Below are 72,089 nucleotides of genomic sequence, written 5' to 3' on the forward strand. Positions count from 1 at the left end.
CAATTTGTAACAGTGTGTGGTGATAGATGTTAACTAGATTTACTGCGGTGATCACTCTGCAGTATGTACATGTATCGAATCGGTATGCTGTACACTGGAAACCAATACAACTTGACATGTCATTTTATCTCAGTTAAAATCAAAAAGGGTTCCAGTCTTAAAGACTGAGAGATTGGTTGATTCTTTTGTTAAAAATGGAGAGGCTAAAGATGACAACCTGCTGTTATGGTTTGAATTGTGTCTCCAAAAAATATATGTCATAACCCCTGGTACTTAAGAATATTATCTTATTTGAAAATAGATTCTTTGCATATGTAATCAAGCTAAGATAATGCCATACTTGATTACGTGGGCTCTAATCTGATATGGATGGTGTCCTTCTAGGAAGGGAAAACAGAGACAAGACACAGACAGGGAGAACACCATATGATGATGGAGGCGAAGATTGGAACAAAGATAAATGTACAAGCCAAGGAATGAGAAGGATTGTTGGCAACAACAGAGGCTAAAAGAAAGGCATAGAACACATTTTCCTTTAGAACCTTCAGAGAGTGTGTTCCTGATGACAGCTTGATTTTGGACTTCTGGTTTCCAGAAGCGTGAGAGAAAAAATTTCTGTTGTTTTAAGTACCCCGGTTGGTGGTACTTCATTATGGCAGCCACAGGAAACTAAAACAGCTACTTTTGGTTGGGGAGAGGGAAACAGTGGATTTATTGAACCAGAGTACATGTAAATTTTCAAGTAGATGTGTCAGGAATGGCAATGGAAATATAGAATTCTGCTTGGAGAGAGGGTTCAGAGCTTGATATACTTTTGGCAATTCTTTGGTGGTTCACCAAAGTACCGTCATTTTGAAGAGGAAATGGGTAAAAAGAGAATTAAGGAAAAGGACTTTTGGTTTCGAAAAAGCAGAAAAGTAATGGCCATTGACATGTGAGAACATCAGGGTTGAACAGTTTATAAAAGCTAATGAAGACCGTTTCAAGGAGGAAGTGGCCAACAGCATGGCATGACTGAAGGTGATCTGAGGAAATGGACTGAAGAAAAAGCATGATTTTGGCTAGAAATGCTAATAATTCTTTGCATTTACACAATGATTTACAATTTGTAAGGCATTTTCATATTTTTTATCTTATTTGTTTACTACAACACCTTAAGGGACAATATCATCCTTATTTTACAGCTGAGCTCACTCTGGAACAGGGAGGTTAAATCCTTGCTTGAAGTGACACAGCTTCTAAATAACAAGATCAAGATGTGAACCTAGATTTTCAGAGTTCAAAGTTATGCTCTTTCCAAGGAATAATGGAATATCTTTTTAAATTCCTTTTAATAAGCCTTTACTCTCACTAGGTCGAGGCTAATGATTACTAAGAAATGACAATCAACCTTGCTTAATGTTTTAATTAGCATGCTGTACATTCAAAGATTTCCTCAGTGTGATTATAAGTTTTGTGTTTATAATTTTCAATTTTAAGATGTCAATAATTTTCATAATTTAATTACATAAGAATTATAAGGATAGTCCTATAACGACTAAAGTTAATAGAATTTTAATGTGTTAAGATAGAAATGGGCTCAAATTGTTATAAGATTTCCTATGTATTCAGCATCCTGAACACAGATTCACTCATTGGTCAAATGATCAAAGAAGACATAGTAAACTAAATTTTGGAAGCTTTCTAATGCAAATGTCTTGTGTGTGTGAAAATGTAAGTGCTTGTTTTGGGAGTGGGAGGGAATGGATGGTGGAAATGTAGCATGTGATCCGGGGGTTTTTCCACATGTCTTGGGTTACAGTGCTCATAATCATTTCCCCACTAGCCTAATTACATGTAATTTTCTCTAGATTCCAGAAAATTCCTTCCAAGATGAAATAGTTTGGGAGGATCCTTCAAGAACTTCATAGAAGCAATGGGACTGTCTATGAAAACTCTGCTTACTTGAGAATCTCCAGAGTCACATCCTGCAGAGGAGAGGGGTGAGGGACTGGATGTCCTCAATAGAAAGTATTCAGATTTCGTTACCCTTGACTTTTGGTGGAAACATAGATGTCTGTATTCCATATGTCCCATCTTTTGTGTTAGGTGACCATGTACGTGAAGGGCCTTTCAAGCAGTGAAATATTTTTCAATATAGAATAATTAAACAACCTGCCAGCTGTACAGTCTGGCCCTATATTTTACTTTACTTGTAATTGCTTCAATGCATTTTGAGCTTTTGAGAATCCCTGTTCCCATCATTTTATTGTTTCCCCTATTATTTTCATTCTGTTTTCACATTTACTGTATGTATCTGTACTTTTTAACTGAAATCTCTGTATATATCTACTGTCTCTCTCAGTTCTTGTTTGTCATTCTGTATTTGTCTTCTCTATCTTTCATTTTGTTTCTGCCCTTTTCCCTTTCCTTTTCCACACTTGGGCTCTTTATCCATTTATCTAGTGATAAATACAGAAATCCCAAAGTGAAGCAGCAGTACAGGGTGGTATAACATTTCACTTAGGAAGTGTGGACCTTCCCTTCCGCTTATCTCAGATAGACGACAAGCAGTGAGGAAGAGAATCTGAGAGTTTGGAATAATTCAGAGCCTAGAAATAGCTTGTTCAATACTTTACTGAGGTGGTGGCAATTTAGATATTTCAGAAGAAAGGCTATCTTCACTGTGTCTACTCTACAGAGAGAATGGTGCCCTGGAACCGGGTGGAGAAGCATTCCTGTTCTTTCCTTTACATTAGATATTAAAATCATAACACCAGCCTGGAATATTTTCTTATTTTTATCTTTTTTATAACCCTATGTTTTGGTGTTTCTCTTTAAACAGTATAAGCTTGAAGATTTTTCCCCCATTAGTCTTTGTTTTTTAAATGTGGGTTTGGGAGAGGGACTGCTTAGTTCATTTAGAGCTCTTTTAACTATTGAGATGTGATTCAATCATAACATTATTTTAGTTTGTTCCTTTTTAACGTAGGCATTTGCTTGTCTGATTTCTGAGGCTTTATATATTTGAGAAGTTTTTATCATGCTTCTCTATTTAAATGGCCATTTTACTGGATAAAACATCTGGGTTGAAGTTTTTCCCCTTAATTTAAAAGAAATAATCCTCCATTGTCCTTTCTCATTCAGTGTTGCTTTGAAAGTATTTGATAGTGCATCTAAGTAGATCAACAAATAAATGCAAATCATATGTGTAGAACCACAGCTATATGTCACCTTCCCACAGGTAAAGTTTCAATGGAATGAGCAATTCACAGTCAAAAATCATATCAACACACAAGGAAATAAGATATCATGAGTAAGCACAAGGGATAAACAAAGGAGCAGAATCAGATTCATAAAGACTTTGGATTTTTGAATTTTTAGACATGGAATATGCAATAAATATGACTAATATCTTTCAATACTTAGAATTCTCAAAATATAAGCAAGAGATAAAGGACAAAAGGAACAAAAAAACAGAGTCTGGTCCTAAACAAGAAGCTGAATTATGATGAACACTGACTCTCTCCTCCAAGATAAATCCCAGAAAAATTAGAGAAGATAAATAGAGAAACTGTAAGAAATCCTGAGGTATTGGTGTATACATGTATGATGGTAGTAGGGGCTGAAGAAGAGGACTTCCCAGCACAATTATAGTCGTTAAAACTGGAAAGAAAGTGTGAGGATTCTGATCTAGCTTCTCCACTGCTTTGTCTTGAGGGACACAGTGTTTACCCTACAACTTCAGCAAGACATAATTTTCCTCCAAGTGTCCTCAGCCATAAAATCAGAGCAACATAGAACCCCTGTGTTTGTAAGGGGCCGAGAAAAAAGGTAAAGGGTTATGACTAACAACCTCAGGCAGTTATTTCCCCAACTCTCCCATTCCACTGCAGGATTGATACCATCCTCACCTCAAGAGCTTGCTCTGGGTGACACAAAATGGGGTCTGGTCTTCTGCAATACACAACATCTCAGAGAGGATTTAATACTCAGAGGGGAAAATGAGCATACAGGCCCCAAATCACAAGGCACTTAAAGAAAGTAGCCATTTCAATAAAAAGAAAAAAATGCTAGATTAAAAAATTTAACAAAAATGGAGAAATATAAAATGAGCCTAGTAAATGGCTTCAAAGAAATAAGAGAAAGTATTACCAGCATGAATCAAATAAAACAATAAATAAAAATAGAACCAAGGTGAAATGACATAAAATATATATTTGTTTTAATAAATACCACAGTAGGTAACAAGTACAATGGTACATCTGTACAGGAATTAGTGAACTGGAAGAACAGAATGAGGAAATCTCATGTACGAAAGAAGGAAAAGAAAACAAAAGAGACCAGCAAAATTGGAGAGAGATGATGGACAGAAGTAAAATTATTAAAATTCAGATAATAGGACTTAAAGAATGAGAAAAATAAATATGGAGATGATGAAATGCCTGAAGAGATATTGGAGATAAATTTTTTGAAATTCAAACCATAAATAGAAATTTATGTTTAAAAGAGCAAATAGAATTCCAAAGAGGAGAGCTAAGGAAAAACCCACATTGAAACACATTAAATTTAGGAATCTCAAAGACAGATGAGGTTGTGGTTCAAGATCATGAAGTAGAAGTCCCGCAAGGTGAGAGTGAACTAAGAGACTGTTCATAAAGCCATTATGCAACCTTACTGAGTTTTACCCCCAGGAGCCGGTACAGAAGCAACAGAATGAAAGGCGCCCATTGTTTCTGTGAAAGAAGTCTATTTGCTTGTCTTAATAGCTATGGAGTGAGGGGTAAACTTCTAATTGAACACACATGTAGGGATTGAGTTCAATTTTCTCCATAGATGAGAGATGCCAGTGTGCACCACCTTTATACTCAACCTCTGCTTCACCCAAGGTTGCCAGTGTCTCTGTGAAAGGAGCTTGTGAACACACCTGGTGCCCGGGCTTTTGTGGCTGTCATGGAGAATACTCATCCCTTGATAACCTGGCCCTGGTAGACATCAGACCTTGTATTCTTAGGTTCAATGGGATGGTAGCAAGCACAGAAATAGTTCTTAGCTGGCTATACTCCTAATGCTCAGTGCAGACAAAAACACCAATCTCCTAGTCTTCTCTTGAAAGACGCATGTTTATGTGCTCTAAAAGCTGCTACCTGAAGGTATGGCTTCCAATGAGCCTTGATCTAGGTGCTGACTGAGATCCTTTCCTTTGGGAAACGGACAGATTTTGTTATACCCTCAACTACTGGGAGTCACTAAGTACAAAGAAAGCTGCTTGGACAATCACAAAGTATAGAAAGACATCTAAGAGCTAGGGCAGAGTTGAATGATAACAATCATCTGCTACATGAGACTATTAATTCAAAACTAGGACGGCGAGGTGTCTTTTATTTACTGTGCAGAATACAACAAAGAGAGTGAAGGAAAATGAAGAAACAAAAGAACACGTACCAAAGGAAAGAATAAGATAAAGACTCAGAAAGACTTTAAGGAGATGGAGATAAGTGACTTATCTGATAAAGAGTTCAATAAAAGTGTCATAAAGATGCTCACCAAAGCCATGGGAACAAAGCATGAACAAAGTGACAATTTCAGTAAAGAGATAAAAATATAAGAAAGTGTCCAAAAAATTTTCAGACATGAAGAATACAATAACTGAATTGAAAAATTTAATAGAAGGGTTCAACATCAGACCAGATAGTGTGCCAGAAAGCATTAGTGAACTCAAAGACAGGGTAGTGGAATCCATCCAATCAAAAGGACGGAAAGGAAAAAGAATGAAAAAGAGTGAAGATAGCTTAAAGGACTTATGAGACAACATCAGGCAGACTAATATGTATGCTACAGGAGCGCCAGAAAGAGAAGAGTGAGAGAATGAGGCAGAAAACATAAACTAATGAAATAACTGCTGAAAACTTCTGTAACCTGGGGAAGTAAACAAACATCCAGATCCAGAGTGTCTAGGCAGATCCAAAAAAGATGAATACAAAGAGATCCACGCCAAGATACGTTATAATTAAATTGTTGAAAGTTAAAGAAAAGCAGAGAATCCTAAAATCAGCAAGAGGAAAACAACTTGCTAGTTACAAGGGAACTCCATAAAACCATCAGCAGATTTTTCAGCAGGAACTTTTCAGCCCAGAGGTGAGTGCCACAATATATTCAAAGGACTGAAAGAAAAAACCTACAAACTGAGAAGACTCTATGCAGCAAAACTGTCCTTCAGAATTGAAGGAGAGATGAGGAGTTTTCTGGAGAAGCAAAAGCTAATAAAGGAGTTCATCACCACTAGACTAGCCTTGCAAGAAATGTTAAAAGGACTTCTTTAAGCTGAAACAAAAGGGTGCTAATTGTAGCAGGAAAACATATAAAAGTATAAATATCATAGGTAAAGGGAAATATGTAGCTAAATTCAGAATAACCTAATGTTGTAACGGTGATGAGTTAATCACTTATAAATGCAGTAGGAAGCTTAAAAGGTAAAAGAAGTAAATATAACTATAAATACAATAATTTGTTAATAGTTACAAAAAATAAAAAGATGTATAATGTAACATCAACACATAAAACATGTGCGAGAGGGAACCAAAATGTTGAACTTTAGAATGCATTTGAACTTAAATTCTTATCAGTTGAAAACTCACTGTTATAAAAAATATATTTTATGCGAGCCTCCTGGTAACTGCAAAGCAAACACCTATATTAGATATTCAAAAATAAAGAGAAAGGAATCAAAGCATATCAATTCAGAAAAATCAACAAATCACAAAAGAGGAAATCAGACAAGAAGGTAGAAAAAAATTACAAAACAGCCAGAAATTAATGAACAAAATGTTAATAAGTCCATACCAGTCATAAATTACTTTAAATGTAAACAGATTAAGTGCTCTAATCCAAAGACATAGAGTGGCTGAATGGATAAAACAAAAAGACCCAACTATATGTTGCTGGAAGAGACTTACTTCACCTTTATGAATGTACAGAACTGAACACACAGGAACTAAAAACATAGTCCACGCAATGGATAAGAAGGCTGGGGTAGCTATTCTTAAGTCAGACAAAATAGACTTGAAGACAAAGATTGTAATAAGAGACTAAAAAGTCATTGTATGAAGATAAGGAGTCAATCCACCAACAGGCTATTACTTTTAAGAATGTTGATACAATCAACATCAGAGCACTTAAATATGTGAAGAAAATTTTATCAGACCAAAAGGGAAAAACGGACAGCAATGCAATGATACTTCATTAGCAGGGGAATTCAGTTCTCCATTTTCATCAAAGGATAGATGTTTAAACAGAAAATCAATAAAGAAACATTGCAGTTAAATGACTAGTTAGATCAAATGGTCTTAAGATATATTTACAGAACATTCCATCCAAAACAGCAGAATACACTTTGCTCCAAGTATGCACAGAACGTTCTCCAGGACAGCTCACATGTGAGGCCACAAAACAAGTCTTAATAAATGTAAGAAGATTGAAATCCTATCATGCGTCACTTCTGATCACAATGATATTAATGGTATGAAACTAGAAATCAATTACAGAAAGAACACTTGAGAATTCACAAACATGTGGAGGGTGTGCTCTTGAACAACACAAGGGTCAAAGAAGAAATAAAGAGAGAATTCAAAGATACCTTGAGACAATTGAAAATGGAAGTACAATGTACCAAAATGTATAGGAGGTAGCAAAAACAGTTCTAAGAGGAAAGTTCATAGCAATAAATGCCTATATTAATACACTAGAAAGATCTCAAATAAATAACCTAACTTCTTTACACCTCAAAGACATAGGAAAAGAAAAAGAAATGAATCCAAAACTCAGGAGAAGGAAGGAAATAACCAAGATCAACATGGAAATAAATGAAATAAAGACTAAAAAGACAATAGAAAAGATCAATGTAATTAGGTATTGGATTTTTGGGAAGATAAACAAAATAGAGAAATATTTAGATAGTCTCACCAAGAAAAAGAGAGGACTCAAACAAATAAGATAATAAACAAAAGAGGTGACATTAAAACTGATACCACAAAAACACAAAGGATCATAAGAGACTACTTAAATAGTTATATAGCAACAAATTGGACAACCTAGAAGAAATGGATAAATTCCTAGAAACATACAACCTACCAAGATAGAATCAGGAAGAAATGGGAAACTGAATAGACTGATTACTAGTAAGAAGATTGAATCAGTAATCAAAAACCTCCCAACAAACAAAAGTCCAGGAGCAGATGGCTTCACTGGTGAATTCTACCGAACATTTGAAGAGTGAAGCTTTCCAAACTTTTTCAAAAAACAGAAGAGGAAGTAATACTTCCAACCTCATTTTATGAGGCCAGCATTATCCTGATACTAAACCCAGACGGGAATGTTATAAGAAAAGAAAATTATGTGCCAATACCCCTGATGAAAATAGATGCAAAAATTCTCAATAAAATATTAGCCAACCAAATTCAACAAATGCTAGAAAAACAATTTGTAACAGTGTGTGGTGATAGATGTTAACTAGATTTACTGCGGTGATCACTCTGCAGTATGTACATGTATCGAATCGGTATGCTGTACACTGGAAACCAATACAACTTGACATGTCATTTTATCTCAATTAAAATCAAAAAGGGTTCCAGTCTTAAAGACTGAGAGATTGGTTGATTCTTTTGTTAAAAATGGAGAGGCTAAAGATGACAACCTGCTGTTATGGTTTGAATTGTGTCTCCAAAAAATATATGTCATAACCCCTGGTACTTAAGAATATTATCTTATTTGAAAATAGATTCTTTGCATATGTAATCAAGCTAAGATAATGCCATACTTGATTACGTGGGCTCTAATCTGATATGGATGGTGTCCTTCTAGGAAGGGAAAACAGAGACAAGACACAGACAGGGAGAACACCATATGATGATGGAGGCGAAGATTGGAACAAAGATAAATGTACAAGCCAAGGAATGAGAAGGATTGTTGGCAACAACAGAGGCTAAAAGAAAGGCATAGAACACATTTTCCTTTAGAACCTTCAGAGAGTGTGTTCCTGATGACAGCTTGATTTTGGACTTCTGGTTTCCAGAAGCGTGAGAGAAAAAATTTCTGTTGTTTTAAGTACCCCGGTTGGTGGTACTTCATTATGGCAGCCACAGGAAACTAAAACAGCTACTTTTGGTTGGGGAGAGGGAAACAGTGGATTTATTGAACCAGAGTACATGTAAATTTTCAAGTAGATGTGTCAAGAATGGCAATGGAAATATAGAATTCTGCTTGGAGAGAGGGTTCAGAGCTTGATATACTTTTGGCAATTCTTTGGTGGTTCACCAAAGTACCGTCATTTTGAAGAGGAAATGGGTAAAAAGAGAATTAAGGAAAAGGACTTTTGGTTTCGAAAAAGCAGAAAAGTAATGGCCATTGACATGTGAGAACATCAGGGTTGAACAGTTTATAAAAGCTAATGAAGACCGTTTCAAGGAGGAAGTGGCCAACAGCATGGCATGACTGAAGGTGATCTGAGGAAATGGACTGAAGAAAAAGCATGATTTTGGCTAGAAATGCTAATAATTCTTTGCATTTACACAATGATTTACAATTTGTAAGGCATTTTCATATTTTTTATCTTATTTGTTTACTACAACACCTTAAGGGACAATATCATCCTTATTTTACAGCTGAGCTCACTCTGGAACAGGGAGGTTAAATCCTTGCTTGAAGTGACACAGCTTCTAAATAACAAGATCAAGATGTGAACCTAGATTTTCAGAGTTCAAAGTTATGCTCTTTCCAAGGAATAATGGAATATCTTTTTAAATTCCTTTTAATAAGCCTTTACTCTCACTAGGTCGAGGCTAATGATTTCTAAGAAATGACAATCAACCTTGCTTAATGTTTTAATTAGCATGCTGTACATTCAAAGATTTCCTCAGTGTGATTATAAGTTTTGTGTTTATAATTTTCAATTTTAAGATGTCAATAATTTTCATAATTTAATTACATAAGAATTATAAGGATAGTCCTATAACGACTAAAGTTAATAGAATTTTAATGTGTTAAGATAGAAATGGGCTCAAATTGTTATAAGATTTCCTATGTATTCAGCATCCTGAACACAGATTCACTCATTGGTCAAATGATCAAAGAAGACATAGTAAACTAAATTTTGGAAGCTTTCTAATGCAAATGTCTTGTGTGTGTGAAAATGTAAGTGCTTGTTTTGGGAGTGGGAGGGAATGGATGGTGGAAATGTAGCATGTGATCCGGGGGTTTTTCCACATGTCTTGGGTTATAGTGCTCATAATCATTTCCCCACTAGCCTAATTACATGTAATTTTCTCTAGATTCCAGAAAATTCCTTCCAAGATGAAATAGTTTGGGAGGATCCTTCAAGAACTTCATAGAAGCAATGGGACTGTCTATGAAAACTCTGCTTACTTGAGAATCTCCAGAGTCACATCCTGCAGAGGAGAGGGGTGAGGGACTGGATGTCCTCAATAGAAAGTATTCAGATTTCGTTACCCTTGACTTTTGGTGGAAACATAGATGTCTGTATTCCATATGTCCCATCTTTTGTGTTAGGTGACCATGTACGTGAAGGGCCTTTCAAGCAGTGAAATATTTTTCAATATAGAATAATTAAACAACCTGCCAGCTGTACAGTCTGGCCCTATATTTTACTTTACTTGTAATTGCTTCAATGCATTTTGAGCTTTTGAGAATCCCTGTTCCCATCATTTTATTGTTTCCCCTATTATTTTCATTCTGTTTTCACATTTACTGTATGTATCTGTACTTTTTAACTGAAATCTCTGTATATATCTACTGTCTCTCTCAGTTCTTGTTTGTCATTCTGTATTTGTCTTCTCTATCTTTCATTTTGTTTCTGCCCTTTTCCCTTTCCTTTTCCACACTTGGGCTCTTTATCCATTTATCTAGTGATAAATACAGAAATCCCAAAGTGAAGCAGCAGTACAGGGTGGTATAACATTTCACTTAGGAAGTGTGGACCTTCCCTTCCGCTTATCTCAGATAGACGACAAGCAGTGAGGAAGAGAATCTGAGAGTTTGGAATAATTCAGAGCCTAGAAATAGCTTGTTCAATACTTTACTGAGGTGGTGGCAATTTAGATATTTCAGAAGAAAGGCTATCTTCACTGTGTCTACTCTACAGAGAGAATGGTGCCCTGGAACCGGGTGGAGAAGCATTCCTGTTCTTTCCTTTACATTAGATATTAAAATCATAACACCAGCCTGGAATATTTTCTTATTTTTATCTTTTTTATAACCCTATGTTTTGGTGTTTCTCTTTAAACAGTATAAGCTTGAAGATTTTTCCCCCATTAGTCTTTGTTTTTTAAATGTGGGTTTGGGAGAGGGACTGCTTAGTTCATTTAGAGCTCTTTTAACTATTGAGATGTGATTCAATCATAACATTATTTTAGTTTGTTCCTTTTTAACGTAGGCATTTGCTTGTCTGATTTCTGAGGCTTTATATATTTGAGAAGTTTTTATCATGCTTCTCTATTTAAATGGCCATTTTACTGGATAAAACATCTGGGTTGAAGTTTTTCCCCTTAATTTAAAAGAAATAATCCTCCATTGTCCTTTCTCATTCAGTGTTGCTTTGAAAGTATTTGATAGTGCATCTAAGTAGATCAACAAATAAATGCAAATCATATGTGTAGAACCACAGCTATATGTCACCTTCCCACAGGTAAAGTTTCAATGGAATGAGCAATTCACAGTCAAAAATCATATCAACACACAAGGAAATAAGATATCATGAGTAAGCACAAGGGATAAACAAAGGAGCAGAATCAGATTCATAAAGACTTTGGATTTTTGAATTTTTAGACATGGAATATGCAATAAATATGACTAATATCTTTCAATACTTAGAATTCTCAAAATATAAGCAAGAGATAAAGGACAAAAGGAACAAAAAAACAGAGTCTGGTCCTAAACAAGAAGCTGAATTATGATGAACACTGACTCTCTCCTCCAAGATAAATCCCAGAAAAATTAGAGAAGATAAATAGAGAAACTGTAAGAAATCCTGAGGTATTGGTGTATACATGTATGATGGTAGTAGGGGCTGAAGAAGAGGACTTCCCAGCACAATTATAGTCGTTAAAACTGGAAAGAAAGTGTGAGGATTCTGATCTAGCTTCTCCACTGCTTTGTCTTGAGGGACACAGTGTTTACCCTACAACTTCAGCAAGACATAATTTTCCTCCAAGTGTCCTCAGCCATAAAATCAGAGCAACATAGAACCCCTGTGTTTGTAAGGGGCCGAGAAAAAAGGTAAAGGGTTATGACTAACAACCTCAGGCAGTTATTTCCCCAACTCTCCCATTCCACTGCAGGATTGATACCATCCTCACCTCAAGAGCTTGCTCTGGGTGACACAAAATGGGGTCTGGTCTTCTGCAATACACAACATCTCAGAGAGGATTTAATACTCAGAGGGGAAAATGAGCATACAGGCCCCAAATCACAAGGCACTTAAAGAAAGTAGCCATTTCAATAAAAAGAAAAAAATGCTAGATTAAAAAATTTAACAAAAATGGAGAAATATAAAATGAGCCTAGTAAATGGCTTCAAAGAAATAAGAGAAAGTATTACCAGCATGAATCAAATAAAACAATAAATAAAAATAGAACCAAGGTGAAATGACATAAAATATATATTTGTTTTAATAAATACCACAGTAGGTAACAAGTACAATGGTACATCTGTACAGGAATTAGTGAACTGGAAGAACAGAATGAGGAAATCTCATGTACGAAAGAAGGAAAAGAAAACAAAAGAGACCAGCAAAATTGGAGAGAGATGATGGACAGAAGTAAAATTATTAAAATTCAGATAATAGGACTTAAAGAATGAGAAAAATAAATATGGAGATGATGAAATGCCTGAAGAGATATTGGAGATAAATTTTTTGAAATTCAAACCATAAATAGAAATTTATGTTTAAAAGAGCAAATAGAATTCCAAAGAAGAGAGCTAAGGAAAAACCCACATGGAAACACATTAAATTTAGGAATCTCAAAGACAGATGAGGTTGTGGTTCAAGATCATGAAGTAGAAGTCCCGCAAGGTGAGAGTGAACTAAGAGACTGTTCATAAAGCCATTATGCAACCTTACTGAGTTTTACCCCCAGGAGCCGGTACAGAAGCAACAGAATGAAAGGCGCCCATTGTTTCTGTGAAAGAAGTCTATTTGCTTGTCTTAATAGCTATGGAGTGAGGGGTAAACTTCTAATTGAACACACATGTAGGGATTGAGTTCAATTTTCTCCATAGATGAGAGATGCCAGTGTGCACCACCTTTATACTCAACCTCTGCTTCACCCAAGGTTGCCAGTGTCTCTGTGAAAGGAGCTTGTGAACACACCTGGTGCCCGGGCTTTTGTGGCTGTCATGGAGAATACTCATCCCTTGATAACCTGGCCCTGGTAGACATCAGACCTTGTATTCTTAGGTTCAATGGGATGGTAGCAAGCACAGAAATAGTTCTTAGCTGGCTATACTCCTAATGCTCAGTGCAGACAAAAACACCAATCTCCTAGTCTTCTCTTGAAAGACGCATGTTTATGTGCTCTAAAAGCTGCTACCTGAAGGTATGGCTTCCAATGAGCCTTGATCTAGGTGCTGACTGAGATCCTTTCTTTTGGGAAACGGACAGATTTTGTTATACCCTCAACTACTGGGAGTCACTAAGTACAAAGAAAGCTGCTTGGACAATCACAAAGTATAGAAAGACATCTAAGAGCTAGGGCAGAGTTGAATGATAACAATCATCTGCTACATGAGACTATTAATTCAAAACTAGGACGGCGAGGTGTCTTTTATTTACTGTGCAGAATACAACAAAGAGAGTGAAGGAAAATGAAGAAACAAAAGAACACGTACCAAAGGAAAGAATAAGATAAAGACTCAGAAAGACTTTAAGGAGATGGAGATAAGTGACTTATCTGATAAAGAGTTCAATAAAAGTGTCATAAAGATGCTCACCAAAGCCATGGGAACAAAGCATGAACAAAGTGACAATTTCAGTAAAGAGATAAAAATATAAGAAAGTGTCCAAAAAATTTTCAGACATGAAGAATACAATAACTGAATTGAAAAATTTAATAGAAGGGTTCAACATCAGACCAGATAGTGTGCCAGAAAGCATTAGTGAACTCAAAGACAGGGTAGTGGAATCCATCCAATCAAAAGGACGGAAAGGAAAAAGAATGAAAAAGAGTGAAGATAGCTTAAAGGACTTATGAGACAACATCAGGCAGACTAATATGTATGCTACAGGAGCGCCAGAAAGAGAAGAGTGAGAGAATGAGGCAGAAAACATAACTAATGAAATAACTGCTGAAAACTTCTGTAACCTGGGGAAGTAAACAAACATCCAGATCCAGAGTGTCTAGGCAGATCCAAAAAAGATGAATACAAAGAGATCCACGCCAAGATACGTTATAATTAAATTGTTGAAAGTTAAAGAAAAGCAGAGAATCCTAAAATCAGCAAGAGGAAAACAACTTGCTAGTTACAAGGGAACTCCATAAAACCATCAGCAGATTTTTCAGCAGGAACTTTTCAGCCCAGAGGTGAGTGCCACAATATATTCAAAGGACTGAAAGAAAAAACCTACAAACTGAGAAGACTCTATGCAGCAAAACTGTCCTTCAGAATTGAAGGAGAGATGAGGAGTTTTCTGGAGAAGCAAAAGCTAATAAAGGAGTTCATCACCACTAGACTAGCCTTGCAAGAAATGTTAAAAGGACTTCTTTAAGCTGAAACAAAAGGGTGCTAATTGTAGCAGGAAAACATATAAAAGTATAAATATCATAGGTAAAGGGAAATATGTAGCTAAATTCAGAATAACCTAATGTTGTAACGGTGATGAGTTAATCACTTATAAATGCAGTAGGAAGCTTAAAAGATAAAAGAAGTAAATATAACTATAAATACAATAATTTGTTAATAGTTACAAAAAATAAAAAGATGTATAATGTAACATCAACACATAAAACATGTGCGAGAGGGAACCAAAATGTTGAACTTTAGAATGCATTTGAACTTAAATTCTTATCAGTTGAAAACTCACTGTTATAAAAAATATATTTTATGCGAGCCTCCTGGTAACTGCAAAGCAAACACCTATATTAGATATTCAAAAATAAAGAGAAAGGAATCAAAGCATATCAATTCAGAAAAATCAACAAATCACAAAAGAGGAAATCAGACAAGAAGGTAGAAAAAAATTACAAAACAGCCAGAAATTAATGAACAAAATGTTAATAAGTCCATACCAGTCATAAATTACTTTAAATGTAAACAGATTAAGTGCTCTAATCCAAAGACATAGAGTGGCTGAATGGATAAAACAAAAAGACCCAACTATATGTTGCTGGAAGAGACTTACTTCACCTTTATGAATGTACAGAACTGAAAACACAGGAACTAAAAACATAGTCCACGCAATGGATAAGAAGGCTGGGGTAGCTATTCTTAAGTCAGACAAAATAGACTTGAAGACAAAGATTGTAATAAGAGACTAAAAAGTCATTGTATGAAGATAAGGAGTCAATCCACCAACAGGCTATTACTTTTAAGAATGTTGATACAATCAACATCAGAGCACTTAAATATGTGAAGAAAATTTTATCAGACCAAAAGGGAAAAACGGACAGCAATGCAATGATACTTCATTAGCAGGGGAATTCAGTTCTCCATTTTCATCAAAGGATAGATGTTTAAACAGAAAATCAATAAAGAAACATTGCAGTTAAATGACTAGTTAGATCAAATGGTCTTAAGATATATTTACAGAACATTCCATCCAAAACAGCAGAATACACTTTGCTCCAAGTATGCACAGAACGTTCTCCAGGACAGCTCACATGTGAGGCCACAAAACAAGTCTTAATAAATGTAAGAAGATTGAAATCCTATCATGCGTCACTTCTGATCACAATGATATTAATGGTATGAAACTAGAAATCAATTACAGAAAGAACACTTGAGAATTCACAAACATGTGGAGGGTGTGCTCTTGAACAACACAAGGGTCAAAGAAGAAATAAAGAGAGAATTCAAAGATACCTTGAGACAATTGAAAATGGAAGTACAATGTACCAAAATGTATAGGAGGTAGCAAAAACAGTTCTAAGAGGAAAGTTCATAGCAATAAATGCCTATATTAATACACTAGAAAGATCTCAAATAAATAACCTAACTTCTTTACACCTCAAAGACATAGGAAAAGAAAAAGAAATGAATCCAAAACTCAGGAGAAGGAAGGAAATAACCAAGATCAACATGGAAATAAATGAAATAAAGACTAAAAAGACAATAGAAAAGATCGATGTAATTAGGTATTGGATTTTTGGGAAGATAAACAAAATAGAGAAATATTTAGATAGTCTCACCAAGAAAAAGAGAGGACTCAAACAAATAAGATAATAAACAAAAGAGGTGACATTAAAAGTGATACCACAAAAACACAAAGGATCATAAGAGACTACTTAAATAGTTATATAGCAACAAATTGGACAACCTAGAAGAAATGGATAAATTCCTAGAAACATACAACCTACCAAGATAGAATCAGGAAGAAATGGGAAACTGAATAGACTGATTACTAGTAAGAAGATTGAATCAGTAATCAAAAACCTCCCAACAAACAAAAGTCCAGGAGCAGATGGCTTCACTGGTGAATTCTACCGAACATTTGAAGAGTGAAGCTTTCCAAACTTTTTCAAAAAACAGAAGAGGAAGTAATACTTCCAACCTCATTTTATGAGGCCAGCATTATCCTGATACTAAACTCAGACGGGAATGTTATAAGAAAAGAAAATTATGTGCCAATACCCCTGATGAAAATAGATGCAAAAATTCTCAATAAAATATTAGCCAACCAAATTCAACAAATGCTAGAAAAACAATTTGTAACAGTGTGTGGTGATAGATGTTAACTAGATTTACTGCGGTGATCACTCTGCAGTATGTACATGTATCGAATCGGTATGCTGTACACTGGAAACCAATACAACTTGACATGTCATTTTATCTCAATTAAAATCAAAAAGGATTCCAGTCTTAAAGACTGAGAGATTGGTTGATTCTTTTGTTAAAAATGGAGAGGCTAAAGATGACAACCTGCTGTTATGGTTTGAATTGTGTCTCCAAAAAATATATGTCATAACCCCTGGTACTTAAGAATATTATCTTATTTGAAAATAGATTCTTTGCATATGTAATCAAGTTAAGATAATGCCATACTTGATTACGTGGGCTCTAATCTGATATGGATGGTGTCCTTCTAGGAAGGGAAAACAGAGACAAGACACAGACAGGGAGAACACCATATGATGATGGAGGCGAAGATTGGAACAAAGATAAATGTACAAGCCAAGGAATGAGAAGGATTGTTGGCAACAACAGAGGCTAAAAGAAAGGCATAGAACACATTTTCCTTTAGAACCTTCAGAGAGTGTGTTCCTGATGACAGCTTGATTTTGGACTTCTGGTTTCCAGAAGCGTGAGAGAAAAAATTTCTGTTGTTTTAAGTACCCCGGTTGGTGGTACTTCATTATGGCAGCCACAGGAAACTAAAACAGCTACTTTTGGTTGGGGAGAGGGAAACAGTGGATTTATTGAACCAGAGTACATGTAAATTTTCAAGTAGATGTGTCAGGAATGGCAATGGAAATATAGAATTCTGCTTGGAGAGAGGGTTCAGAGCTTGATATACTTTTGGCAATTCTTTGGTGGTTCACCAAAGTACCGTCATTTTGAAGAGGAAATGGGTAAAAAGAGAATTAAGGAAAAGGACTTTTGGTTTCGAAAAAGCAGAAAAGTAATGGCCATTGACATGTGAGAACATCAGGGTTGAACAGTTTATAAAAGCTAATGAAGACCGTTTCAAGGAGGAAGTGGCCAACAGCATGGCATGACTGAAGGTGATCTGAGGAAATGGACTGAAGAAAAAGCATGATTTTGGCTAGAAATGCTAATAATTCTTTGCATTTACACAATGATTTACAATTTGTAAGGCATTTTCATATTTTTTATCTTATTTGTTTACTACAACACCTTAAGGGACAATATCATCCTTATTTTACAGCTGAGCTCACTCTGGAACAGGGAGGTTAAATCCTTGCTTGAAGTGACACAGCTTCTAAATAACAAGATCAAGATGTGAACCTAGATTTTCAGAGTTCAAAGTTATGCTCTTTCCAAGGAATAGTGGAATATCTTTTTAAATTCCTTTTAATAAGCCTTTACTCTCACTAGGTCGAGGCTAATGATTTCTAAGAAATGACAATCAACCTTGCTTAATGTTTTAATTAGCATGCTGTACATTCAAAGATTTCCTCAGTGTGATTATAAGTTTTGTGTTTATAATTTTCAATTTTAAGATGTCAATAATTTTCATAATTTAATTACATAAGAATTATAAGGATAGTCCTATAACGACTAAAGTTAATAGAATTTTAATATGTTAAGATAGAAATGGGCTCAAATTGTTATAAGATTTCCTATGTATTCAGCATCCTGAACACAGATTCACTCATTGGTCAAATGATCAAAGAAGACATAGTAAACTAAATTTTGGAAGCTTTCTAATGCAAATGTCTTGTGTGTGTGAAAATGTAAGTGCTTGTTTTGGGAGTGGGAGGGAATGGATGGTGGAAATGTAGCATGTGATCCGGGGGTTTTTCCACATGTCTTGGGTTATAGTGCTCATAATCATTTCCCCACTAGCCTAATTACATGTAATTTTCTCTAGATTCCAGAAAATTCCTTCCAAGATGAAATAGTTTGGGAGGATCCTTCAAGAACTTCATAGAAGCAATGGGACGGTCTAGCTCCAGTCTATGAAAACTCTGCTTACTTGAGAATCTCCAGAGTCACATCCTGCAGAGGAGAGGGGGGAGGGACTGGATGTGCTCAATAGAAAGCATTCAGATTTCGTTACCCTTGACTTTTGGTGGAAACATAGATGTCTATATTCAATATGTCCCATCTTTGGTGTTAGGTGACCATGTACGTGAAGGGCCTTTCAAGAAGTGAAATATTTTTCAATATAGAATAATTAAACAACCTGCCAGCTGTACAGTCTGGCACTATATTTTACTTTACTTGTAATTGCTTCAATGCATTTTGAGCTTTTGAGAATCCCTGTTCCCATCATTTTATTGTTTCCCCTATTATTTTCATTCTGTTTTCACATTTACTGTATGTATCTGTACTTTTTAACTGAAATCTCTGTATATATCTACTGTCTCTCTCAGTTCTTGTTTGTCATTCTGTATTTGTCTTCTCTATCTTTCATTTTGTTTCTGCCCTTTTCCCTTTCCTTTTCCCCACTTGGGCTCTTTATCCATTTATCTAGTGATAAATACAGAAATCCCAAAGTGAAGCAGCAGTACAGGGTGGTATAACATTTCACTTAGGAAGTGTGGACCTTCCCTTCCGCTTATCTCAGATAGACGACAAGCAGTGAGGAAGAGAATCTGAGAGTTTGGAATAATTCAGAGCCTAGAAATAGCTTGTTCAATACTTTACTGAGGTGGTGGCAATTTAGATATTTCAGAAGAAAGGCTATCTTCACTGTGTCTACTCTACAGAGAGAATGGTGCCCTGGAACCGGGTGGAGAAGCATTCCTCTTCTTTCCTTTACATTAGTGTTGCTTTTCCTTAGATCAGTATTGTTTTTAGATTTATATTCCTTTTAGTCCACCAATTTGATTCCTTACAAATCCCTAACCATTTTTCCATTGTTCAGAACTTAGCTTTTCCAAATATGATTTTTATCAGCCTTATTCATTTACAAATACTCCTAATCATTTTTGATACTTTTATATAGCCTCTTTGTTTCCTACTTTCTTATTGTCATAGGTATAGTATTGAGTAAAACATGAGTATAACGCAGTCCTATGTGTTATTTCTTATTTCCTCTGGCCATCTCTCTCTCTCTCTGTCTCTGTGTGTCTCTCTGTCTCTACACCTGTATAAAAATATTCACTTTAAAGAATAATTAATAAGTGAATAGTCATTATAGTACCTTCTTCGTAAACTAGAACCTGGACAGTACCTCGGATAGCCTCTACCCAATTGCATCCCTTTCTCTCTTCATTTATCTTGACTTTGTTATAATCAGCCTTTCGATATTCTTTTTAGTTTTGACTATAATATTTGATTGTAACTATAGTTTTACCACCTATGTTTGCATTCATAAACAACAGTTTATTTTGCCTGTTTTTGAACTTTATGTAGACAGATTGATTCCTTTGTGACTGGCATGTTTTGTTCAGTATTTTTGTGTGAAGGACAATGTTTCAGTTTGTTTTGCTGTAGTTTATTCCTTTCTTTTGTAAACTACTGTGTTGTATGAATAGCTCACAGTTTTCCCATTTTACTGTTGATGAGCATTTGAATTATTTTACAGGTTTGGGTTAATACAAACAGCGCTGCTTTGAGCATTCTTATTCATGTGTTTGGGGAACATGACCAAGAACTACTTCAGAGAATATTAAACTGAGGAACGTAATTGCAGGTCAGCATTCCTAGATAAGGTCAAACTATTATCCAAAGTGATTTTGCCAATTAATACTTATAACTGCTAGCGTGAATTGGGAAGAAAAGCATTAATAGTAGCTCTGTAATTCCCTCCCTCCTCTGACACCCTAAGCGGTATTAGTCTTTACTAGACCTCCTTTAAATATTATGATGGGATTTTAACCAGTAGGGTTATAACTGAGAAAATTCTAACCTAAGACTGCTTTTAGGAGGAGAAGGATAGTTTATCTCACTAGCTGAATCTTGCAAATAAAAGTAGAATTTGTCGATATATGGGAAACAATTGGCTATAGAATGGAAATTAATCACAGACGCTCTCTATACCTGTGTCACTAATGACGTATAAAAACCAAGATGCTTCAAGCCTAAATGGTTTTCTCTGAGCTAGCTTATACTGCTATTTAGCAGTTGTCTATTACTCTGAAACAAAAGGTGTTCCAGTGTGGATAAAGGGATTTTATTTTTTTTGAAGTTTCATTTGACATTTAGGGCCCAAGTTTGCCAAAGTCAGATGTTGTTATTTATACCTGTTGTTGCCTGTATAGTCAAGTAAAGATGTTTTTAAATAAATCGATTGATCTTCAAACTTGACTTCAACACATGAAACCTCCATCCACTTTCCTCCATTTTTCTTTAGCGAATATTTGTAACTATCCTGGTAAACTAAAAATCATTTGGAATTTAAATGCAAAGACTAGTGAAATTCAAGATAACCAACCATGTAAATGTCATTAAAGAATTTTCTTTTTATTACTTGAGTAAATCATTAAAACCTTTGGATATAAACTGAAGACTGTTATAGAGGATATGAGATATTATTCCTTAGCCACATTAGAAGTTTGTTAATAAATGTGATGATTGCCCTCCATTATATTTCCCTTAAAGATTAAGGTGTGCCTAATTATTAGTTTTGTGATCCCTTATAAGTTGGTTATGAATGAATTTAAATGAAAAATTTATTTACATGTATACTTTTACAATTAAGTAACCGAATAATTGATTTATTATCTATGCATAAAAATTTTTTGTGATTGTGAGAAAAAAAATCTAAGGGTTATGTAAAACATCCAAGTCATTGAAAGTTGAGAACTAAGGTAACTAGAGAGGTAGAGGGTGTTATCTGTCCTCTGTCAAATATATGAAATTAAAGAAGAGACATTCTCCTTGCTGCCCATTTTCCCTGAGGATTGTCATCTCTGGACAGCTTGGTGACATCAGCTAATCAACAGCATATAACATACATTCCCTTGAGACTTCAGCCAGGTAAACAAGTTTGAGTCTCAATCTGTGCCAGCCCAGTCACAGCGTAGCGCCATCTCACCCTCTCATGTTGCTCATAGGGTCTCTCTGTCAGAAAGCCAAGTCATTGCATTTGAGGAAATAGTACTGAGAGTTCAAAATTGCTTTTCTTCATCTTCCTACTACCTAGAGGCAAAAGCAGGTCTAGTACCATGTGAAAACAGGTGAACTCATCATGAGAAGGTGTCCTCTTGCTTAAGAAAAATTTCTGGATAATCCAATGCTGAAATAATCAACCTTTGCACTCACTCCGCACAACCTGATTCCTGATTCTACATATCAGAGTTCCAACCCCAGTACTATGTTAAAGGCAGTAAGTTGGAGATGAGGTAGGAAAATAGCTTAGGATCCACAGATAAGACGAATAAAGGTGAGTGGAATGGAACTTGATCTCTGCATTGCTTTTGAATTGGCAAGTTAATTTCCAGTTGCAATTGTTGTTGCCACAAAAAGCTCAGTTGGTTTGCATATATGTCCATTGGCAAAAGGAACAGACTACAGAATTCACCAAATATTAGAACTAAATTAGTTGTTCATTTTAGAAGCTAATGATTTATTCCTAGACGTTCCATCTGATTGTAGTACATTCATTGTACCTCAGTATGTACACATGGAAAGTAATTTAAATATAACATATTTAGGTGTAATAAAATATGCCCTTCAGTAACAGAAAAATAATGTATGTGTGTATGTGAAAGTATTAGGCAATATGCTTTCATTCTTTCTTTTGGCGGCTTATTCTCTGTGAAACACAATATTTATTCTCTATGTTTAAAATGTATCATGAGTATTCATAGTTTTAAACAGTTTATTTCCTTTCTTAAAGAAGCACAAAAATATCTAAAATATGTATACAGTGCTCATCTTGTGAGATGTTGTTTCCCTGTATATTCTTTTATTGATAGTAATTTTTATACAATGCCATCTTTGTTTTGTAGATATGTTTTATTTTACCTATTTAAATTTTTTCCTTCATATGTAATCTTCACTTAAAAAATTATTTATTTTTTTGTACCCAAAGTAATAATTTATGTGTAATTTTTATAACAGAACTTTCCTATATCATGTCATATTGTGATGGCTACTAAGGACACCATCCTTTGTTCCTGTACCTAAGGAATAATATTTCCAGTCACTATTATTTATATAGTTTGTCTAATGAATCAATCTTTCTTGCTGCATTGAGTCAAATGATGCTTGTCTAAACAGAGATGATGATTCCCAGTCAAATTACACAATGCTTCAAATGTGGTAGGAAGGAAATGAAGTAAAATTTCTCATTTGACCTTAGCCAAAAAGAATTCTTTCTCTTGGAAGATTGCCTTTGTGGTGGTGCAAGCAGCTTTAGAAAGGTTGGATTCCAAGTAAGAAAAGATGAACAGAACAAAGTAACCTAGACCAGCCGAACATACTCTTGAGAATCAATGGGATAATGCATTTTGCAATTAGATCTTTCCCATGTCCAGTCTTACTAAAGATAATAATTTTCCAGAATTGTAATGAGAAAAAAATTCAAAGTCAGAAGATAGAATATGACATTAGTATCCTAATACCTCCCAGTATGCGCTCCTGCGTGACATTGGAAGCAATGATCACACACGGAGGCAATCACATTCTTTTCTGTTTTAGTGGGCATCTCCTGTGCCTGATATTTTATTTTTCAACCTGAAATCATTCATTTTTATACCTGTCAGATAGGTAGCCTTTCAGCCTTCTTTTTTCTTCGTATATGTATTATCATGTAAAGCAACAAATATTTTGTACAACGTGATCTCACTGGGGTTTTATCTTTTATCAGTTGCCATCTTGGTCCTTATTTAGATGATAAAATGGAAATCATATAAATTAATTTTAATGGTTCATTATTATTTTGGTGTTTTCCTTGGATGAGTTAGCATTTTATGTTTGCTCTCCACTTTCATGAATGTTTTCTTTATTAGATACAATTTAAAAATTAGCCAGCAGTTCATTTCAACGAGTGCCTCTCTATTTGTGTGTGCATGCATGAGACTGACCATGGTTTGTTTTGGTTTGCTCTTCTGAACAGGTGTGAGTCAGAGGATGTATCCTTTCGTTTCGCATTTAGACTGTCTCTCATACTTTTATAATTATTTCTATTATGAATTTCTTTGTGCATAGATTTTTGTGTGGATATCACTGATCACATTCTTATAAGAAATCAAAGGAATTATGAAATATTATGAAATGCTGCACCTCTATGTCACATGTGATGATTCCTTTGAATTTTATTAAATCCATTTGATTGACAATAAAGTAATGTTGTTGAAAGTATGAACTTTGATATCAAAGGGACCTGGCTTTATGTTAAAACCTTTAGGAGTTTAAGGATCTTGGGTAAGCTATTTAACCACTTTAATCAATTTCTTCATATGTCTAAAGGGGACGGTAATAAATTTCAAAAAGTCTTTAAAAGATTAGTTGAGATTATGCATGTTAATATTTTAGAGCATATCAAACCCTCAGTAATACCAACCAGCATTAACATTATTAATGTAAGTAGCATATCAGTTTAACCTTCAACCTTTGGATACTTTAATTTTTCAAACTTTAAATGTGAAAACATTTTTTACAAATTAAATATTGTATTTGATGGATATGTGAAATAGTACTCTATCATACTGTTGTTTTCTGATTGAGTATAAATTTAATTTAGTTTAACTAATCCTTCTCATGCATGATGTATTACATTTCTGCTGGGAATGCTTTTATATTTGAAAACATCAATCTTTTGATTGTTTGCTTTCCTTGGAACTAAATTATGGGACAAGGAGGACATTTATGTCTGTGGTAGAGGATATTTCCCAGTGGCCTCTCTACCACTAACTCTTGTTTCCCTTGATCTTTACTTTTCCCTTATTCAGATTTTATTAATATTTATTATATGCCACTTTGTACCAATTTATTTTGCATATCAATGTATCTATACAGAAACGATTCAGATTTTAAAAGTTTTAGAAAGATTAAAAATTTACCGTATGATTTTCCATTTGAATATGCTAGATCTGAAATATTCATTTCCTGATGCCACTTAAGTCGGGGTATGACCATGCTATGCAATACTAAATAACTGGATGAAAACGGCAATCAACCATCCTTAGAGTTGGCAACATGTGTGGTCCAGTGTAACTCACTCTTCAAGATAGCTTCCAGAAAGCTGTGTATATAAAATTAACTGAATGTAGATGGATGTTCTTAGATTTTTATAATACCAAAATCTCCTTTTTTATGCCTTTCCTTGTATTTGTTTTAGTTTTACAATATATCTCTTTGACCTGTCATTGCTTTGACAATGTATCTGCCTTTATCTCTATGTATTTATCTTTTTAATTACTTTATCATAGGGAGTGATGCAAAGCATTACAGTTTGTACATAGGTTACACAATTGGATCACTTTTAAAAATGTTTACCCTGATTAGAACGTTCATAGAAAATAATCCCACCTCTTTCCGGAATTCACACACTCTAGTTGTTGGTAATATTTGAAAATGAAATCAGCAAAAGGAAAAGGAAACTGTTGGCCACTGGATTTTAGAGTTCTGATTCCAACTGACTCTGCATAGACAGCGAATTTTCAGAGAACTTGTACAGTTGGTCTGATAATTTCAAGCATCTTGAGGGCAAGAGTGCCACACTGTAACAGAATAATGGTGATTGAATGGTGTCTGACTGAGTATTTAATTGTTTGACTACCATAAAAAGGACCAGGGTAGTCTTCACAAATATAATGGAGTAGGTAGAGTACAGAGCAAAACTTCCAAAATATGTAGAGTCAGCGCTGTAAGTGATATTTTTAATATAATTTATTCCTCTGTATAAGTACATTCTAGATCACGAATTCCAATATCTGAATGTATTTTAGAGATTATCTTGCTTTATATTCTATTGCATGTGAGGTATGTACAATTGTGTAGAATTTTGAGATATAAGTTTCAAATAATCTCTCTGCCTCTGTCTGCTTCTCTTTCTTATTCTTTCTGATCGTGCTCCAGTATTTCCCTCATTCTCATTTTCTCTAATGTACATGTATTCTTATAGTACTTTAAATCTTATGAAACTCAATCTGAAACAGACCTTTCATACCCATGAATCATGGGAACACAAGGTCTATTATTTGATTTTTCTTACATTAAATATCAATGATATAACTTTTTGTGATAATGTGGAACTACATTGGTATAAGATATGTCCATCTCAATGAGTACATCACTTCTGAAAACAATTGCATATAAAAATCCCATGACCGTGTCTTTTAACATGATAGATTCACCTCTTCCTCTCTCCTTTTCTTTTAAAGACACCTTCTAAAAATTTCTAAATGCTTGGTCTTGATAAGAACCATGTGCTAGCAAGGATGGAAGAGAAAAATGCAAGCTCCCTCACTGGGTTTATCCTGCTGGCTTTCTCTGACAGGCCTCAACTGGAGCTGGTCCTCTTTGTGGTTCTTTTGATCTTCTATATCTTCACTTTGCTGGGAAACACAACCATCATCGCATTGTCCCACCTGGACCCACATCTTCACACCCCTATGTACTTTTTCCTCTCCAACCTCAGCTTTCTGGACCTGTGTTACACTACCAGCATTGTTCCCCAGCTCCTGGTCAATCTCAGGGGAATAGACAAATCTATCTCCTTTGGTGGTTGTGTAGTTCAGCTGTATATCTCTCTAGGATTGGGAGGCACTGAATGCATTCTCTTAGGAGTTATGGCATTTGACCGTTATGTAGCTGTTTGCAGGCCCCTTCATTACACAGTAATCATGCCTCCCCATCTCTGTGCTCTGATGGCTTCTGCTTCATGGTTTATTGGTTTTGCCAACTCCTTATTCCAAACGGTACTCATCTTCCTTTTACCGCTTTGTGGGAGAAATAAATTAGACCACTTTTTCTGTGAAGTACCTGCATTGCTCAAGCTTGCCTGTGTTGACACCACTATGAATGAGTCTGAGCTCTTCTTTGTAGGTGTCTTCATACTTCTCATACCAGTTGCATTTATCATGTTCTCCTATGGTGGGATTGTCAGGGCCATCTTAAGGATAAAGTCTGCAGCAGGGCAGAGAAAAGCATTTGGGACATGTGGCTCTCACCTCACAGTGGTCACCCTGTTCTATGGCACAGCCATGTATGCTTATCTCCAGCCCAGCAACAACTACTCTCAGGATCAGGGCAAGTTCATAGCTCTCTTCTACACCATAGTTACTCCCATGATCAACCCCCTCATATATACTCTGCAGAACAAGGATGTGAAGGGAGCAATGAAGAATGTTCTTTGGAATGGTCATGACTCCAGATAACTGGGCGAGGAAAACAGTTTAATGGAAGGTCTTTGAATACCAGAGCCCTTAAGATGTTTTTGTCTTCCATGTGTCAGCTAAAATTTTCCCTAAGAACTCTCAAGGGAATTTTCTTACTTCATTGTCCCATGAAAATGTGTGTTCAAAATCAACATTCATAGATTCATTCCAGCTTCCAGAGATGGTGATTCAGTGTCTCTAGAAGATCTGTGTTACATTTATTATTTTTAAAAGCTCTATGAAGTTTTCTTATTTGCAACCCCATTTGGAAACATTATTCTGCTTCTCTTGCAAAAAGACATTTAAGTACATACTGTAAAGACACAGCCAAAGAAGAGCATAAAACCACTGAAACACTGTAAGAAATATTAACTTGTTAGCATTTTCTAGCAATTGCTGGAGGGATATCACTTAGTCTGGCACTTTGATCAGGGCTCTCATACAAAGTCTGTAGGTTGACTCCATCAGAGGTTTTTCACAGAAGTAGGTGGGGGAAGCTGTAAGAAAAACAAACTTTAAGTTCAAAGAAAGAGTTGCTAACATAAATCCTGATAAAGTCATTCTGAAGTTAGTCCATATAGTGAACTCACCACCGTGGCAGCCATATTATGCAGCATTCATTTCATAGAAGGCTGTACACAGGATCACTGGGTGAGGGAGTGATACGATGTTGCTGGTGACAATGGTAGCCATTAGCTGGTAGTGCTTCCCTATAATTTGGTACATAGCCATAAAAAACATGGATGTGAGGTACGGATGTTGATTATATTAAATCTGTGAGCCTCATTCTATTTTTTAAATCTGACTTGGGGGGATGTTATCATATATGAATAGCACGTGATCCAAGTTCTATTTCATATTATACATATTTTACTTCCAGTAATGCAGCAAAATTTCCAAAGGGTAAAAATACGTTTAAATTTCTCTCTTCTTACCATTTTATAAAATTCTTTGATTCAGGCATCTATTGCTCATGGCGTTTGTATCTCACATCTGGCAAAACTGCACATAATTTGAATTGGTGACATATTATACAGATGTAAGTAGTGGCCCCTTATTCCCAGGAAACCTCATGTTTTGTGGAAGCTTACTCAGATTCATCAGGAGGAAATTGAAAGAATAATGTGCGTATTAATTTTTAAAAATCTCTATATACCTAAACTTTATAAACAGCCATCTCGTGAAATAATCGTCATTCAATTCTGAATTATGTAGTAAGTATAAACATTCCAGAAAAATTGAATCTGACATTCTAGCCCTCAGATCCCCTTCAAAGCTCAGTTTTCAGTGTAAATTTGTTTTGGGATATGAATCCTAGTGTTTGTATATCTTTAATGTCATGCACAGTGTATTTTTCTGTGGAGGTTATAACTTTGACAGTGGTATCATCACAGAAATGTTTATGATTTTTAGTAGATTTTTCCAATATGTAGTACAGTGCAGATAAGTACATGTGTGTCTCTGGGTGGAGACATATGTAAAAACTTATTATATAGTCTCTTGTCCTGACAACTACCTGCATCCTCCCGGGCCTTGAACCCCCTCAGTCGGTCATGCTCATGAGAATTGATCTTGCATGGGACACAGGTTGGCGAGGCGGAAATGACAGCTAGGCGAAATTATACACATGGTCAAGATTCTATCTATATCCTTAACAGCATCCCAGCATTCACACTTGAAGTCAACACTTGGGAAACCATATATTTTGGCACCATAGTAATTCTTAATGTATACCAGTATAAAAACAGTTTTGGAATACTGTTTACCCCCCGTGGTGACAAATTTCCCACTCTCTGTTATTGCTCAACAGCACCTTGATAAGTAGACCCAAATGGTCACTTTCAAATCCTTTAAATGAACTTTCTTTGCTGCAGAAAACTTTAAGGTCTCCTGAAGCCACTGATATAAGAAAAGTTTTTCTAGGCTCTGAAAATTATTTAAATTTTAGTAGAAGTCTCCTATGAAAACTTTAGCTTTGGTTCTTTTGGGGTGTTAGATCTTTGAAAATTTTATTATGGAAATCAGCCTATTCAGATTTTATACCTTGTTTAGGGTCACTTTTGATAAATATATTTTCCTAGAAAATTACTCATTTTGTTTAGATTTTCAAACTTATCTGCATAGATTTAGTTAAAATACTTTAGTCTTATGTTTCTTCAAATTTTCCTATTTCTGTAGATATTTCCTCTTGTTTCTTATTTTGTATATTTCTGCTCTCCTCTTTTTAGTGATTAGTTTGGGTAGTAGTTTCTCAGTTTTACCAATTGTTTTTTAAATATCCATCTCTTGGACTTATTTTTTAAGTGTTATTGTTTTTTTGTTGTTGTTTTGTATTATGATTCATTGTTTTTTGCTTTTATTTCCATTTCTGTTGTAGTCCTTCAGTTTATTTTGTTGCCTTTTTCTAACTTTTCAGTCGGATCCTTAACTAGAGTTATCTAAGTTTCATTTAAATGTTTACGCCTCAGAATTCTCCTTTGCACACTGCTGTAGTTGTTCTCATGCTTTCTCATATGTAGTGTTTTGATTATTATAATTTTCTAAGTATTCTCAAATATTTATAGCTCCTTCTTGAATCAACAGTTACCTAAGGGACACTTAAAAACATTTCAAGTGGAAGATTTTTCTGTCTCTGAATGTGTCATTAATTTTTAGTTTTACTAGGTTACATTCAGAGACTGCTGTATTAACTATTTCATTACAGGTGGAGTCACAGATTGCCTTCCAAGAGGAGCATACTCTGAGATTACAGACTGGCATGCAGGAAGTTTATAGGTAGCGATCCTGTGACTGATACCTGTGAGAGAATAAAGGCATCAGCATTGGGTGAAGGAAGTTGGGTTGTGATGCAATCACAACAAAGCCTTTGCTGCTAACTCAGAAGAAAGATGGCCCTTCAGAGTGTCCTGAATTGCGTTAAATGGATAAGGTCTTTATACTCCCTCAAGAGACCAGTCTTTGCATACAGCTTGCCCCTAAAGAGCTTGCCCCTTAGACTAGGCTGTTCTTTTCATCTGAGGGCAGTTTCTGGAGAGGGCTGACAGTGAGGCCTATCAGGGAGGACTATCAACCAGCAACACTCCCAGCAACTGGGGGGATAAATCTGTCAGTCTTGAAAGGGGGTCTGGGAGGCATGGCATGGTGTTCAGTACAGGGGAAAATCTGAGATACTCTCTCAGTCTTCTTTGTACTTGGGGCAAGGGCATGTATTCTATGTTTGACCAATCAGATATAGTCTCTCTGCAATTTGAATCAAGGATAGGTGATACAAAAATGAGAAATGGTAGAAAATCTCTCTGCTGGTGGCGGCAGTGACAGAAATGTCCAGTTTTTGAGTCAGCAGTGGCAGCAGGCTAGCATAGGCATCCAATGTCTGTGGCACACAGCATCACTGGGTCAAGCTGCAATATCCAGTGTTTAATCATGTGACTTTGGTCAACTTATAGGATGATTATTAGTGTTGTATTGGCTGTGGTCTGGTTGTGAGCCTCTGAACCCAGTTCTCTAGCCCTTTTAGCAATTTTGTGAACTACCCAATATTCTTTCATTAAATTTTATTTCTGCTTAATTAAGCAGAATTGATTTCTGTTTCTTTGCAACTAAGATATCTGATGCATACAAAGATCTTTCAAGAGTTGGGGAATTTGGATCTGATTGGGCCATTTTTACCATTGCTTCTCTCTTCCACCCAATGTTATTTATACTGGGCCTTACATGCCCCAGCAAATTTTTTGGATCTCTTTCTCATCAGAGAAGAGTGAAAACCAGAAGGGTAATTTGTAGAAGATCTTCACATCATAAATAAACAAAGGAATAAAAAATATTTATAGCAGGATGTCTTTTTAAAAATCTCTATCTTATTTCTATCTTTTTATCTTTATTTTTTCCTGTCAGTTATCACACCACATGAAAATGATTGAGCATTTTTTTTAACCAACTTTGAAGAGATACTTTGGGTAGTATGACTTAAAATATGGGACATACGGCATATGGAAAAATGCACTCTGCAGGGCTCTGGGGGACACCGTGGACAGAAAACAATCTGTTAAATCAGATGTGAGTTCCAAATCAAAAGTCACAAAGGCATATGCTTTCCATTGCTGGTGTGGTCTGCTACTCATATAGGCAACTCTATGCATGTTCCAGAGTAAATAACAATACAAATTTTTAAATTTTAAAATGATGATTAATAGCATCCCAGGCAATTTGTTGAGACCACCATGAAGATTTATATAGCTATCTACATAGACATAGATATAAATCCTGCTCTTTACACAAGGAGATAAAGACAGATTATAGGAAATTCATACAATATCATAAAACATGAATAAATATAAAACATTAGGGTAAGAAATAACAATCCATCCTTCATTCTCACCAGTCTGTAATATGGACCCTTCACTTCATTCAGATTGATTTATTCAATACATTTACTCATACGTACCATGCTCTTTCTTCCCTACAAGGCTTTCTAACCACTTTTGAATATTCTTATCACTCCTATGTAAAATTCATCTGTGTCTAAGGTCCAGATTAAGTGCTGTCTTTTTCTTGAAGCTTTACTTGACCTCTTAAATCCTCCCCAATATCTTCTGTCTTCGACCTCACATCAAAGTTCTGATGTGAACCTTTCATTACATAGTAATTTTTTCTCTACCGTTTTTCATGCATGACAATGTGTTATCTACTCCTGTCTACTCTAGGAGGACAGTCCTGGGGAAATACTCTATTCTGAACTCCCCGTGGTGTATTCCTGTATTAATCTGAGCCATATGTGAGGTCCTAATCATGCATTTGAATGTTGATTTTATATTTTTATTGTGATTTTTCAGGGACTTCATATGTAAATATTTGCCCACATAAATAATATTTCAGGGAGCTCAAAAGGATAAGACCTGTGACTATGTCATTTTTAGAGTTTGTAGCAAACTTAGGTCATTGTCAAGTTTAATAGGTATTTAATAACAGCTTTGTAATTATGATGAAAATGAAAATGATGATCTCATTAGAACTTGCCTCCTGTTGAACTCCTTTCTACCAGTATGAATCACCGGGAGAAGATTTTGCTCTGGCCTAGAGCCTTCTTTAAAGCCCCCTTCAGCTCATTGTTCCTTAGACTGTAAATGAAGGGGTTCAACATAGGGGCTGCGACCATGAAAATCACTGACGCAGCTGAGTCTTTTTCAGTTGAATGGTTGGATGAGGGGCTCATATAGACCCCTGTGATTGCTCCATAGAAAAGAATGACCAAGGCAAGGTGAGATCCACAGGTGGAGAAAGCCTTGCATTTTCCTTGGGCAGAAGGGATTTTCATCACAGCAGAGATGATGAGGCTATAGGATGCTAGGATACACCCTGAAGGTACCACAAAGATTAGCCCCACCACAGCCAGAACCATGACCTGATTAAGACTTGTGTCAGAACAAGATAGAGGGAGGAGAGAGTTGATATCACAGAAGAAATGATGGATGACATTGTTAGAGCAGAAGTGCAGACGGGTTATCATAAGGGTGTGCAAGAGGGGGTTCAAAATGGCAATGACCCAAGGTGCAGTCACCAGAGAGGCACAGAGGTGTTGGGTCATGATGGTGGAGTAATACAAAGGGTGACAGATGGCCACATAATGGTCATATGCCATCACTGTGAGAAGGAAATTGTCCATGTTGGCAAACATCATACAGAAATACATCTGAGCCAGGCAGCCAGGATAGGAGATGGACTGAGTCTGTGTTTGGGTGTTCAGTAGTATCTTGGGAACTGTAGCTGAAGGAAGGCAGAGGTCTACAAAGGACAGATTGGCAAGGAAGAAATACATGGGTGTGTGGAGACGATGATCTGAGCTGACGGCCAGTAAGATGAGTAAGTTTCCAAACAGACCTGTTAAGTAAAGACACAAGAAAAGTGCAAAAAGGAGTGCCTGCTGCTCTGGCCAACTCGAGAAGCCCAGAAGGAGAAATTCAGAGATACTGGTTTGGTTTTCCTTTTCCATTGCCTGAATATACCTGCATGAAGACCCAGAGGATGAAATATTTTCAACAGAATAAATTTCCCCTTGGTACTTTTTACCTACTTACCTAGTCTAGTCCCATTTACTAAATATTTTCTCTTTAGACTACCCTACCTCCTCTCTGATGTTCTCTCCCAAGCCTTGCTGCACCTTGGGTGTGTCTTTCCATTTCATGCGTTGTCTTTTCACTTATCCTCTCTTGCTGGAGCCTCACCTCATCCAAGATTTCCAAGGGATCTCTATACATCTCTCCTCTGTAAGTAGAGATTATTTTCCCACTTATGATGCTGATACAAACTCTTGCACATTCTGCAATTTGTGTGGCTGCCTGACTGTCAGCTGTGTGCTGGAACACATCCATGGGTTTGACACACTAAAGGACTCCACGCCAAACATTAAGATTTAAATGAGAAAATTTTTCCAAATGTTTGTCAAACACAATAATAACCAACCTGCTTGGAAACCAGTCAGACATCTACCATTTAGGATTCATAAGGAGAAGATAAACTATCTTATTTTTTTGAGACGCAAAATAAAAATATATTAACATACTTGACAAGTGTAAAGAGTTAAGACACCAAAGAAATAGTTTACATGAAAACTATGTACAAAATAGGTAAGTATTTACAAGCAAGTTAAAAAGTTGTATACTATAATTATATAATACATGTAGATAAATCTAAAGGAGAACACAGAGAAAAAGTTGTGTCAAAATAGGGAGGCAAATTTAGAAGATTTCCTTTTGATGGCTTTGTAATATTTTAACCATAACTGCAAAAATGGGTTCAGGTTTATAAAGCATTGTCAATGCAAATAATCCATAACCAACCTATATATCAAAATTAGAGTGAGTTTCTTATGAGTCAAAGTGAGGATTATAACCTGGGAAGGCTTTAGAAGGTGTTCCAGAGAAGCATGAGTTTCAGTACAGTCTTACATCTTTTTAGAACAAAGAAGATACATTAAAAACACCCAGGATACATTTTCAAAAACACCCAGTACACAGTTGCAAATTAACAGGTCAACATGACCTTGATTCCAGGAAAGGGACTAATCTGGGCATTACCAATAGGATGTTACCAATAGGATGTTGTTACCAATAGGGCATAGGAGGGGAAGTATGCATTCTTTACGTCAAGAGAGATTCCTTACTTTAATGGATAAGCAGATGTACAATCTATGTTTTTGATACGCCATAAGTCAGGCTTTCTAGTTCAAGTCGAATCAGTTTTGAACTCAAATAGTTACCCCATATACCTCAATATGTGAAAATCTCTTGTCAGTATCATTATTACTTCCTGCATTTCTTGCAGATGTAGAAAACACAAAGTAATTTAAGACAGAGTTCCTGATCCAAGAAATTTGGAATCAGGTCGTGGAGGAAAAATATTATAATGGAAAATAAGTAAGAAGACAAAGGTTCTCGTCCATAGATGAGATAGTTTTAGACGAATGGAGGACTCCCTAAGAGATGGACAAGATACAGGAGAGTGTGGGCTCTGGAGTTAGCCCACATTGAAACTAGACTCTATCACTTGCAGTCTGATTGACCAAGTCACCTAACCTCTCCAAATCTTAGTTTCCTCATGTAAAATAATAGTACCTACCTTAAAGTTTGTTGTGAAAATGAAATGAATTAATGTATGAAAAACTCTTAGCAAATAATGATTACTCAATAAATTCAAACTATTGTTGAGAAAGCCAGAAAGGGATAAGTCAGGCTTCTTTCCCAGCCTCCAGTGGCTGTTTTAAATCTTTTCTTCTCTTCCTGCCACCAGTGCAGAAAACTTCTCTGCAGCTCCATTCATCCTTCCTTTTCTCTTTCCCTTTTGTTACAACAGAAGCAATATCCTTCCCTGAAAAGGTTAACACCTCTTCATGTGATCCCATCTCGGGCCAATCTATCTACTGCCCCAGCCACTCCATTGAATTGCTCTTTCAAAATTTCTTTCTTTTTTTTTTTTTGAGGAAGATTAGCCCTGAGCTAACATCTGCTGCCAATCCTCCTCTTCTTGCTGAGGAAGACTGGCCCTGAGCTAACATCTGTGTCCATCTTCCTCTACGCTATATGTGGAATGCCTACTACAGCATGGCTTGCCAAGGGGTGCCATGTCCCCACCCGGGATCCGAACCGGCAAACCCTGGGCTGCCAAAGTGGTACGTGTGCACTTAACTGCTGTGCCACTGGGCCGGCCCCATCAAAATTTCTGGAAAAACTCAATGGATACTTCTTAGTTCTTACATTTTTAGACCTCCTAGAATTCTCTCCTTGAGAAACTCTTTTCCTTCTTGGATTTATTTTCATATTTCCTCCTATCTCTCTGGCCATTCCTTTTAAGTTGCCTTGGCAGAATTCCCTCCCTTTAACTGGCCCTTAAATGTTGACATTTCTCTGGTTTTCGTCTTATGCTTCTTTTCTTTTCATCCTACACATATTCCTGTATGATTCTATTCACCTCCATGGCTTTAATGCTACCATGTGCCACTCTCTCCCAAATTTATTTCTTTAGTGCAATTCTCTTTCATTTTCAGATTCATATACCCAATGCTTTCTGATGTCTCCACTTGGATGTCATAGACAGCTTATCTCTAATACTTCCCAAACGGAATCCATCATATTCTCCTCAGGGCTCAAAGACTGTTTCTCTCTCCATGTACCCTTATTCAGTAAACAGCGCCACAATCTATCCAATTTCAAGAAGAGAAAATTTGAGAGTGAGTCCAGGACCCTCTCCTTTACCTATACATCCAATCAATTGCTAAGCCCTGTTGATAGTACTTCTTAGGAATCAGAATATTTTTGTTAAGCAAATGGATTTTTAATATCTACCACAACTAAGGCACTGTTTTAGGCATTGGGAAATAGCAGTGAATAAGAGAGATGTGGTCTCTACCCTCAAGGAGTTTGAAATCAAAGCCAGAAACTTCGGAGTTGTCCTTGACTCATCCAATTTGTGAATGAGCCCTGTTGATTCTGATTTTTCTCGCACCCATGCTCCTTTTCTTCATTCCTAATTATACTGTCTATGTCAAACTCTTACCGTCTCTCATCTGGATACTTACAGTAAACTTCAGACTGGTCTTCCTTCCTATAGTCTTCTCCCTTTCAACCCTTCCTTCAAACTTAGCAAAGAATTATCCTTCTAAAACAAGAATTTCCCCATTTCCCTTCTTAAAAACGTTCAACGGGGGGCGGCCTGGTGGTGCAGCAGTTAAGTTTGCACATTCCGCTTCTTGGTGGCCTGGGGTTTGCCGGTTCAGATCCTAGGTGTGGACATGGCACCGCTTGGCATAAACCATGCTGTAGTAGGCGTCCCATGCATAAAACAGAGGAAGATGGGCACGGATGTTAGCTCAGGGCCAGTCTTCCTCAGCAAAAAGAGGAGAATTGGCAGTAGTTAGCTCAGGGCTAATCTTCCTCAGAAACAAAACAAAACAAACCAAAAAACCTTTCAACGGTTTTCAATGGCCTTCAATTCAAATTCCAAATTCCTTATTGTGGCCTACAAGGTTCTTCATTACCCCTTTCTTACTTCTCTTGTCTTATCTCTTGCTGTGGTCAATTTCCCACCCTTAGAACTTCCTGACACACCCTGAAACTTTATGTCTATGTGGCTTTTCCTTTTTTGAAGTTCTCTGACCACCCCATCTAAAGCTTCCTTCAAGACATCCTCTACTGCATTGCCCTGCTTTTTGTCTTCATATCACCTACCACTATCTGGAATTTGCTTGTTTCCTGAAAAGTAATTTATTTATTTTAAAATCTACATCAGTAAAATGTAAAGTCCATAAGAGCATGAAATCTGTCTTTTTTTTAAACCACTATATGTCTTGAATAGTGCCTGACATACAGCAGATAATCAGTATGTATTTGTTGAATAAATGAATAAATGAACATACTTATTAAAGACTCAGAAAGTTTTTTCTTAAATATCAGATAGAAATATGTGTCCTTAATGCATATTTTATAGTGACTTTTATTCTAGGCTATATAGAATTTGAGATTATCTATATCTACATCTATATGTCAGCATTTGTATATTTGTTTTCATGGCTCTTCCTTGCTTATAAGATATTTTGGAGAGCACATGCACTGAATCTTATTCATCTTTGTCTAGGGAAGCTCAGTTTTATAAACAATGGTTTATATTTGCCTATGAAGACAGACTGAATTTATAGGTGGAATGAGCTGCTTGCCAGAGGATGCAAGACAACACCGTCTCTGATTCCATGATTGGTTCTCCACTCAGCCCTGTTGTCCTGAGTCTTAGCCAAAGGGATGGAGAGTCTGGTGGCAGAAACTAAAGGAAATGGAGGGATGCTGTTGGACTACTTTTTCCGTGATTGAATAATAAAAATGTGAAATTGAATGGAATGGAGAGGCATTCTACACATGTATATGTCAAGTGGGGAAAGGCATTGACACTTTGGACTCCAGAACACACAGAGCTCATGTGAGAACTTCCTGGGAATTCCCAGAAATAATTAAAGCAACTTTCCACAGACTGCAGGGATTGCTGCGGTAGATAAAATGACAGCCTGCTGTTTATTGCCACTCTCGGGCCAACAGATTGATGTGGTTTCAGGAAACATGGATCAGAATTGTGTCATGTCACTTGGCACAGCTTTTGCACTCAAAAATGTTAGTTGAATAAATGTTCTGTAACAGCTATGGTGACAGCAGGAGACAGGATTTTCACTATGGAATATAAAGCAGACATAGGTGGAGGGGAGGGCAGGCCATGCGCTCTGCAGGAAGCAGAAGAAATAAAAATATTAAACGTCCTTTATGGGAGGTTTCTTCTTGCTGCACTTTCCCTCACCTCCACATCTCTCACTGGCATACCAGACATCTCTGCTTTTATCATTTGCCATAATTTCTATTTAGAGTTCCCAGGAAACCCTCACACGGGTTCTCTGCTGTCTCCCTGGTGGTTGGAATCCTCCCTTTTCTTCCTCTTTTGATCTAGGTTGCTTGCCAATACTGTTCTGCCAGTGCCTGCTTTGACAAAAGTGATGTGATATCGGGGCACTGATGATCTCAGAGCTGCTAATGCTGCTAATGCCAATGCAGCCCTGGCTTCTCTGGAGTCCAAAGTGCCAATGCCTTTCTCTACTTTGCACATAAGCTGTAGGATATCTCTTTACCTTGACAGTAACTACTTCTAGTGTGTAGATCCTTCACTTCTACTTAAAGAGAAAACTCCAAGAGAAAATGGTGCCCACAGTCTTTTCTTCTACCAAAGACTCTGCTCTTTCACTCAAGGATCTTTGGGGGTGCTGGGGAATGGCCAGGTGAAGTGGGATTAGTTCTTGGACAGAGCAGATATAAAAATTTAGAATTTGAACCATTGCCACTTTATGCTGTGTAGAATGAATAAAAGAGGAAACTTACCTGCAGAGAAGGAAGACTAAAATTGATCTGCAGAAAAAGGAAGAGAGTCACATAGTGCTCTCCTTCAATTCTGACTCATTTTTTAATTGCTTTGACTATCTGAAGGGGTTTTCTCCTATTTATTTTCCCTCCTACCTTTGCACCTTTGACTTTCCTGCCCTACCAAACTGGATTCTTCCTAAACTCAGTTTTGAAGACACAGCTTCCTTCTTTTTTGTTCGTAGCCTGGACCAAGTTCATATCCATTGGCTTTTCAGACCTTATTTGCCTGCAGGTATGTTTTCAACTGCAGGTATATATTTTTTCTAGTATTCTTTCATTTTCACCCAAACCTATTATTAACTGTTATCCTAAGCTCTTTGTTGATTCTGTTAAAGAACTGATCCACTGAAACCTTCATTTACAGAGAATGTATAAAGAGAATATTCTAGAAAACAAATACCCTGGAGGGAGGAGAAAGGGCTTTTCAATAATCTCTAGGAGGCATCAAGAAGGAGTTATAGGCATGAGAAAATACTTTGGATGCATAATCACAGACATCTGTTGATTTCATCAGTGCACTAGGGTGGTGGCAATAGTCATAACAATGAAGACATCATCTCTCCCTCTCAATTGCCATAAGATAAAATGTTTTTCACTCTTGTAAACATGATAAAGCAATAAAAAGTACACGAAATAAGCTGAGTAAATTCTATAATTATGTAAAAATCATAAATTTCTCACCAAGATAGAAAAAATATAAAGACTTGCCACTATCAGGTGCTCTATATCACACAAAATGTTTTCATAATTTATTAATCCTCATAACAACTCTATAATGTACGTCACATATCCTCATTATACCAACACTAAGTTTATCAGAGCCAGGATCTGAATTACGATTTCTTTGAAATCCAGCCCACTTTTTACTAAGCCACTACTGCATCTAGGATCTCACACATTCCCAGGGTATGTTCTCATTAATTAATCAGTTCATTCATTCACTCCACAAATGGTTATTAAGAATTTACTACGTGTTAGACAATGCCTGGTGACCTTAAGTAGAACCTGAACTTGTTTCACAAATCTAATTAAAGACGTGCTTTCTCCTTTTTTCTCAAAGCTGCTCACTTCTCATTGTGCTTACCAAATGCTCCTCTCAGGAACCTTCCGGGAAGAGACTTTAGCTTCCAAGTCTCACTGAGGGGTAATAGGAAAAATAAAAATGGAAGAAAGTTACCCTTCCCTGAGGATATACAAGGATGAGGGATGGGATGTATCTGGTGACGGTATATCTGGTGCAGTGAGAACTGGAGTGACCACAGGACTCCCCCACACTGACATTTACAGCTTCTTTGTAGCTCTTGGAACCCAATGTTGACAAGCTCCCTCGATGCCAGTAATAATTACTTCATCCTCCTGTGGGTTTCCCAACTGAAACCCTAGAGATAATGTATGTGGCAGACAATTCTCCAGGGAGATTCAAACAATTAAAAGATCTGGAAGTTGTTCATAGGCTTCCAGGAAGGATTGTAACACAATTTCTCCCCCTCTACCTTCAAGAGGCCCCAAAACAACAAATATCAAACATTACACTGATAACAAATGATCTTTTCAGGCATGAGTCGATTTACTCTCTAAACATAGGGTCTATCTTCCCTGCCTCAGCACTCTTCAGCAACACCACCCTTGGGCTTGTGAATGCTTGATCTATCATTGTTGCCTGAGATAAAAGGACCCATTTTGTGGTAAAGGAGGTGAGATAACGGGCACATGGTCAGGATTCATTGCTCTTACAGTGTACTCCATCCTCATGAAGCACTCAGCCTAGAATAACAGTGGAATGGCCTCTTAAAGCCTCAACTAATGTATCAGCTTGGGGATAACATCCAGAAATTTTAGGGTGCTATGCATGGGAAAAATGACCAATGTATGGTAGTGTTTCCCCACTGCTGTAATTTATGTGTCCAGATGCCAAAGGGTATGTATTGGTTAGCTTTTTCCATATAAGAAGCCACCCTAAAACTGTGGCTTAAAACACCAGCCATTTATTTATCTCACAATTACGTAAGTCAGCCACTTGGGCTGAGCTCAACTGGGTAGTTCTTCTGGTTTTGGTTAGACTCACTCAAATGCCTGAAGTTAGCTACTGGGTTCCTTTAGGGCTTACTGGTCTAGGGCTTATAGCTGGGATGGCTCCTGTCTGCTTGATGTGGTCTCTCATCCTCCAACAGGATGGCCTGGGTTGTTCATATCATGGAGGCAGATTTCTGAGAGAAAGAGTAGAAACATGAAAGGTCTCTTGAGTTCTAGGCTTAAGACTGGCACAACGTTAATTCTATTTCATTCCATTGGCCAATGCAAGTCACAAGCCCAACCTAGTTTCAAAGCGTGGGGAAAGACTCTACCTCTTGATGGGTGGAGCTTCAAAGTCACATTGCAAAAAACATGGATTCAAGGAAGAGGGCAAAATTGTAGCCACTTCTGCAATTAACCAAGGATGGAAGTAGGAATGATATCTTTTACCATTTCTGCAAATGGTTTGCTTTTGGAATTTGTGTTTCTCATCCCTGTAACTTTAGGTCTGCTAGATTTGATTCTAAGGAAGAGACTGTTTCCATAAGGGAACACAGTAAGGGTTTCACTGAACTTGAAGCAGTGACTACCACCTGGCCGCTCTGGGCTCCGCACGCCAGTGGATGAGCAGGCAAAGAAAGGTGTTACTATACTGGTAGGGGATAACTGACCTTGATTATCGTGCAGATCTAGGGTTGCTGCTACACATAAGACAAGGAAGGAGTATATCTGGAGCCCAGCGTGTGAATGTGAAATTACGGCAACAAAGACCTTACAAGAGTAAAGCAAGACACTGTTCTCTTAAGGATAAACGTCTGGACCACCATTCCAGGCAAACAGCACAGATAATGCCTGAGAATAAATGAAATCTATTTTTGATAAACGGCTTTGGAACAGCTTCAACAGTGAGATTGTAGCATTTTCACTAAATCTCTTGCATTAAGGTTTTATAGAGATTATGCTGGCAGCCACCTTGCAGGCGACTCCGTGTTTGTTCAGACAAAAAGGGATCTTTATGTTGCCGGGGGTAGACTGTTTCAGGAACGTCTGGAGCACCACTTCAGATCATTGGGCCTCACACTTCTTATTTCAACCACTGCTGCAGTGGTTAGTTCCATGAGCACTATTTTTGATTGGGTGCCCCTTGACCATGCCTCAGCTTGGGCCGGTGCTTGCCCTAAGGTTCGTCTAACGCTACAACACCATGGCAGGGGGTAAGGAAACTGCTTAGTCGTCACACATTCACAACCTGCAAGTGTGGGACAGTTAACATCCCATGGAGTGAAAATCTGACCAATGGGGAATGTGAGCCAATGAGTAAATTGTTTCTCCTTTCTTTTCCTGCGATAGATGTCTGTTGAGATGCCTCCTGACATTTCTGTTGCCAAACCAGGTTCGTTTTGCCTGCCGCGTGATTATGCCAATCACTGAGATGACCAGTTTGCAAAGAGAAAAGATTTAATCACAAGGCAACTAAGTTAGGAGGCCAGAGAATCAATCTCAGATCTGCCTTCTCAAAAATAGGGACTCAGGGATATTTATGGGGGAGGGGGAAAGGTGGTCTAAAATGTGGGAATAGATGATTGGAGGTGAGGAGAAATAAGGTAATTGATGATCTGCACAAGTATAGTCAGGCTTCGTGCCTCTTCATAGGACGCATGCGCACAAAATGCCAGCTATTACCATGATCTGAGGGTGGAGTTTTTAGCTCCTTGACATCAAAAGGTCATTTGTTGAGCATTTGTGCAGGCCCAGTTGATAGTTTGGTGGTCTCAGCCAGCCTGAACTGGACAAGAGGGTCTCAGTTCCTGGAAAAGCATTCTTAATTACTCTGTTGATAAGATGGGGTCAGTTGAACTGGTCCTTGAGGGCCTGTGGTTACACTTCTTGGGACACATGTGACTGAGCTCCCAGTTACTCCATACTGGTGGTAAACTTGATAATGTATCCTTGACAAACCCACTTTTCTTCCCTGTTCTGCTGGCTTTCTTTTACTCCTGATGCTGTATCACATTCTGCATTAGGTATTTGTGTATACGTCTTTGTGTCAAGCTCTGTTTTCCGGGAAACCTAGGCTAAGACAAAAAATCTCGGGGCCTATAAAATTAATCTTGATTATAGACATGAATTTTGGAGTTACTAAACATCAAAGACATTTGTATCCATAAGAATGGAGAAGATCCCATGGGGGGCAATTTTAGAGAAAGAAGAGGTCATAAGACCAAGGTTTGAGGCACCTTAACATTTACTGATTGGTAGTAGAGAATTGTAAGACTCTAAATAAGATTGGGAGAAAAATGCAGAGAGGTGAGAGAAAAATTCTTTTAGTTGCATTAAAACTAAGCTGATATAACAAAAAGACCCAGAAAATATAGTTGCTTACAGAAGATCCTTTTTCTGTCTCTCTCTCTCTCTGCATCTGTCTTCTCTCTTTCCACCTCTCTCTCTCTCAGGCAGTGGTGTAGCTTCTCAAGAATTGGGGGACAGTTCTAACTCTACTTTGTTCTTAGTGTCTCCTGATATTTGAGGGTTTGCCAAGACTTGTCAGTATTCCAAAGGGGAAGATCTCAGTCAGCACCTCGATGTAGGCTGGACCATCAGGCAGCAGCTTTTAAAGTATGTAAACATACCTCTCCCAGAGGAAGACTAGGAGATGAGCCTTTCTGTTGCTTCCTCTGCATTGAGTCCTGGGGGGATAGTCAGTTAAGGCCTCTTTCTCTGTTTGTTACAGTCCTGTGGTACCCGTGTAGATAAACCTCGCTGGCTACCAGAACCAGGTGATCAAGAGGTTACCAGAACCAGGTGATCAAGAAGTGTACCCTAGGTGGTAGCCGCAAAAACCAAGGCACCAGACATGATACACAAGCTCCCTTCTGGGAGATATGGGCGACTTGGAGTGAGGCAGAGGGAGAGTGCAAAGATGGTGCTCGGGGCCTCCCTTCTCTGGAGAGGATTGCAATCTGCACTTAGATGTATGTTAAATTAGAAGCCTTAGCTTTTAAGATAAGTAAATAGGCCTCTTTCAGGAAAAAACTGGCTGTTTCAGTCTGCTTCCCCTGTGCTGTGCCCTGGAGAGAGAGACACACTGAGTCTGGGTAACCGTTTCTCAGTTTGTTACAGCCTTGTGGGTCTTGGACATAAGCTTAGTTAGCTTCAGAGCTATGTGTTTTGGGGGCCCATCTCTCAGGTAGAAGTGTTTAAAAGTTGGGGCACCAGATGTAGGGTACAAACACTTTTGCCCTTCAGGGAGAAACTGTGAGTTACGAGTTCCCTCCTGATTCTGTATCGCCACACCCCTGGTGGGGTTTTTGGTGAGATTGTGTCTCAGCCTCTCTCTCAGATTCTCATTCAATTATTAATTTTTAATTTTCTCTTTTTTTTTGAGGAAGATTAGCCCTGAGCTAACATCTGCCACCAATCCTCCCCTTCTTTTTTGCTGAGGAAGACTGGCCCTGAGCTAATATCCATGCCCATCTTCCTCTACTTCATATGTGGGACGTCTGCCACACCATGGCTTAATGAACAGTGTGTAGGTCTGTGCCCAGGATCTGAACTGGTGAACCCCGGGCCGCCAAAGGGGAACATGTGAACTTAACCACTGTGCCACCAGGCTGGCCCAAATTATTAACTCTCAAACATTAATTATGTAATTTTTTAATTTCTTGTTTTTTAAAAATCCTTGCTGGGTTTTATGTTGGTTCAGCAATTCCAGTCCATTCTCTCCATCTGTGACTTTTACCCTTCTTGCAGTTGGAAGACTATCTAGAGTAGTTTCTTATTGTACTTGGGTAACAGGTACCCTTTTTTGGAGGAGTTGATTTTTTTCCCCTAACTTTACATTCCCTCTCATCCCCACCTTTGTTATAGCCACACTCCCTTGATGGTAAATAAGCTTAAGTTTCTTTTAAATTCTGTAGCAACTTTTGTGATTTTTCAGTGTTAACAGTGGTATTTTTTGCCAACAATAGTACATGAAGGAATCTCCTGGAAATCTAGATTCTATGTTCCATGAGCCATTTTGTAAATGGTTTTAGAATCAAGGAGCACAGCAACTCTGGATCTCCACTTTTCTTCCAAATAAGAGGGGCTTCTAATAGCAAATATGAAGGAGGATAATACTCAGAAATAGGAATATAACTTGAGGTGGAGATTTCTGGACAGGAGATCTTGTGAAAATGCTTCAGGCAATTTGATGAGCCATCTTCTGGAGCCTCTGGTAGCTTTGCCATCAGTGTCTGTGGCCTGAGACGCACACCAGGATTAGATCTTGGAGCTTCTGATGCTGGAGCAGTTGCTGATGATTCTGCCAGGATAGGTGCTGAATGGGGTTTGAGAGAAGCATCCAGAAAGTGGGGAGGAGGTGGTGGTTCCATTAGATGATTTAGAGAGAGAGTTTATTAACTGAGACAGCAAGTGGGAAGGGGAAGCTTGAAATTTGTTGTGGGAAGTTAGGAAATTGAATTTTCAGGGATAATGAGCGCAATGATGGAAGATGAGATGCTTAAATTACATCGTTAATGGACGTAGCTGGAGGCCCTGATTTTGGCTTTTATATGTACTGTTCAGCTGACCACTCCCACTGGATTTAAATAATGTGTGTGCAAATGCACCCCACATAAATAATCAAGAAGTATAAGATTTCAAGGTAGGGTTATATTGTTGGAGCTGGAAAATGTCAGGTGACAAGGGTTTCCTTTTGTGCAGCATGAACTGATGAAGAACTAAGGATGAAGATGACCTCTAATTCTACATCCACTTATACTTGTCAAGAGATTATTACTATTATTATTATTTTTGAGGAAGATTAGCCCTGAGCTAACTACTGCCAATCCTCCTCTTTTTTTGATGAGGAAGGCTGGCCCTGAGCTAACATCCATGCCCATCTTCCTCTACTTTATACGTGGGACGCCTGCCACAGCATGGCTTTTGCCAAGCGATGCCGTGTCTGCACCTGGGGTTGGAGCTGGCGAACCCCGGGCTACAGAGAAGTGGAAGGTGCGCACTTAACTGCTGCACCACCAGCCGTCCCCTGAAGAGATTATTAAACCACATGCTATTAAACAAATACTGTTTGAGAACCTGTGTCTGCTGGATGCAATGGGAAATACAAAGAAATAAATATGTCTTACTCCAAGGAGCGTTGCAATTTAATTGGCAAATGAAAATGTGAAAAGAAGTTAAATAAGTTGTAAAAGAGTTAAAAGAGTTAAAAAGAAGACACAGGAAACTAAGAAAGATGATGCATTATCAATTGCAAAATGAATGCAGCAGGCCATAGTGTTTGAGCTCAGAGGAGCGTGATAGCAAGTTGATGGGTTTGGGAAGGCTTACAAATAATGGTAGGACTCGAGCTGCGCCTTGAAGGATGTGAATCTTTGTCTAGGAGGAGAAGACTGGAGAGATCTTAACAAGCAGAAGAAAAGGTCTGAGCTCCGGGTATGTGCTGGAGGTGGAGGATTCATATAGAGAAGAAACTTAAGAGCCTTATCGTGAAAGGCCCAAGAAGACAGGCTTAGGACTTCAGACTTCATCTTTTAGGCCAGGTGTCAGCAAGTTTTCTGTAAATATCTTAGGCTTTGCAGGCCATGTAGTCTCTGTCACAACTCCTCAACCCTGCCATTGTAGCAAGAAAGCGACTGTAGACAACACATAAACAAATGAGTGTGTCTGAGTTCCAATGGACCATAGTTTTCTGATCTGTCTTAGACAATGGGGAACATTGTTCCTCTCTGCTCAGGAGAGTGGCAAGGTGAAAGAAATGTTTTCCAAAGTGATGTGTGAAGTGATATAGCATCGAAGGAGTGAGGATAATAATAATAAGGAGCCAGGAAGACGGGTTCGAATTTGTTCCTTTTAATGAGACTTTGTTCTGTTTTGAGTGTTGGCACTCTTTTTTATTTTTAATTGCATTGATAATATGAGTAATTCAACCTGGTAGGTGAGGAATAAATAAACACATTTGGCAGAAGTTACAACTTTTTAAATTGGAAGGAATCTTAAGAGAGCCTTTAGTAAATCCCGTCAATTTCTGGATGAAGAATCAGTCCAGAGAGGGTAGGGGGTTTCCTGCGCTCACACCACTAATACACGGGAACCTGCATCTTACGTCATGAATTCAGACTTAAATTTGGATTTAAAATCAGATTAAGAGACGGTTTATGGAATTCAAGGTGGAGTATGACAGGATAACATATGATAGCTAACTATAGGGGAGTAAACAAGGGAAAGATATCTATAGTATCATTAAAGATTCCAGTCTTGGGGCTGGTTCCATGGCTGAAGGGTTAAGTTTGCACACTCCACTTTGGTGGCCCAGGGTTTCACTGGTTCAGATCCTGGGTGCGGACATGGCATCACTCATCAGGCCATGCTGAGGTGGCGTACCACATAGCACAACTAGAGGCACTCACAACTAGAATATACAACTATGTAGTGGGGGGCTTTGGGGAGAAGAAGGGGGAAAAAGAAAAGATTGGCAACAGTTGTTACCTCAGGTGCCGATCTTTAAAAAAAAAAAGATTCCAGTCTTGGTGACTGAGAAATCAGTTGATCCCTTTGTTAGAAATGGAGAAGCCAAGAGGAAAAGCATCTGTTAAGGGTTGAATTGTGTCCCCCTAAAAGGTATGTTCATTTCCTAACACCTGTTACCTATGAATGTGAACTTCTTTGAAAATAGAGTCTTTGCAGATGTAATCAAATTAAGATGAGGTTATTCTTGATTAAGGTGAGCCCTAATTCAAAATGGCTGGTGTCCTTATAAGAAAGCAAAACAGAAATAGAGACACATACGCACAGGGAGAGCACCATGGGATGACAGAGGCAATGATTGGAGCAATGCTGATGAGTTTACAGGCCAAGGAATGCCAATGATTGCTAGCCAAATCAAAAGCTAAAAGAAAGGTATAGAGCACATTCTCCCTCACAACCTCCAGAGAGAGCATGGCCCTGAAAACACCTTGATATTGGACTTCTGCCCTCCAGAACGGTGAGGAATAAATTTCTGTTGTTTTAAGCCCCCCAGTTGTTGGCACCTTGGCAGCCATCGGAAAGTAATACAGCTACTTTTGTTGGGGAGAGGGAAACAGTGAATTTACAGAGCCATATTATTTGTAAATATATAAATAGGTGTGTCAGGAATGACAATGGAAATGTAGGATTATATTTGCACAGAGGGCCTTGAGAATGATGTGCTTTGGCAATTATCTCTTTGGTGGTTCAAAATCAACCTTTGAAGTCGATTTTAAAGAGAAAATGTGTAAAAAGAGAATTAAAGGTTAAGGACTTTGGGTTTCAGAAAATTCGGAAAAGTAGTGGCCACTGACATGTGAAAATATCAAGGCTGAACATTTTGGAAAAGCAACATGAGGACCATTTCAAAAAGGAAGTAGCCAATAGCATGGCGTGATTGAAGACGATCTGAGGAAACGGACTGAAGAAAAAGTACGACTCTATCCAGGAATGCTAGTAGTTCTTTGCATTTACACAATGCTTTACAATTTATAATGCATTTTTACATTCATTTTCTTATTTATTTACCACAACATTGAGGGACGATATTATACTTATTTTGCAGCTCAGCACATTCTGGAACAGAGAAGTTAAATTCTTAGTTGAAGTGATGCAGATTCTGAATGACGAGGCCAAGATGTGGACCTAGATATTCAGACTCCAGAGTTAGGCTCTTTCTATGTAAAAATGGAATAACTTCTTTTATTTCTTTTAATAAGCTCTCACTCTCACTAGGTAGAGACTAATGATTACCAAAAGGTGGCAATCAACTTTTCTTAATGTTTTAAATGGCTTGCTGTACATTCAAAGATTTCCTCAGTATAATGGTAAGCTTTGTGTTTGTAATTTTTAATTTTAAGATGTTAATAATTTTCATAATATAATTACTTATGAATTATAGAGTGAGTCCAATAATGGCAAAAAGTAAAAGAACTTTTTCAATTGTTTTATTGAGGTCATAGTAGTTATAACATTGTGTAATTTCAGGTGTACATTATTATTTATCAATTTCTGCATAAACTGCACTGTGCTCAGCATCAGTAGTCTAATTTTTTTTTTTTTTGCAAAGAAAAATCTGTACCATAGCTGGAATTACAAAGGAGGGAACGTTTAAAATACTATATCTGCTTTTGGCTTCTGTGGGGTCAACAAGAACTAACCAAGAGTTTTATAAGTAAGAACAACCTTTAAAAAAATGTGTAGTCATTAGTTAAAACTGTAAACTCTGGGTCTTTTTTTTAAAGTAATTTTATTGGGATTATAATGGTTTATAACTGTGTAATTTTGGGTGTACATTATTGTTTATTAATTCCTGAATATACTCCTTCATGCTCACCCCTAGTAGTCTAATTTTTATCCATCACCATACATGTGTGCCTGTTTACCCCTTTCACCGTTCTCCCAATCCCCTTCCCCTCTGGTAACCACTAATTTGTTTTTTTTATCCCTGTGTTAGTTTATCTTTCATATATGAGTGAAATCATATGGTGTGCGTCTTTCTCTGTCTGGCTTATCTCACTTAACATCATATTCTCAAGGTCCATCCCTGTTGTGGAAATAGGACGATTTTGTGTTTTTTATGGCTGAGTAGTATTCCATTGTATATATATACCTTATCTTTCTCCATTCATCAGTTGATGGGCACTTGGGTTGCTTCCATGTCTTGGCTATTGTGAATAATGTTGCAATGAAAATAGGGGTGCAAAAGTGTCTTTGAATTGTTGATTTCAAGTTCTTTGGATAAATACCCAGTAGTGGGATAGCTGGATTGTATGGCATTTCTATTTTTAACTTTTTGAGAAATCTCTGTACTATTTTCGATGTTGGCTACACCAGTTTTCATTCCCACCTGCAGTGTATGAGAGTTCCCTTTTCTCCACATCCTCTCCAGCATTTGTTGTATTTTGTCTTGTTAATTATAGCCATTCTAAAAGGTGTAAGGTGTATCTCATTGTAGTTTTGATTTACATTTCCCTGATAATTAGTGATGTTGAACACATTTTCATGTGACTGTTGGCCATCTGTATATCTTCTTTCGAAAAATGTCTGTTCATATCCTCTGCCCATTGTTTGGTTTTGCTGTGTTTTTTTTGTTGAGTTGTGTGAGTTCTTTTTATATTTTGTAAATTAGCCCCTTGTCCGATATATGATTTGTAAATATTCACTCACAGTTGGTAGGTTGTCTTTTCATTTGTTCATGGTTTCCTTTGCCTTGAAGAACCTTTTTAGTCTGACATAGTCCCATTTGTTTATTATTTCTTTTGTTTCCCTTGCCTGAGTAGACATGGCGTTTGAAAGCTGCTGCTAAGACTGATGTCATAGATTGTACTGCCTATATTTTCTTCTAGGAGTTTTATGGTTTCAGGTCTTACATTCAAATCTTTAATCCATTTTGAGCTAATTTTTGTGTATGGTGTAAGATAATGCTCTACTTTCATTGTTTTGGAAGTGGCTGTCCAGTTTCCCCAACACCATTTACTGAGGAGACTTTCCTTTCTCCATTGTATGTTCTTGGGTCCTTTGTCGAAGATTAGCTGTCCATAGATGTGTGGTTTTATTTCTGGGCTTTCAATTCAGTTCCATTGATCAGTGTGTCTGTTTCTGTGCCAGTATCATGCTGTTTTCATTACTGTAACTTTGTAGTAAATTTTGAAGTCAGAGACTATGATGCCTTTAGCTTTAGTTCTCTTTTCTCAGGATTGCTTTGGCTATTTGAGGTCTTTTGTTGTTCCATATAATCTTAGGATTCTTTGTTCTGTTTCCATGAAGAATGTCATTGGGATTCTGATTGGGATTGCATTGAATCTGTAGCTTGCTTTAGGTAATAGGGATATTTTTAACTGTGTTTATTCCTCCAATACATGAGCATGGAATATCTTTCCATTTCCTTATATCTTCTTCATTTTCTTTCAATAATGTCTTATAATTTTCAGTGTGCGTGTCTTTTACCTCCTTGGCTAAATTTATTTCTAGATATATTATTCTTTTTGTTGTGATTGTAAGTGGGGTTGTTTTCTTGAGTCGTCTTTCTGCTAGTTTGTTGTTAGCATATAGGAATGCAACTGATTTTTGTAAGGTGATTTTGTACCCTGCAACTTTGCCGTAGTTGTTGATTATTTCTAATAGTGTTTTGGTGGATTCTTTAGAGTTTTCTATAGATAGGATCAAGTGACCCACAAACAGCAAGAGTTTCACTTCTTCCTTTCCAATTTGGATAACTTTTATTTCTTTTTCTTGACTAATTGCTCTGGCCAAATTGCTCCAGTACTATGTGGAATAGGAGTGGCACCCTTGTCTTGTTCCTGTTGTGAGGGACGGCTTTCAGTTTTTCACCATTAAGTATGATGTTGGCTGTGGGTTTGTCATATCTGCTCTTTATTATGTTGAGGTACTTTCCTTCTATACCCATTTTATTGAGAGTTTTAATAAAAAATCGATGTCTGAGCTTGTCAAATGCTTTCTCTGCATCTATTGAGGTGATCATGTGACTTTTTAAAATTTAATTTATTTTTTATTTTTTCTCCCCAAAGCCCCAGTACATAGTTTTATATCCTAGTTGTAGGTCCTTCTAGTTCTTCTATGTAGGATGTTGCTTCAGCATGGCTTGGTGAGCAGCATACAGGTCTGCACTCAGGATCTGAACTGGTGAATTGGGCCACCAAAACAGAGCACTCAAACTTAACCACTACACCACTGGGCTGGCCCTGATGATGTGATTTTTATTCCTCATTTTGGTAATGTGTTGTAGCACATTGATTTGGGCATGTTGAACCATCCCTGCATCTCTGGTGTAAATCCCACCTGATCATGGTGTTTTTCCTTTTAATGTATGGCTGTATTTGGTTTCCCAATGTTTTGTTGAGGGTTTCTACATCTATGTTCATCAGCGATATTGACCTGTCATTTTCCTTCTTTATTTTGTCTTTGCCTGATTTTGCTATCAGGGTAAAGTTGGCCTCATAGAATGAGTCAGGAAGCATTCCATCTTCTTCAATTTTTTGGAATAGTTTGAGAAGAATAGGTCTTAAATTTTCTTTGAATGTTTGGTAGAATTCTCCAGAGAAGCCATCTGGTCCTGGACTTTTGTTTTTTAGGAGGTTTTTAGATACTGTTTTGATCTCTTTACTTGTGATTGGTCCATTCAGATTCTCTATTTCTTCTTGATTTAGTTTTGGGAGGTAATATGGGTCTAAGAGTACATCCATTTCTTCTAGGTTATTCAATTAGTGGGCATATAGTTTTTCATAGTATTTGCTTGTAATCCTTTGTATTTTTGTGGTATCTGTTGTAAATTTTCCTCTTTCATTTCTAATTTTATTTATTTGAGCATTCTCTCTTTTTTTCTTTATGAGTCTGGCTAAGCATTTGTCAATTTTGTTTGTCTTCTCAAAGAACCAGCTCTCAGTTTCATTGATCTTTTCCACTGTTTTTTAGTCTCTATTTAATTTACTTCTACTCATTCTTATTATTTCCCTCCTTCTACTGACTTTGGGTTTTGTTTATTCTTCTTTTTCTAGTTCTGGTTGGTGTAGTTTAAGATTTCTTATTTAAAATTTTTCTTGTTTGTTGAGATGAGCCTGTATTACTATGAATTTCCCTCTTAGAACTGCTCTTTCTGTGTCCCAGAAGAGTTGATATGTTGACTTTCATTTTAATTTCTCTCCAGGTATTTAAAAATTTCTCCTTTGATTTCTTCATTGATCCAATTGTTGTTCAGTGTCATGTTGTTTAGGCTCCACATATTTGTGACTTTCCCAGCTTTTTTCTTGTAGTTGATTTCTAGTTTCATAGCATTGTGATTGGAAAAGATGCTGGATAAAATTTCAATCTTCTTAAATCTATTGAGGCTCACCTTGTTTCCAAACATATGGTCTATATGAGAATGTTCCATGTGCACTTGAGAAGAATGTGTATTCTACTGCTTTTGGATAGAATGTTCTATATATATCTATTAAGTCCACGCAATCTAGCATTTCTCTTAAGTCTGCTATTTCCTTGTTGACTTTCTGTCTGGATGATCTATCCATTGATGTAAGTGGGGTGATGAGGTCCCCTACTATTACTGTATTGCTGTCAGTTTCTCTCTTTATGTCTTTTACTAGTTGCTTTATATACTTTGGTGCTCCTGTGTTAGGTACATATATATTCATAAGTGCTATGTCTTCTTGATGGATTGTCTCTTTTATCATTATATAATCTCTCTCTTTGTCTCTCATTATATTTTTTATCTTGAAGTCTGCTTTGTCTGATATAAGTATGGCAACATCTGCTTTCTTGTGTTTGCCATTTGCCTGGAGTACTGCCTTCTATCCCTTCACTCTGAGCCTATGTTTGTGTTTAGAGCTGAGATGTATTTCCTGGAGGCAGCATACTGTTAGGTCTTGTTTTTAAATCCATCCAGCTACTCTTTGTCTTTTGATTGGTGAATTCAATCTATTTACATTTAGAATGGTTATTGATATATGAAGACTAAATACTGCCATTTTATTTCTTGTTTTCCAGCTGTTCTATATTTCCATTGTTTCTCTTCCCTTATATTTCTGTCATTTAAATTTGGTGGTTTTCTGTGATGGTTTATCAGTTTTCTCTTTATTTATGATTTGTGACTTTGCTCTGATTTTGTTTAGTGGTTACCGTGAGGTTTGTATAAAAGGTCTCATAGATGAGATAGTCCATTTTCTGATAGCTTTTTATCTCCATTAGCTAAACAGGTTCCATCCCTTTCCACTTCCCCTTCTGAGTTATTATCACAAATTATTCTGTTTTGTGTTGTGAGTTTGTGACTACATTGAAGTGTTTATCGTTATTTTGATTCTTTCCTTCCTTTTATCTTTTATGTTAAAACTGTTTGCTGACCTGTTGTAATAGAGAGCTGCAGTTTTTTGATTTTGTCTGTTTATTTATATCCTTGCTCAATGCTTTGTAAACCTTTGCATTTTTGTGTCAGGTATGAGAGCTTCATCATTTCTTGTATGGGGGTGTAGTGGTGATGAACTCTCTCAGTTTTTGTTTATCTGGAAAAGCTTTTATTTCTCCATTGTATCTGAAGGATAGTTTCACTGGATAGCGTATTTTTGGCTGAGAGTTTTTGTCTTTCAGTATTTTGAATATATCATTCCATCCTCTCCTAACCTGTAAGGTTTCTGCTGAGAAGTCCACTGAAAGCCTTATATGGGTTCCTTTGTAGAGTTTTCTCCTCTCCCTTGCTGCCCTTAATATTCATTCTTTGTCATTGACTTTTACCAGTTGTACTATTATATGCCTTGGAGAAGGTCTTTTGACATTGATGTAATTAGAAGTTCTATTGGCTTCATGTACTCATAAGTCCAGTTCTTTCCCTAGGTTCAGATGTTCTCAGGTATAAATTCTTTGAAGAAGCTCTCTGCTCCTCTCACTCTCACTTGTCCCTCTGGAATACCTATAATCCTTATGCTGCTTTTTGTAATTGAGTTGGATTTTTCTTGAAGGATTTCTTTAATATAAAAAAATCTTAGTTCTCTGTTCTCCACCAAAAGCATTTCTATATTTCTATCCTCTAAATCTCTAATTCTGTCCTCCATAACATCAGCTCTAGTTTTGTAAGGATTCTAGATTATTTTTTATCTCATTAATTGTGTTCTTCATTATCTAGACTTTTTTTTTAATAATTTCAATCTCTTTGGTGAAGTGTTCCTTCTGCTCATTAATTTTGTTCCCAAGCTCATTGAACTGTCTCTCTGAGTTTTCTTGTAACTCATTGAGTTTCTTCATAACTATTTGGAATTCTCTGTCATTTAGATTGTAAATTTCTTTGATTTCAGGCTTGGTTTCTGGAGACTCGTCATTTTCCTTATGCTCTTAAGTCTTACTGTAGTTTTTCATGGTGTTTGATAAACTCATCCTTTGCTGGCACATTTAGTGGTAGTATCAGGTGGCAGATTCCACCTGCCATCACTTGGGGGAAGCAGGAGCTGTGTTTCTGATGCTGCCTCCTCTGCTGGAAGTTGTGCAGGTATGGCTGCTCTGCATGTGTACCAGGTAGCCACAGCTGCTGGGTGGGTAGCTCTCTTAGCGGTGGGACCTCTGTGCCTCTGTGCTCAGTGGGTGGGCTGCACAGTTACTGGCCAGCACTGTGCTTGCTGGTGGTTTGGCTGAGCCACTGTGCTTGGTGGGCAGGGAACCTTCATGGAGACTGGGCTGTGGCAACTTGTTCCGGAGTGTTCCCACTGGCATGGCCACTGGGGAATGGTGGGTGCTCCCACAGACCACACTACCCCTCCAAAGATGTTTGCATGTGCACCAGGCTGCCCTTGCCTCCTCTTATAGTCATGTGGGCCACTGTGCTTGGTGGGCAGGGCTCCTTCACAGGGGCTGAGCTGCGGCCACTCAGTAGTGAGTGTTCCCGCTGGTGGGGCTGCCATGGCAAGTTAGGCACTCTGGAAGGCAGGGATAGTGTTTGTGCATGCCAGGCTGACTCAAACTCCTCTTACAGTCAAACTGGCCGCTGTGCTTGTTGGGCTGGGGTCCTTCACAGATGTCAAGCTGAAGCCACTCACTGGGGAGTGTTGTCACTGGCAGAGCTGCCACAGCACAGTGGGCTCTCCCATAGGCCATGGTAGCATTCATGTGGAGGCTGAACTGCCCCCACTCGCTCTTAGAGTCATACTGGCCACTGTGTGAGGCCCTGTGACCTGGCTTGCTGCTGCTAGGGTGAGGGAGGGGTGCACTCACCCGTCTCCGCTCCTTCCTGGGGATCCTGTCCATCCACCTTCAGATGTATAGCTCTGGGGGTCTCTCAGGCATCCTGTTGTGCTGTGTGGGTATCCTCTGTTGGCCAATGATTGTTTGTTTCATTGTAATTCAGAGGGGGAGAGGAAGGAAACAGCTCACTCTGCCATGTTACTGATGTCACTCCTGCAGTTTCAAAAGAATTTTAATATATTAAAATAGAAATTGATTCAGACTGTTTTAAGGTTTTTTGGTATATTCAGCAACATAAACATAGATTCATTCATTGATCAGATAATCAAATCAGACATGATGAACCAAAATTGGGGAGCTTTCTAGTGCAAATATTTTGTGTCTATGTGTATGTGAGTGTAGTTTTGGGAGTGGGAGGGAGTGGATGATGGAAATGTAGCATGTGATATATGGGCCATTTCCACATGTTCTGGGTTATAGTGCTCACAGTCACTTCTCCATAAGACTAACTATACCTGATTTCTTTACAGTTCAGAAAATTCCCACAGAGGTAAAATACTTTGGGAAGCTCTTTTAAGGACCTCACAGGAACAATGGAGTCCAGCTCTAGTCTATGAAAACTCTGCTTACATGAGAACCTCCAGACACACATTTTGTACAGGAGAGGAGTGAGGGACTGGATGTTGTAATGAACAGAAAGTGATCAGATTTTGTTACTATTGACGTTTGGTGGAAATATAGATGTCTATATTTAATATGTTCCATTTTTGTGTAAGATGACCATGTATGTGAAAGTTTCTTCAAGAAGTGAGTTATTTTTCAATATAGAATGATTAAACAATATGCTTGCTTTGTAGCCTGGCACTAAATTTTACCTAACTGTAATTACTTCAATCCATTATGAGCTTTTTGAGGTGTTAATAATCCTTGTGCCCATCATTTTATTGTTTTCACTATCACTTTCCTTCTGTTTTTGCTTTTAGTTTATATCTTTTGTCTCTATTTAATTCAAATCTCCGTTTATATCTGCTGTCTCTCTCAGATCCTGTTGTCCTTCTATACTTGTCTTCTTTATCTTTCCCTTTGTTTCTGAGCATTTCCCTTTTCCCATTTTGGCTCTTTATCCATTTATCTAGTGATAACCACAGAAAATCAAAAGCAGGGAAGCAGTAGAGGGGTGGTAGCATTTCACTTGGGAAGTGTGGACCTTTCCTCCAACTTATCTCAGAGGACAAGCCCTGAGGAAGAGAATCTGAGGTTTCAGAATAATTCAGAGACCAGAAATAGCCTGTTCAATAATTTACTGAGGTGGTGGCAATTTAGATATTTTGGATGGATGGTTATCTTCATTATGTCTAGTCTACAGAGAGGATAGTGTCCTGGAAGCTGGTGGAGAAGCATTTGTGTTCTTTCCTTCTATGATCTTGCTTTTCCTTAGATCAGTGTTGATTGTTTTTGACTTCTTTTGGTCCACTAATTTGATTCCTTACAAATTCCTAATAATTTTTCCTTTTTATAGAATATCAGCCATATTTAAAAAATAATCCTGATCATTCATATTATTTTTATATAGCCTTTTTGTTTCCTGCTTTCTTATTGTCAGAGGTTTAATATTGGGTATAACATGAGTATAACCTTGTCCTATGTATCATTTCTTAGTTCCTCTGGCAATCTTTCTCTCTGTCTTTGTGTCTCTGTCTGTCTGTCTGTCTGTCTCTCTCTATAGAGCTGTATGAATATGTGTTCATTTTAAAGAATAATTAAAAAGTGAATAGTCATGCTATCACCACCCTTGTAAACTAGAACCTGGACAGTATCTTGGATAACCTCTCCCAATTGCATCCCTTTCCCTCTTCTTTGATCTTGACTTTGTTATAATCAGCCTTTTGATATTATTTTTAGTTTTGACTATAACTTTTGATTATAACTACTTTTACCACCCATGTTTGCATTCGTAAACAATAGTTTTTGAATTTTACATAGATTAAGTATTTTGTGACTTGCATCTTTTGCTCAATATTTTTGTGTGAAGGACATTGTTTTAATTTGTTTAGCTGTAGTTTTTTCATATTTGTTATTGTATACTACTATATTGTATCAATAATCCACAATTTATGCTTTTTACTGTTGATGAGCATTTGGGTTGTTTCTAGGTTTTGGTTAATATAAATGATGCTGCTATGAGCACTCTTATTCATGTCTCTTGTGGCACATGACCAAGAACTACTTTAGAGAATATTAAGCCTAGTAATGTTAATTGTGGGTCAGCATTCCTAGATAGTGTCAAAGTATTATCCAAAGTGATTTTACCAATTAATACTTGCAGCAGCAGGAGTGAACTGGGAAGAAAAGCTTTAATAGCAGGTATGTAATTCCCTCCCTTCTCTGGACACCCTAAGCAGTATTGGGTTGCCTAGACCTCCTTATAAATATCGTGATGGGATTTAACTAGTAGGGAGATAACAGAAAGTCTAACCTAAGAATGGTTTTAGGAGGAGATAGTTTATCTCTCTGAGCTGAATCTTATAAGTGAAACTGGAATTTCTGGGTATAGGGGAAATAGTTGGCTACAGAATAAAAATTAATCAGCAAAACTCTTTATACTTGTGTGACTAATGGCATTTATAAGAACTAAGATGCTTCAAACCTAAATGGCTTTCTCTGAGCCAGCTTGTATTGCTACTTAGCAGCCCTCTATTTCTATGAAACCAAATGTGTTCCAGTGTGGAAAAAGATTTTATATATTTTTTTTCAAGTGCATTTGACATTTGGGGCCTAAGTTTGTCAACGTGAGATGATGTTATTTATGCCTGCCTTTCGCCTATATAGTCAAGTAGAGATAAGTTATTTTGAAATTAATTGATTGATCTTCAAACTTGACTTCAGCAGGCAAAACACCCATTAACTTCCTTTCATTTTTCTTTAGCAATTATTTATAGCTATCCTGGTAAACTCAAAATCATTTGGAACTTAAATTCAAAGACTAGTGGACTTCAAACAAACTATGTAAGTTTCTTTAAAAAAATCAATAATCTTTTTTCATTGTTTGAGTAAATCATTAAAACTTTTGGATACAAACTGAACAATGTTATAGAGAATTTGAGATTATTTTCTGTAGCCACCATAGAAATTTGGTAGTAAATGTGGAGTTGCCCTCCATTATATTCACCTTAAAGATGAGAATGTACCTAATTATTAGCTCTATAATCCCTTATAAGTTGGTTATAAAGTATATTGAGTAAAAAATCATTTACATTTAAAATTAAGTATCTGAATGAATTCTTATTTATTTATATACTTAAGCGTAAAATTTTTTTGCAGTAGTGAGAGAAAACGTCTTAAGGTTCTGGTAAAATATTTATGTCATGTAAACATGAGAGAGAAGGTAACTAAGAGGTCCAGGGAGTCATCCGTCCTCTCTCAAATATATGAAGTTATACAAGAGATAGGTTAGGCATCCCTTGGCATCCTCCTTGATATTCAGATTCCCTGAGGATTGTCTTCTCTGGACAGGTTGGTGATATCAAACAATTAACAGTATGGAGCATATGTTCCCCAGAGACTTCAGCCAGGTAAACAGATTTGGTTCTCCATCCATCTGTGCCAGCCCAGTCATAGCACAGTGTCATACCACCCTCTCATGTTGTTGCTAAGGGTCTCCCAGTCATAAAACCAGGTCATTGTATTGGGGACATAATATTGAGAAATTGCTTTACTTCTTCTTCCTACTACCTGAGGCAGAATGCAGATCTCTTGTACCATGTGAAGATATGTGAAGCCATCATGAGAAAGTGTCCTCTTGCTTAAGAAAAATTTCTGGATAATCCAATGCTGGTATAATTAACCTTGCACTCGCTCCACATACTTCTGATTCTATATATCCAAGTTCCAACCCCAGTACTCTATTGAAGGCGGCAAATTGAAGATGAGGTAGAGAAATAGCTTAGGACCCACAGAACAAAGGTGAGTGGAATGGAACTTAGTCTCTGTGTTGCTTTAGGAATTGGCAAGTTAGTTTATTTTCAGTTGCAATTGCTCTTGAAACAAAAAGCTAAGTTGGTTTGCCTACACGTCCACTGGCAAAAGAAACAAACTACAGAAATTCAAATATAAGAATTAAATTTTATTGTTCATTTTAGAAGCTGATAACTCGTTCCCAGATATTTCATTCTATTGTAGTACATTCATTGTATCTCAGCATGTACATATGGAAAATAACATAAACAGAGCATATTTCCATGCAATAGAATATGTTCTTCAGTAATAGAATAATAGTGTGTATATGTAAAAGTATTAGACCATATGCTTCCAATCTTTCCTTTTACCTCTTTATTCTCTGTGAAACTGCACAATATTTGTTCTCTGTCCTTAAAATGTATTTTCAGTATCTGTAGTTTTTAAATGTTCATTTCCTCCATTAAAGTGGGACAAAAATATGTCTAAAATATGTATGGAATCTTCAAAATGCTAGGTTGAAAGTTACAAGGAAGTTCCATTAAGTGAATATTGTGTCAATGCATTTTTATTTTGAGTTTATTGTTAATGAAGAATGATGATTCTTCACTTAAGTACAAATACTAATTTGAAGAGGAAAAAGGAAAAGGTGACCTGATTGTTTAAATAGTTGGTGAATTAGGCCAACGACAATTTTTTTTTTATGGGTTTGCATTGAGGTGATGCGTAATGTACACTAGTGACCATCCTTCCATCCTTGCACATACTCTTGAATGGACTCTTTTGTGTGAATGCTGTTGGGACCCCACTCAGATCCTTTTTGCTACCGGGAGCGTCCATCCAAAACCTGCTTGTTATTAGTATTGGCTGCCAAGATCATAGCCATTCCTTTCTTCAGAGAATTGCCTTCAGCTGTAAAGGAGCCTCATTGCCAAGAGGTCTGCAGGAATTGGTGGGAGCAGCCCACAGTCAATGAGCAATTCATGGGATATACAAAAGGTTGCCTTTGCCTTAAGATGAGGTTAATTCGGCTGCAATTCATGCTGTGCTGTTCAATATAGTAGTAAGTACCCACGTGTAGCTATTTACATTTAAATTAAAGAAAATTAAGTAAAATTTAAAATTTAGTTCCTTAGCTTTCACATTTAAAATACCACATTCAAACATGTGGATAGTGACTATTGTATCAGACAGTGAAGATAGAATATTTCTACCATCACAGATAGTTCTACGGCGGAGTCCTGCTCCAGCTTACTTATTTATTTATTTAATTAATTTATTTTTTGTGGTAACATTGGTTTATAACATTATATAAACTTCAGGTGTACCTCATTATATTTCTATTCCTGTATAGATTACATCGTTTTCACAACCCAAAGACTAATTACAATCCATCGCCACACATATGAGCCTAATCACCCCTTTTGCCCTCCCCCCTCCCCTCTTCCCCTCTGTAACCACCAATCCAATCTCTGTCTCTATGTGATTGTTTGTTGTTGTTTTTATCTTCTACTTATGAGTGAGATCATACGGTATTTGACTTTCTCCCTCTGACTTATTTCGCTTCTGCTCCAGCTTCTTATGGGATCAGGCTCATGCTATATTTCACTTGTGATCACATCCTTGCTTAGCAACGTTCTCTGCTCTATTTTTCTGCTCTCACTCCCTTTATCCTAGGAACATTACTTCAAAAAACAACATGCAATGGAATTCCTACTTCAGCCTCTTCCTCTATAGAATGTGGATAAAAACACTGTTCATGTTCAGTGGACAGTATACACTGTCATTTCCAGTACAGTGATAGGTCCACTTCGCCCTCATTTATACACTCTCCATTGCCATCAGGGGCCAGTCCTACTAGATCTGGGTTCAGCTCAGACCTATGAGACAGAAGCATTATTAAAACAATAACAATTTAGTCATAGCACTGAGGCTGTGGATATTTGGCCAGCACTTTTCCAGGATTCATCCAGCAAACTGGACAGGGCAGGGTGTGTGTGTTAAATATATCAGTGAATGTTGTATAATTTGAAATATCTTAAATACAGACATTATCTTGAGGTTTTTTGTCTTTAAAATGTGTAGTTTGCTAAGTATCTAGCTTTATTGAAATATGTATTCTTCCACTAAAATTTTTGGAGTTATTTGTCCGTATTGTATAGTTATTGTAATTGTGAACTATTACCTCTATCACTGGATATCTCTCAGCACTAAGCACTTACCTCTTTCATTTGTTACCTATCCTCTTGATTCCTACTGTAAAATCGTGTTCCTGTGAGATGTCACTTCCCATTATATTCCTTTTTGATGGTAATTGTCACATAGAATGCCATCTGTTTTGTAGAATCTATTTATTCTTATTTTACCAATTAAAAACTTTTTTCTATCTATATATTCTTAGTTTATCAATTATTTATTTTCTGTATCCAGAGTAATATTTAATGCGCAATTTTATAACTGAACTTTCCTGTATCATGTCACATTGTGATAGTTACCAAGGACACAATTCTTTATTCCTGTACCTAAGACGGACGTGTCTAACATTTCCAGCCATTATTATTTATATATTTTGTCTAATATGAATCAATCTTTCTTACTGCATTAAAGTCAATTGATGCCTACCTGAACAGAGATGATGATTCCCAGTCAAATTACACAATTCTTTAAATATGGTAGGAAGGAAATGAGATGAAGTTTCTCATTTGACTTCAGTCAAAAAAAAATTCCTTCCCTTGAAAGATTACTTTTTGGTGGTACAAACAGCTTTAGGAGGCATGGCTGCCACACAGGAAAGGAGGAGGGATCAAAGTGACGTAGATTAGCGGAACATACTTTTGAGAATCAATGGGATAGCACATCTTGCAGCTAGATCTTTCCCATATGCAGTCTTTCTGAAGGATAATAATTTTCCTGAATTGTAGCGAGAAAAAAATTGTAAGTAAAAGACAGAATATGACAGTATCCTAATACCTCCCAGTGTGCTCCCAGTGTGACATTGGAAGCTATTGTAACACACTGAGACAATCAGATTCTTTTTTCCATTTTAGCGGGCATCTCCCTTGTCTGATATTTATTTTTCAACCTGAAATCATATTCATTTTTGTACCTGCTGGATAGGTAGCCATTCAACATTTTAAAAATTATTATATATATTATCCTGTAAAGCAGCAAATCATTTGTACAATTTTGTCTCACCAGGGTTTTATCTGTTATCAACTGCTGTCTTGGTTCTTATTGATATAAGAATATATCATTATTTTATTATATATATATTTATATATATATATTTTATATATATATTTTATTATAATGGTGCATTATTATCTTGGTGTTTTTCCTTGGATGAGTTAGCATTTTATTTTTGCCCTCCTTCAATGTGGTGAGTGCTTCCTTTATTAGATATAATTTAAAAATTGTCCAGTGGTTCATTTCAGATGATTGTCTTTATATTTGTGTATATGTGCATGAGACTGAACCATGGTTTGTTTTTCTTTGCTGTTCTGAGCAGGTGTGAGTGAGGGGATGTATCCTGTCATGGCACGTTTAGACTGTCTCTCATATTTTTATAATTATTTCTGTTACGAAATTTTTTTCCATAGATTCTTAAGGGGATACTACTGATCACATTCTTATAAGAAATCAAAAGAAGCATGAAATATTGTGAAATACCACATCTTCTATGTCACATGTGGTGTTTACTCTGAATTTTAATACATCCATTTGATTGACAACAAAGTAATGTTGTGACTAAAAGTACAAACTTTGATGTCAAAGGCACCTGGGTTTGTGTTAAAACGCTTAGGAGTTTAACGATCTTGGGTAATCTATTTAACCGCTTAAATCAGTTTCTTCATATGTTTAAAGGAGATGGCAATGAATTTCGAAATATTTTGAGAGATTAGTTGAGATTACGCATGTCAATATTTTGGAGCATGTCAAACACTCACAACACTAGCTGGTATTAATATTATTAAGTGTAAGTGGCATATCAGTTCAGCCTTCAACCTTTGGATACTTTAATTTTTCAAACTTTAAATTTGAAAAATTTTTCACTGATTACATAGTTGTTTTTTGCCAGATATGAGAAATAGTACTCTTTCATGTTGTTTAGGATTGAGTGTAAAGTTAGATTAGTTTAACTAATCTTTCTCTTATATCATATATTAAATTTCTATTATATGTGCTTTTACTTTTCAAAATATATAACTTTTTTGTTTATTTTTCTTGCAACTAAATTACTGGACAAGGAGGACATTTATGTCATGATAGATGATATTTCCCAGCTGCCTCTCTACCACTAACTCTTCTTTCATTTGATCTTTGCTTTTCCCTTATTCAGATCTTATTAATATTTATTTTATGCCATTTTGTACCAATTTCTTTCACACATAAAAGTGTCTACACCCAAACCTGATTCAGATTTTAAATGTTTCATAAGTATTAAAAATTTACTATATGATTATCCATTTGAATATGCTAGAACTGAAATATTCGTTTTCTGATGCCAATTAAGTTCCTGTATGATCATGCTTACGTAATACTGAATAACTGGACGAAAATGGCTGTCAACTAACCTTAGGGCTGGCAATGTGTTTGGTCCAGTGTAACTGACTCTTCAAGATAGTTCCCAGAAAGGTGTATATATAAAATTAACTGATTGTACATGGATGTTCTTAGATTTTAAAATACATCAATGTCCTTTTCTTTATGCCTCTCCTTGTATTACTTTTAGTTTTACATTACCTCTCTTTGACCTGTCATTGCTTTGACAATGTATCTGTCTTTATCTCTATGTATTTATATATTTAATTATTTTATCATAGGGAGTGACGTAAAGCATTACTCTTTTACTAAGATTATACAATTGGATAACTTTTAAAAATGTTCATCCTGATTATAATGCTGATAGGGAATCATCCCACTACTTTCAGGAAATCCATACACTCTAGTTGTTGGTAATATGTGGAAATGAAATCAGCAGAAGAAAAAGAAAAATGTGGCCACTGGATTTTAGAGTTCTGATTCCAAGTGACTACACATAGCCAATGAATTTTCAGAGTTCTTATAAAATTGGTACGGTAATTTTAGGCATCTTGTGGGCATAGTTAAACATTGTATTTGAATGGTGGTAATTGAATGGTGTCTGAGTATTTAATTGTTCTACAATAAAAAAAGGACCTGGGTAGCCTTCACAAATGTAATATATTAGGTAGAGTAGAGAGGTGAAACTGCCAAAATGTGTATATTCAGCACTATAGTGATATTTTGAGAGTACTTCAGTCTTTTGTATATTTTAGATCATAAACTTCTTTATCTGAATGTATTTTAGAGATTATCTTCTATTATATTCTATTGCATGTGAGGTAGGTACAGTTCAGTGGTGTAGAATTTGAGATACATATTTAAAATAACCTCTCTCCCTCTGTCTGCTTCTCTTTATTTTTTCTGATCTCGCTCCCTGTGTTTCCCTCATTCCCATTTTCTCGAAAATGTTCCTATATTCTTACAGTACTTTAAATTCTATTAAACTCAATCAGAAACAGACCTTTGTTACCTATGACTGATGCAAACACAAGGTACATTATTTGATTTTTCTTACATTACATATCAATGATACTACTTTTAGTGATAATGTGAAACTGAATTGGTGTATGTCAATCTTAATGAGTACATCATTTATTAAACAGTTGTACATAAAATCCCATAGTTATATCTTTTAACATGATCAATTCATCTCCTGCCCCCTTTATTTTTTTTGAAGATACCTCCAAAAAGTTGCTAAATGCTTGGTCTTGATAGGAACCATGTGTTATCAAAGGATGGAACAGAAAAATGGAAGTTCTTTCACTGGCTTTGTCCTGCTGGCTTGCTCTGACAGGCCTCAACTGGAGCTAGTCCTCTTTGTGGTTCTTTTGATCTTCTATATCTTCACTTTGCTGGGAAACACAACCATCATCGCATTGTCCCACCTGGACCCACATTTTCACACCCCTATGTACTTTTTCCTCTCCAACCTCAGCTTTCTGGACCTGTGTTACACTACCAGCATTATTCCGCAGCTCCTGGTCAATCTCAGTGGAGCTGACAAGTGTGTCTCCTTTGCTGGTTGTGTAGTTCAGCTGTACATCTCTCTAGGATTGGGAGGCACCGAATGCATTCTCTTAGGAGTTATGGCATTTGACCGTTATGTAGCTGTTTGCAGGCCCCTTCATTACACAGAAATCATGCCTCCCCGTCTCTGTGCCCTGATGGCTTCTGCTTCATGGTTTATTGGTTTTGCCAACTCCTTATTGGAGACAGTCCTCATCTTCCTTTTACCACTTTGTGGGAGGAATAAACTAGATCACTTTTTTTGTGAAATCCCTGCATTGCTCAAACTTGCCTGTGTTGACACCACTATGAATGAGTCTGAGCTCTTCTTTGCCAGTGTTATCATTCTTCTCATACCTGTTGCATTAATTATCCTCTCCTATGGTGGGATTGTCAGGGCCATCTCAAGAATAAAGTCTGCAACAGGGCAGAGAAAAGCATTTGGGATATGTGGATCCCACCTCACAGTGGTCACTCTGTTCTATGGCACAGCCATCTATGCTTATCTCCAGCCCAGCAACAACTACTCTCAGGATCAGGGCAAGTTCATAGCTCTCTTCTACACCATCGTTACTCCCATGATCAACCACCTCATATATACAGTGCGGAATAAGGATGTGAAGGGAGCAATGAGGAAGGTGCTTTGGAAGGACTATGACTCCAGATAATGGGGTAAGGAGGATGTTTTAATGAAAGGACTTGAATACCAGAGTCCTTAAGATGTTTGTGCTCTCCACGTATCATCCAAAATTTCTCATGACAACCTTCAAGGAAATTTCTTTACGTCATTCTCCTATGAAAATGAATGTTCCAAATCTTAGTTCATGACTTCATTCCAGTCTTTAGAGACACTGATTCAGTGTTTGTAGATCATCTGCATTATATTTATTATTTTTAAAAGCTCTACAGGATTTTCTTATTTGCATCCCCATTTGGGAACATTATTCCATTTCTATTCACAAAAGGACCTTTAAGTATGTACCATAAAGACACAGTCAAATAAGGCCATAAAACCAGTGGAACACAGTAAGAAATAGTAACATTTTAGCATTTTCTAGCAATCGTAGAGGGCTATCACTTATTCTTGTATTTTGGTGATGGCTATGTTACAAAGTCCATAGGTTTACTGTATCAGAGCTTTTCACAGAAATAGGTGGGGAAACTGTGAGTAAAACAAGCTTTAAGCTCAAAGAAAAACCTGCTAATATCAATCCTGATAAAGCCATTCTGAAATTAGGTCCTACTGTGACCTCACCAGCATGGCGGCCGTATTATGCAGCATTCATTGCATTGAAGGCTGTACAAGGATCCCTGGGTGAAGGATGTGATGTAACACTGCCAAGAACAATGGCAGCCCTTAGCTGATAATAACATCAGGCAGTGCTTACATATAATTTCGTACGTAGTCAGAGAAACATCGATGTAAATTATGGCAGTTGGTTATTTTAATTTTTGCAAGCCACCTTTTTCCTTTCTCAGAATGGCTTTTGAGGACATTATCTCATCTGAATAGTACAAGACCCAAGTCCTGTTTCATAGTCTACACATTTCACCTATAGTAATGCAGCAAAAGTTTCAAAGGGTAGAATATGTTTAGATTTCTCTGTTCATACTATTTTATAAATTCTTTGACTCAGGCATCTATTAGTTACGGCCTTTGTATCTCACATCTGGCAAAGCCCCATATAATTTGAATTCAGTGGCATATTATAAAAATATCCGAAGTGGCCCTTTATTCCCAGGAATCCTCGTGTTGTGTAGAAGCTTACTCAGATTCATCTGGAGGAAATTTAAATAAAGTGCATATTAATTTTTAAAAATCTCTTTATGTCTAAGCTTTACAAATAGCCATCTCTTTATGAAATAACTGTCATGCAATTCTCAATTATGTAATAAGTGTAAACTTTCCAGAAAAATTGAATCTGCTATTCTAGCTCTTAGATTTCCACTCAGGCTCAGTTTACAGTGTAAATTTGATTCGGGGTATGGATCCTGTTTTTTGGTATATATTCAGTGTCATGAACAGTATATTTTTACATGGTGGTTGGAGCTTTGACAATGTCATAATCACAGAAACATTTCGTAAATGTAGATTTTACAACATGTAGCACAGTGCGGGTAAAAACATGTATGTATTTGGGTGGAGACATAAGCATAACAATTCTCATACATTTCCCTCTCCTGACAGCTAAACCTCCTCCTCCTTGAATCCCCTCAGTTGGTCATTCTCACGACACGTGATCTTGCAAGAGACACAGGTTGGCGACCTGGAAATGACAGCTAGGGCAAATTATACGCATGGTCAAGATTCTATCTATGTCCCCAATGGCATCACAGTATTCACACCTGAAATCAACACTTGGGAAACCACGTATTTTGACACCATAGTAATGCTTAACGCATACCAGTATAAAAACAGTTTTGGAATAGTATTTACCCACAATGGTGACAAATTTCCCACTTTCTATGATTATTCAACAACCCTCTGATAGTTATACTCAAATGGTCCCTTTAAAGTTTCACAAATGAAATTTCTTTGATTCAGAAAACCTCAAGGCCTCATGTAGCCAGAGAGACTGTTTTTCTGACTAGCAACTACTTCTCTGCTCTTAAGGACACATGAAACGCTGCCACAAAATGGATTTATTTTCTTTAAGCAAACGTTTGAATGGCATTTGAATAGTTAAATTACTTGGGAATAAATTACAGATGATAAAGATTTCTGGGTCCATGCTAAAATAAAAAAAAAATTACTTAAGAGACCAAACACAACAAATTCTGTATTGTGCTGTAACATTTTTCAAATGAGATCTAGGAACTCTATCTTCTCAAGCTCTCCATGCTTGTCAACTGCCAAAATTATCTGGACTGTTTCCTTTTGAATCCTCACCAACAACAGTGGAAAGGCTGCAGCAGTCATACCTGGGCTTGGCCAAATTATTTTATCCCACCTGTGTTGAGCATCCGGAGTTCAGGACTAACATTATACCCTAGAGCAATTCATAGATTCTTCCAGCTCTTTCATCCTCTGAGGAACACAGGGTGCACACCACCAGCTCAGGTGATGAGCGATCACTGAGACCCAAAACGTCAATCAGGCTGGCGTAGAACACAATTTTTAACCGGCATAAAATATCCTAACAATAGCAAAGGATACAAACAGGAGCACCAACACATGCAATATCTATGGGGCCCCAATCCAGTCAGACACAGCTTCCTAAGTTTTCCTTTCTACAGTGGAATTCAATATTTTCTTTTTTGGAATGTGGGGCACTAACTTGTGTGGTACAAGTCAGCACAGAGAGGGCTTGGGAGTTTCTCAGTTTATAGTGTCCCCATCATTGTAGCGTTGCTCTGGATTTAGGACTAACTTTTATTCATTAGTATAATTGCAGCCCACATGCTGTAATTTTACTACATTCTAAACAGATCCTATGCATCCTGCTGTGAACAAACTTTTGGGACTCTTCTCCCTGGTCTAACAGGTGAAGCTAGCAAGCAAGCTGCATATGCTTAAAGTCAGTACAAAAGTCTATGGTGTACTATGAAGCAGCCGGGTAGGCTATCCTACTCCTGTGTTAGAATGCCCTTAGTTGGAGTTGGCCCGGAGGTGTAGTGGTTAAGTTTGCATGTTCTGCTTTGGTGGCCTGGGGTTTGCGGGTTCAGATCCCAGGCATGGACCTACACACCACTCAACAACAGCCACGCTGTGACTGTGTCCTATAAATAAAGTAGAGAAAGACTGGCACAGATGTTAGTTCAGTGACAATCTTCCTCACCAAAGAAAAAAAAGAAGAGAAAAGAAAAGAATGACCTTGTAATATAGTTGAGAGCTTTCTTCCATCTTTTTACTGTAGTATCATATTTCAAAACTTGACATGGCAGACATTGGGAACCACCCATATGGAAAATTCTTGGAAGTGTGGTTTGCTGAAAATGTGGGCTCTTCACTGCTGAATTTAGTCAAACACGTAAAGAAGAATATCAATCCTACTCAAACTTTTTTGAAAAATAAAACAGGAGTGAACATTTGCAAATACATTTTATGACACCAACATTACCCTGCTTCTCTGCTTTTGGATTTCTGTAGTTATCACTAGATAAATGGATAAATAGCCCAAATGGGGAAAGGGGAAAGCAAAAGGCTCAGAAACAAAGGGAAAGAGAGAAGACAAAATTCTTACAAGCTCAAAAAACTCAGAATGCATTGAAGTAATTACAATTAAAACATAGCGCCAGACTACATAGCAAGCATGTTGTTTAATTATTATTTACTGAAAAACAATTCACTTTTTGAAAGCACTTTCACATACATGGTCATCTTACACAAAAAGTGGGACATATTAAGTATAGAAAGCTATATTTTCACCAAAAGCAATGGTAACAATCTGATAGCTTTCTGTTCAGTACAACATCCAGTCCTCCATCTCCCTCCTGTGCAGGATGAACCCTAGAGGTTCTCATGTAAGCAGAGTTTTCATGGACTGGAGCTGTACACTCCCATTACCTCTATGAGTTTTTTGAAAGATTTCGAAAAGTTTCATCTTTGTGGGTATTTTCTGGAACCTAAAGGAAATTAGGTAATGTCATCTCATCTGCAAATAGTGACAGTTTTACTCGTTCCTTACTGATTCAGATGCATTTTTTCCTCTTAATTGCTCTGGCTAGGACTTCCACTACTATGTTGAATAGAAGTGGTAAGGGTGGGCATCCTTGTCTTCTTCCTGATTTTAGAGGAAAAGTTTTCAGCTTTTCACCACTAAGTATGATATTAGCTGTGGCCTTCTCCTATGTATCCTTTATTATATTGAGATACCTTCCCTCTGTACCCACGTTGCTGAAAGTTTTATCATAAATGCATGTTGAATTCTAGTCAAATGCTTTTTCTGCATCTATAGAGATGACCATATGATTTTTATCCTTCATTCTGTTAATGTGATATATCACATTGGTTGATTCATGCGTATTGAACCACGCTTACATCCCTGGAATAAATCCATTTGATCATGATGTATGATCCATTTAATGTATCATTGAATTCAGTGTGCTAATATTTTGTTGACAGTTTTGATCTGTGTTCTTCCAGGGGAAGATTTGTCTTCTCTATCTTTACCTTTGTTTCTGAGCTTTACCCTTTTCCCTTTCCCCATTTGGGCTCTTTATCCATTTATCTAGTGGAAACCACAGAAATCCAAAAGCAGGGCAGCTTTTGGGTGGCAGCATTTCACTTAGGAAGTGTGGACATTTCCTCCTACTTATCTCAGATAGGGGACAAGCAGTGAGGAAGAGAATCTGAGAGCTCGGAATATTTCAGAGACCAGAAATAGCCTGTGCAAGCATTTACTGAGGTCGTGGCAATTGAGATATGTCAGATGAAAGCCTGTCCTATGTCTAGCTCTACAGAGAGGATGGCGTCCCAGAACCTGGTGGAGAAGCGTTCCTGTTCTTTCCTTTTGCATTGAAGTTGCTTTTCCTTAAGGTTATTTGTGATTGTTCCTTGATGTATTTCTTTTAGTCCACCTGATTCCTTACAAATCCCTAATAATTTTTCCTTTTTCCTAAACTTAGCTTTTCCAAATGTGATGTTATCAACCATACTCATCCTCTAAAAAGTACTCCTGATCATTTATATTATTTTTATGTCACCCTTTTGTTTCCTGCTTTCTTATTGTTGTAAGTATCATATTGGGTCCTATGTGTTGTTCCTTATGTCCTCTTGCTTTCTCTCTCTCTGTCTCTTTCTCTCTATATATATCTGTATAAAAATATGGCCAGTTTAGAGAATAATTAATAAGGGAATTGTCATAATATCACCATCCTTGTTAAGAACTAGAACCTGGACAGTACCTTGGACAGCCTCTCCCCAATTGCATCCTTTCCTCTCCCCTTGATTTTGTTATGATCAGGCTTTCAATATTCTTTTTAGTTTTGACTATAATTTTTTTTAGGAAGGTCAGCCCTGAGCTAACATCTGCTGCCAGTCCTTCTCTTTTTGCTGAGGAAGATTGGCCCTGAGCTAACACCTGTACCCATCCTCTTCCGTTTTCTATGTGGACCACCTGCCACAGCATGGCTTGATAAGCGATGTGTAGGTCTAGGCCCAGGATCTGGGCTGGTGAGCCTCCGGGCCACTGAAGCCGAGGGCACGAGCTTAACCGCTGTGCTGGCCCCTTGACTACAATATTTCACTATAGCTGTAGTTTTACCACCTATGCTTGCATTCATAAACAACAGTTTTTTTTTAACCTGTTTTTGAACTTAATCTGGAAGCATTGACTGCTTTGTGATCTTCATCTTTTGCTCAGTATTTCTCTGAGGACGTCATTTTGATTTGTCTAGCTGTAGTTTTTTCACATTTGTTATTGCATAGTTATATCAGTTACATCAGTAGGCCACAATTTTCCCACTTTACTGTTGATGAGCATTTGGATTGTTTCCAGGTTTTGGTTAATACAAATAATGCTGCTATGAGCATTCTTATACATGTCTCTGTCTCTTGAGTCACATGGCCAAGAATTACTCTAGAGAATATTTAACCTAGTAATGTTAATTGCAGGTTAGCATTCCCAGATAATGTCAAACTATTATCAAAGTAATTCTACCAATTAATACTTTCAGCAGCAAGAGTGAATTGGGAAGAAAAGTGTCAATAGCAGGTCTGTAATTCCCTCTCTCCGCTGGACACCTTAAGCAGTATTAGTCTTGCCTCGTCCTCCTTATAAATATCATATGGGATTTA

General features: G+C 37.1%; 3 protein-coding genes across 3 annotated transcripts; 2 read left to right on the forward strand and 1 right to left on the reverse strand.

Moving 5' to 3' along the window:
- Positions 1-26,222: 26,222 nt before the first annotated feature.
- Positions 26,223-27,161, forward strand: LOC139046072 (putative olfactory receptor 2B8). Its single transcript, XM_070516843.1, has one exon. It carries the CDS (start codon positions 26,223-26,225, stop codon positions 27,159-27,161), a length of 939 nt encoding a protein of 312 aa, XP_070372944.1.
- A 5,047-nt stretch (positions 27,162-32,208) lies between these two features.
- LOC139046022 (putative olfactory receptor 1F12P) lies at positions 32,209-33,150 on the reverse strand. Its single transcript, XM_070516786.1, has one exon. It carries the CDS (start codon positions 33,148-33,150, stop codon positions 32,209-32,211), a length of 942 nt encoding a protein of 313 aa, XP_070372887.1.
- Positions 33,151-65,079: 31,929 nt separating this feature from the next.
- LOC139046108 (putative olfactory receptor 2B8) lies at positions 65,080-66,018 on the forward strand. The gene has a single exon (XM_070516872.1). The coding sequence runs from the start codon at positions 65,080-65,082 to the stop codon at positions 66,016-66,018; it is 939 nt and encodes a 312-aa protein (XP_070372973.1).
- Positions 66,019-72,089: the final 6,071 nt, after the last annotated feature.

This window comes from Equus asinus, chromosome 8, assembly GCF_041296235.1.
Source record: "Equus asinus isolate D_3611 breed Donkey chromosome 8, EquAss-T2T_v2, whole genome shotgun sequence".
In the NCBI taxonomy this organism is placed as follows: Eukaryota; Metazoa; Chordata; class Mammalia; order Perissodactyla; family Equidae; genus Equus; species Equus asinus.

Bases quoted from the DNA above. Each gene is read 5' to 3' on its own strand.
- LOC139046022 (XM_070516786.1), bottom strand. From the start codon at position 33,150: ATGGAAAAGGAAAACCAAACCAGTATCTCTGAATTTCTCCTTCTGGGC.
- LOC139046072 (XM_070516843.1), top strand. From the start codon at position 26,223: ATGGAAGAGAAAAATGCAAGCTCCCTCACTGGGTTTATCCTGCTGGCT.
- LOC139046108 (XM_070516872.1), top strand. From the start codon at position 65,080: ATGGAACAGAAAAATGGAAGTTCTTTCACTGGCTTTGTCCTGCTGGCT.